Source organism: Lathyrus oleraceus, chromosome 1 (genome assembly GCF_024323335.1).
Source record: "Lathyrus oleraceus cultivar Zhongwan6 chromosome 1, CAAS_Psat_ZW6_1.0, whole genome shotgun sequence".
NCBI lineage: Eukaryota > Viridiplantae > Streptophyta > Magnoliopsida > Fabales > Fabaceae > Lathyrus > Lathyrus oleraceus.
The window spans coordinates 394828795-394900883 of record NC_066579.1 but is presented as its reverse complement, the minus strand read 5'-3'; the positions used below and the strand labels follow the sequence as shown (position 1 = coordinate 394900883).

Here is a 72089-nt window from a genome sequence, read left to right as displayed (position 1 = left end):
CAGACCTCACAGCTCTTATCCCTAACCAGGGAGAGCTTCTGACAAATGAGCATGGGTCCAGAATAGGGGAACCCTTCTATACTCGATGACTCCGACTCGATTGTGCGACAGCACAGATCTTGGGCTTGTGTTCTCAATGCTACAACCATGTAATGGGAGCAATGAGAAGACTCACAGAATAGTGGGGGGTAGATTGCATACCCCTACCTTCCACCAATTGCCTTATTTAAAGGACTTTCACCTGCTTGGCACGAAAAATAAACAACCACAATCATTGCCTCTTAAGGAGGACTTCAGACATTTATTTGCCCGGCCCGGTAACAGCCGGGTCTCCAGACTACATGAAGTTAGGAAGTTATACCTCAATGCAAGTTGCTTAAGCAAAGCAAAGCAAAAGTTCACAAGGAACTGAGCAACTAAAAGTACCTGGAAACAGTCAAACACAGTTAGTACTCAGACAGACAAAACTAAACAGCAAGTATCAACCAATTAATCTATACAGATCAATGCACAACAAAGCAAGCTCAAAGCTCAATCCCAAACTTCACAACCTACAAAACAATGTTATGTTAGTGTACAAACATCAAACAACATCAATTACATTTAACTTGATTCATTCTCCATGTGCATTATGCTTTTGATCCTGAAAAATCAAGCAAATATTAGCAACAAGACCACTAGGTTAAGCCTAGGGTCCAAAGGCAAGAAAAAATCCTAAACAGCAAGGGATATCCAACCAAACTCAAATTAATGTCAAACAAAAGCCAACACAATTAATCCAATGTCCATATCATTCATTATATTTATTTCATGCACAAAACAATCCAAACTAGCTCAAATGGAACACCAAACATCCAAACAGAACTATTGCATTCAATTCCATATCAAAACAATTCTAAAAATTCTCAAATAATTTACACCTAAACAGCACATGTTCAAGGTCTAGCATGTCAAATTTTAGCTTAATTGGACAAATGGAACCATGTCAATGAAAATCAACAAAAACAGACACAACTATATGCTCCAAATCACAACATCAACACATGCTTCCCCTTCAAAAATTCATAACTCAATGAAAACAGTAAAGAAATGAGTGAGACCAAAACAGGGATGTCACATCATGTGTCTATAACTATCATACAAAATTTCATGATCATTCAATACCATATGAGCATTTCACATTGATTCTACCAACCTATGTCACATGAACTTGTAAATTCAACCACCAGAGATGAAAAATAGCAATCAATTTGAAAATGCCACATAAAATTCCACAAAAATTCACATAGCATCTTAACATGTTAATGAACCATCATGCAAAATTTCACATCATTTCACCAAGTATAGGTCACTCAAATAAATCCAGCAAATTGACATAATGAGGTGTGACACAAATTGTCACACCTAAGTTCCAAAATTCATATCTCAATGATCAGGTATCAAAAATTCATGAAATCTACATGTAAATAAGCATCAACCAGTCAACAATCATCACAAAAATTTTCAGACATTTCTTTTAGAATATGAGGATTTCATGATCACAATAGCACAAGGTACCAAAAATGCACATATGTGAAAGAACCCTAGGTCAAATATTATTTCTACCATGCACAACTTTGACCAATAGGTCAAAAATCATCTACAGTCAACAAGGAAGTCAAAGAAACAATCCTCATATTTTTCTGAATTTTCTATAATTTTCTATGAATTATCTAAAGCTTGGCATGATTTTTTTAATGATTTTTAGAATTAATATTATTAATTGAAATTTGACAATGGCACAATTGTAATTATGTTATGGCGGGGGCGGCAAACAGCCTATTCAAAATTTCAAACGAATTTCTGGATCAAACAAGCATTCATCATCACTTTCACTCAACAATTTACCAGAACACTCAAGAACACGTGAAATCCAAATCCTAACCAAAACGAACAAATGGATAGCCATTGGACTCGTCTAAGCACGAGGATCTCGAATCTCAACTTAATTTCATCTAAATGTTCATGTATCTCTCAAATCGAACGAGTTAGTGTTTTGGATCCAATCTTTAAATCCAGATTTCTTCACCTACAGTCATCTATTTCATAAACTAAACACATCACCATAACCTATGTAGCATGCTCTTTCAAACGCACATGAACATTAAGCATTTCGTGAGTTTCGAATTTCACATACCTGGAGATGGCAGCAGTGAAATCGGTGTTCTTCGAGCTTTTCTTCCTCAAACAGATGCACTAGATGCTTCAAAGAGTTGGATGATGCGATTATGTTTGATTGAAACAGCTCCTAATGCTCACAATCACAATTTGCCATTGATGATGCTTCTTTGAACAGTTGAGTTTCGCACTGCTTTTCACTCCAATCTTCACAAACAGTTGGAGATGATGATGATAGGAGTTCAAATCAAAAGAAAGTCGAAGATTGATCAACAATTGATGAAGTTGAAGGTTTTGGTGTTCTTGAAGATTTGAGAGAATGTGATGAGTTTTCAGATCTGGTTTTGGGATTTGTGATATTCTGTTATGATTAGAATGTGTTTAGGAATATATACTTCAGCTTAATCCACACTTAATCACCTTAATTAACCAAACCAAATGTAATTAGCATAATGTGATTTAATTGTGAAAGCTCCAAAACGCCCTTGCCAACTATTGCCATATGACAGCTCATGACAGCCCAAGCAAGTCACATTTGATGTTTAGAGGCAAATGCAAGATCAAAACAGAGTTGTGTGTTGATACCAAAGCTTCTGCATCAATGCATAGCATTTTATAACAGTATGCATCGATGCGTAACTTGTATGTATCGATACATAGCACTTTTTAACAGTATGCATCGACACAGAACTCGTATGCATCGATACATAGCATTTTTTAACAGTATGCATCGATGCGTAACTTGTTTGTATCAATACACAACACTTTTCAACAGTATGCATCAACACATAACTCGTATGCATCGATACATAGCACTTTTTGCCTTGCATGCATCGATGCGAAACTCGTATGTATCGATACATGGAAAATTTTGCCATGCACGCCCGGTGGTAATTTGATCATATCTCCTCAACCGTTCATCCGATTCTCATGATCTTGGACTTTTTGGAAATGGGAGAGAAAGATCTACAACTTTCATGTTGAACAATTTTTCATTTGAAGCTTCCTTAGACACGTGGCTTTGAGGTCCAAAACTTTCCATTTTTGGAAACTTCAATTACAAGTCACTTTCTATTTTTGGCAGTTCTTGTCCTGACTTGATTTTCTTCATTTTTAAGCTTTGAGATGTCATATAACACTTGTTCCAACATGAATGAAGTGTATCCAACTCATTTCCACCTCCAAATCCATCAGATCATGTACAGTTGACCACAGTTGACTTTTTCATCTGATAGATGAATCTGGCAATGCATAGATCAATCTGAGCTTCAATCTTCAACTGAAATGGCTCAAGGGTGAAGCCCTATCCTCAATAAGCACAAAATAATCATAGAATGAACCCCATAACCATCATAAACCCCATCTCCTGATTATGCCCAGATTGGCCCAATGCAACTGATTAGGGTTGACCAGTGGTCAAAACCCTAATCTCAAGGAATCTGCTTCAATCACTTGATGAAAACAAACCATGATGATGATGATGTATCATTGTAATCAAGATGAAGACCAATATCCATTGAGAATCACAAAACCCTAATTCACAGCCCAATCCTCAGATGGCCAATGATCAGTCAATAAACCCTAGGCTTGCACTTAGACTTCCTCATCTTCTAATCAAGACTTGGGAAGATAGATCGCACAATGTAACCACATGATATGCAATATGCAATGCCTAATGACCTAAAATGATATGCAAAATGATAATGCTAGTCCCAAGAGAGGAGGGCAAATTTTGAGGTGTTACAGCTGGCATGCCTCATGACCATCTGATCATGTTAATTTGTTTTAATTTGAGCCATTCCTTTTAAATATCACGCGTGTGTTGCATTGACTAAAGTCCACCATAGATAGCACACGCGTGGCCATCAGATCTATCACCTTAATTAATGAGGAAGATCTGATGGCCCTTGTTTTTTTTGCTTTTTATTTTAATTTCTGAATTTCTTTTAATTGCTCCTATTTTATTTAATTAATAGAAATTTCATTTTTAATCCAAAAAATATGGACTTTCACCAAAAATCTTTAAATATTTTCCTCGGAAAATTGGCCTGATTGCCATAAGTGCTTCGACCTGATCGTCGGAAACTTCTTCGATCTGAGAATCGGAAACTGGCTTGAATGCCACATCGGTCTGAATACCGCCTCGGTCTGATCACCAGAAAACTGGCCTGATTGCCATAAGTGCTTCGACCTGATCGTCGGAAACTTCTTCGATCTGAGAATCGGAAACTGGCCTGAATGCCACATCGGTCTGAATACCGCCTCGGTCTGATCACCGGAAAACTGGCCTGATTGCCATAAGTGCTTCGACCTGATCGTCGGAAACTTCTTCGATCTGAGAATCGGAAACTGGCCTGAATGCCACATCGGTCTGAATACCGCCTCGGTCTGATCACCGGAAAACTGGCCTGATTGCCATAAGTGCTTCGACCTGATCGTCGGAAACTTCTTCGATCTGAGAATCGGAAACTGGCCTGAATGCCACATCGGTCTGAATACCGCCTCGGTCTGATCACCGGAAAACTGGCCTGAATGCCACATCGGTCTGAATACCGCCTCGGTCTGATCACCGGAAAACTGGCCTGATTGCCATAAGTGCTTCGACCTGATCGTCGGAAACTTCTTCGATCTGAGAATCGGAAACTGGCCTGAATGCCACATCGGTCTGAATACCGGAAAAATTCTTTGGATTATCGCTCCCATCTTCGCTTGACAGAAGCTTTGATGCAACATCACCTCTCAAACGGTAACCATAGCTTGAGACTAGCTTATGCCTGTAATATGATGCATGATTGATTTTTTCTGCGTAATGCTCCATAAACATGGAAATGCTACGCGATCATTTATTTTTCTACGCAATATGCCATGTTATTTTTTCATGATGAATGCATAAAAAGAAATATCCCCCTCAAGGGACTCTTCTAGGGATTACGAGACACTCCACTGAGGATATCGTCATCGCTCGGACTTCCACCATGCTGGGGAATCACTGCTGCTGGGAAAAGGCAACCCTTGCTGGGGAAGAACCTCCTTTGCACCCAATCCACTCGAGAAACCGCTGGGGATAAACACCACCAACGCTCTGTGGGGATACTCCAATCTTGACTTACTGGGGATATCAATCCTGACTCCGCTCCAGGAAAACCCTCATAGATACCTGCTGACTTTACTGGGGAAGTGCTCACAAAGAACTCCGCTGGGGAACAGCAACCTCCAGGACTGACGACTGGGGAAGCATTCGATCTGAAACCCGCTGGGGATAACCATCCCGACCCTGCTAGGGAAGCGAATGCCACTCCGCTGGGGACAACCCATGCTATCCATAGGTAGAATCAACTCAGCTGGGGGTGCAAGAATCCGTCTGCTGCGGAAACTCGTCCAATCCACTGGCAGGATGAACACTGCTGAAGATATATTTCATTGAAACCCGCTCCACTCGGGGACAACCATCCTGACTCGGCTGGAGAAGTCCACAGACGTTGGATCTGCTGGGGAGCTAGTCCTATGACTCTGCTTGGGGACTTAGCTGAAAAATGAGAAAAGTCGGTACAACACCCGTCGACTCATCGAACCACGGTATCTACCGCCAATATTCATATCAGCTCTCCACTTTTGAGAATTCCCAGACTCGTCTGGACCTTTTCTGCTCCATCATCTTATATTCCAAGTCGCTCCGCGCTCGACGAGAACGTACTCCTGGGATTATACAGAAATTTCAATTTTCCGACTTTGAAGAGTCTTCTTGATTAATTTCAAAGGTCGTCGGACGTCTCGACGTCTCTCCGTCGTCCCTCCATCCTCATTCGTTTCTGGTCAGACTCTGCGGGGAATTTCTACAGACTTTCCAATCTTCCGACTTTGAAGAGTCTTCTTGATTAATTCCAAAGGTCGTCGTACGTCTCAACGTCACTTCGTCGATTTTCATTCATTCGTCCCTGAGCGAACTCTCTGGGGATCTGTCACAAAGCTTCCACATCACAACCTGCAAGTGAGTAACGAATACCTAACAGTACCTGCAAAACAGACCGTCAGATAAAACCGTGCCCCAGGCGTGTCAAGATTTCAACACTTGGGTCACTCAACCTTCCAAATAAGATTTCAAGTTTTCAATCTTATAAACATGCATTGGAAGGGACCAGTATGTCTTAAAATGCAACATTCTTTATCAAAAATATCTGGATGTTTTTGTAATCAAAGCGGTAATGAAAAACAAAAACAAAATAATTTGACTGAACATGCATTTATTGATTGGAAAAGTGTGGCTCAAATTGAACAATACAAAGGAAGCAATTCCTGAAAAGAGGTAATTGCGCACAAAAGGAAAAATCTATCCTAATGGCAATGTGAAACTCGTGATCTCATCGAGTTCCAACTCGGTTACACCCCATATGTCCTCAGACTCTCCGTTCTTTCTGCCTTCTGAACAAGACGCTTCTGATCGATCCCTGTCGGGTATTATCCATGATGCTTTAACCAAAGCGCAAACGATCATGCGGGACGCAGTTGTTCGTTTCAATCCCTCTTTTGCCTGGACCGCCCTTTCGGGTTTTCAGTCCACCGGGATACCCTTTTTTGCCCAAGTCGCCTTTTCAGGTTTTTGACTTGCCGGGTGTACATTTTTCATTTTTATCCCTAATTTTTGCCCGAACCTTTTCTTTCTGTTTTTGGTTCGCCGGGATGCCCATTTTTGCCTGAACTATTTTGTTCTTTTCGTCCAGCGGGTCTCCTTACACGAAGTATTTTTTAACTGCGTCCGCATTCACAGGGGATGGAAAATCTTCGCCATCCACGGTCGTTAACAACAAGGCTCCACTAGAGAAAACCTTCTTGACCACGAACGGACCTTCATAATTCGGTGTCCATTTGCCCCTTCGATCGTTTTGAGGAGGAAGGATCCTTTTCAGCACCATATCACCCACGTGATATACCCGAGGTCGCACCTTTCTGTCAAAAGCACGCTTCATCCTTTGCTGATATAACTGCCCATGACAGATGGCGGCTAGCCTCTTTTCCTCTATCAGGCTCAATTCTTCATACCGGGTCCTTACCCATTCAGCCTCTTGCAATTTTACGTCCATCAGGACTCTCAAAGAGGGAATCTGAACTTCAACAGGTAACACAGCCTCCATCCCATATACCAATGAGAAAGGAGTTGCCCCAGTAGATGTGCGCACCGACGTGCGATACCCATGCAACGCAAACGGCAACATTTCATGCCAGTCTTTGTAGGTTACCACCATTTTCTGCACAATCACACCGTCGGTGCATTCAGACGTTATCCAGGCAACAACAGCTCATTCACCTTAACCTCCCCATCAGACATCAGAATCCGTTTGGATTCAGGGTCAGGCCCCTCCTCCGGGATCGGTTACTCTCAATCTTTCGATTAGAGCACCTCGAGATGTCCTCATCAGGGAACTCAAACTTCATCGGTTGATAATCCTCCCCGGGTTGCTGGGCTATGTAATCAGACAATACCCCTTTGATGGCTTTCTGAGAGTATACTGATCAGTCAACATTCTTTTGCACTCTCACAACCCATCCGGTCGATGTTGGCTTCTCAAACCCATACTTGATCGTATCCATCTTGGAAATCCACAAAGTGGTATGAATCAGCATACTGTCTCAGTCGGCGAGCAGCCTATGCCAAAGTACAACAAGTTTTTTCGAACAGTGAATGTATTGTTTCACAGTCGGTAAACTTTTTGCTAAGGTAAATTGCATGCTCTTTTCGACAAGACGCGTCATGCTGACCCACTTCACCTCGTAGACCCCTCGAAGGCCGTCAAGTACCAGATTAACAATTGCTCCTTCCACAAGAGGTATCAGAATCAGAGGTTCCTGCAACTTATCATTTTATTTTTCAATGCCCCTTGGCAATCATTATTTCACCTGACCGTTTGATTTTTTTTTTCCAACATCTTGAATATAGGTTCGCACGTGGCCGTTAGATGAGATGTGAACCATGACAGCTAGTTCAATCTTTCGAAGAAACCACGAACCTCTTTTCTTTATCCTCGGTTCAGGCATATTTTTTTTTCAGCAGGATCAACCTCGATTCCTCTCTTATTTACAATAAACCCCCAGCAGCTTACCGGCCCGCACTCTGATAGTGCACTTATCTGAATTCAACCTCAGTCTGAATTATCTCCACCGGTCAAACGACTTGCCCCGGTCTGCCAGATGCCCCTTTCCTGTTTGGGACTTTGCTATCATGTCATCAACATAGCATTCAATTTCATGATGAATCCTATCATGAAACAAAGTCACCATGGCTCTCTGATAAGTAGCACTGGCGTTCTGCTTCTCTAGAGGACTGTCTTCTCTCCATGGTAGCTTGTGCACAACGACACCGGTATTCGACCCTGGCATATCCTGACATGACCAGGTGAAGGTATCCACATGCTCTTTCAACAAGGCTACCATTCTGCTCTCGATTCGCCTCTGAAGCGGCCTCAACTTTCCCTTCCTTCCTGACCTCGGCGGTGCTTGGAATAACAACCTCAACCCGCTCCTCGTGCGGCTGAATCACCTTCTCCTCTTGTTTCAACAACCTGGCTAATCCCAGCAGATCACAATCTTCTTCGTCTTCTTCTTCGGCATGATTGCTCGGTTTGTCGAAGTCATATGAGGTGTAACCGAATCGTTATCAACGAGATCCGGAGAATATTTTTGAATTCGGAACGAGACGAATCAAAAAAGAAAAATGAAAATAAACATTGCCATTTTTATTTGTTTTTAAACTGCAAAAATAAATGAAAAACAGGGAACACCGCTTTTTGACTGAAAAACATCCATTTATTAATGATGCAGAAAATGAAAATTTATGAACATGAGGTGGCCCTTACAATGAACCATTACGTGTCGGGCAACACATATGGCTTCCATGCATATAAACTGAAAACAAGAAATATTACTCTTCCGGATGAGTGACAGTGCTGATCTTTTTAAGCCTTCCAGTTCCCTGCCACGCACGATTTTATCCAGGACTCAAGTTCACAGTCACTGTCAGTCTCTTCCCCCACCGTATAGGCGTGATCTGAATCTTCAGCAATTGCATTCACCATCACCTGACCATGCGCCGGCATGGGATTAGCATTAACATCTGACAATAGTGAAAAATGGAGGGCCTTGGACTCCACCAGGTCTTGGACAGTATGCTTAAAGGCTCTACAACCCTCAATGTTATGCCCAGGCGCACCAGAATGAAATTCACACCTGGCGTTCTCATTATAGTTAGGTGGCCTCTGATCTGATCTCACTGGAGCTAACATCCTTGGCTGAACCATCCCAAGATCTATCAACTTTTTAAACAGAGCAGCATATGGCATGGGTGGCTTGTCAAAATGACGATCAACCCCTTTTCCTTTCACTTGGCTCCCAGCTCCCTGTATCTTCTGTGGGGTTGGCTGAGGTTGCTGTCGGATTAACTGATTACCAGCAGGGATGGTTACTGCAGCAGTGTGCTGGTAGTACCGACCCCTACCGCGTCCTCTCTGGGCATGCACAGACACAGCACTCGCGCCATCCTCCTTCTTAGGCTGACCATCACCAAATGATTTCTGCGGTCCAGACGACGAAACGTTTCCTTGCATGTTCCCCATCTTTAGCCAATCTTCAATCCTCCCCACCTTTTCGGCAATTACTTTCTGCCCCAAGGCGAACTCTCGCATGACATCAATCAGCTCTCCCATCTTCTCTTTCAGCTCGAGAACGTCAGCGTTGGACGGATTCATCATTCCTGTGTCAATCAAACAGGTTAGAAACTGACACCTGCAAAACAGAAGACAAGTTATTATGCATGAATGCAGTGTCTATCCACATGAGGAACACTTTGTCTCTCGATCCTGGCTTCATGGAGACATATAATAACCCGGCAGCAATATTTTGATTTGCAGCGTTTGATTTCATCGTGCAGATCGGAGATAGGTGATCTAGCATGATACCCCCAACCATGTGTGTGCTTGTGCGAGTACATACGGTAAAGCAAATAAAGCGTGAAGATCAATCACTGAATGAAAAATAACCATCACATAGCCAATAGTGCACAAACAGTGCCATAGTCATACATCCAATCAGATAAAATCAAATACAATCCTCCAGAATAGGAAAGAAATACAGACAAGTGAATTCCGTCAACAAGCCTGACGGTAGTCCACAACAAATAACAAAGCTAGCCTGACGAAGGTCCCACGGAAGGCCCTGTATCATCAACCATCTTTGCGAACTCTGCGGCGAACCTGAGTTCGGTGTTCTCCTGCTGCAATCTCCCCACTTCCTTCTGATGAATCTTCATCTGCCTGAAGTAGTGATCTCTCTCAGCCATGTAGTGATCTTTCTCAGCCCTGATCTTTGCTTTCTCCGCTTTCCACTCTGCAGCCAGAACTCGGGCCCTAGCATCCCTCTGATCTCGGACAAGGATCTGTCTCCTCTTCTCATCCTCAATGACCTGTGACGCTCTGGACAGCTTCTCCTTGGTGATGTCGTGCTCCCTGTTGGATGATGCTAAAGCTTGGCTGATCTTCCCATAGTAGGCCGTATCCATCTCAAAGCGTTTGGCTTCCAAGGCGTGTCGCTTGTCTTGATCTTCCATCTTCACTTTGATCTCTTGATTAGCTGCCTGAAACCGAGCAACAGTCATCTCCAACTCCGCCTTCTCCATAAGTAACTGATCTCTGGCCCTCTTCATCTCGAGGAATTCTTCCATGCTGACAGAAGAACTTGGTCCCTCGATCCTAGGACACACAGAGTCACCTCCAGGAAACGGTAGATATGTGAGCTCAATCCTCTTCCGCAACCAATCTTCAAAAAGAGGAAAATACCGACAGTTGACCTTACCATAAGGAACCTTGCCCTTTTTCTGGATGTTGCGCCATGCCCCAGACACCTGCACCAGCTTGGCCTGATCGCCCTCAGCTGAGAAGTAAAAGGACTCCTGAATCTCCCGCTCAAGAGGAGGAACTTCCATGGCGAACCCCATCTGCCTCCTGAGAAGCGTCGGGTTGTAGTTGATGCAACCCTGAACTCCTATGAGAGGCACATTGGGGAATCTCCCACAGCTATATATGAAATCCTGTCCAGCCAAGCCATTATGAGTCCAAGCAATGTCATCAGCCCGCAGACCCATCAATCTGAAGGACCACTTGACACTGGGATCAATCTGAACAAAGGCACCTCGGGAAGGCAAATATCCTATAAACCATTTGAAGAGCAACTGAGAGCAGCACCTGATCAGACCACCACGTCTCTTCTCATTCCTGTTATGCACTGAGTAGTAAACATCTCCAATCAGTGTAGGGACAGGGTTTCTCTGCATGAACAATTTGATAGCATTATGATCCACAAAATTCTTCTGATTAGGAAACAGAACAATCCCATAAATGCTCACAGCAATCAGAGCACAAACAGTCTTCCAGTTACCCATAGCAACATGTTCCTTGGCATTAGCCTCCAAGAAACTCAAATGAAATCCAGGTAACTTCCCCTTTTCCTTCAAACCTTCCTTGACCATTTCCGGACTCAAATAAAGAGCACAGGAAATCCCAAGGACATCTGACTCTCTCTCAATAGCACAGAAAGGAATCTGATCTCGGATCTGCATACCCAGAATGCTAGCATAGTCTTCCATCAGAGGTCCCAACAGATAATCCGGGAATACAAAACATCTCAGACTCGGGTCATAGAACTGGAGAAGAGTATGAATGGCACTTCTGTCGCTGTCAGTGAGTCTGAAAACCATCTTCAGGATACTACCGTATGCCTCTCTGAACATCCCCACATGGTCGGGTGTAATCAATGCTATCATCTCCTTCAGCACACCAATCTCTGGATTGAAGAAACTGTAGGCAACGTTGTCTTTCAGACCGGTCCTCATATCTGAACAGAAAGTCTCTCAACCAGGATCTCGATCAAAAGTGTCCCTGCATATGGGTAAACATGTGTTAGATGCAATTAATGCAAAATGCAATGATGCTGATGAATGAATGCAATGCGTTGCCATCCTCCAAGCCATCTGATCATCTGTTGCACTGAATATGGTCTCTGAACTGATCATAACCATCTGAGGAAGAATATAACCACAAATCCGACCCACGGGTTCCGAAATAAACGGAAGACGGATACATCATCATCATCATCATCAGTCTCTGAGCAGACACTCACCATTATCTGAATCGGCCCAGGGAATCCTGAAATAAACGGATCCCCACTGATAAATAACTCGACCCGGGGAATCCTGAAATAAACGGATCCCCACTAATAAATCACGGACAACACTCCGGCGTCTCGGCAATAAATGACCATAAATCCGACTTATAAATAGGACCCACGGAACAAAAGTCACCATCTGAACATGCATCTGAAAGAATCACCCTCCCCTCACAGGTAAATTCTAAACAGGTTATCCTAAGGCGGATAATAGTCTCGACAATCGGGCGGAGATACTCAATGGGTTTGCCCTTTCGGGTGTGCCATTGTAGCTCTCCTGAGATCGTCTAAACCAAAGATCCGGGAAATGATCGGTCACCAGAGTCAATAGTTCAGATGAAGTAACTCAACCAAAGTGAAATATTCCACAATGGAAAGCACTATCAAATGAACCTCGTCCGGCTTGTGGTATGTCATGTTACAACATCATGCTGATTTAGCAAATGAGGAACGTGAGACCCACACTAATCCTAGGTGTGTACTCGAGCCTGGGTTTTAGCCCCACTCAGAACACCCACCCCACACAGAGGAACCACCTGCATAGAGGACGGCAACAACATGATAGTATGATGCATGCAGATATTTATGCAAATATATACACAGGTTAGAATAATAAATGCGATAAATAACACAACACAAGCAACCTAAACTAATCCTAGAACGCTAGGAAGGACTCGCTCGGGGACGATGGACCAGCATAGGTCTACATCAGTTGCGTCCCCAGCAGAGTCGCCAGCTGTCGCATCCTGCGAAAAATCAACCGGCGAAGCTCAAATAAAAACACAACACAGAGCCGCCACTGCGCGTTATTTATCCCAAAGTAGGGAAAGGAAACGCTCAGAGAAACCTGGAAAGGAAATGGTCTCGCGACCAAAGAGAAAGGGTAAGGGAGTCAGTTACGCAAGGGGAAGGTATTAACACCCCTCACGTCCGTCGTACTCGACGGGATCCACGTCCTAGAATAAAGAATAGGTTGCTAAAACATCACACACACACACGGGGAACGCAGGTGGGGTTAAGAGAAACGAGCTCGATAAGGTATCGCACCTTATGCCTACATATCTTGTCTGGAACAAGAATCAGAGCCACTGTAGTTCGGCTTACGCACGCCAAACAACACAAAACACGCGAACAAACAAAGGTGGCAAACATGGAGCCCGACAACCACTTGATGGAGTTATGTCGGCATCCGAACCAAAACACGCACCAAAGGGCAAACGTGGAGCCCGACAACCACTTGATGGAATTATGTCGGCATCCGAACCAAAACACGCACCAAAGGGCAAACGTGGAGCCCGACAGCCAATCACTGGGCTTACGTCGGCATCCGAACCAAACACACAATCAGATAACAAGTAAACACACGCAAAAAGAAAAAGGTTGCCCGGAGTGGTCTCGCACGACCACCTGCCTACATACCTCGTCTGGAACAAGGATCAGGGCGATGTAGTTCCCCTGAAAGGGACTGAATTACTAGTCAGAACAGAAGGAGACACAACACTAGGGAGACTACGACTCGAGCCTAGATGTTGTCATGCACAGTCATCCCTAAGTTCAGTTTTCTATCCTACTTGCATAAGCAAGCCTATCCTAACCAGGAAAGAAGCACACAAGCAAACAACATACAAGCATACATCAAATGAGAACAAGCCTCTCAAACATATATCCACATAGCACGCACTATAACCAAACAAGTGGCTCACACAATAGGTTTGACTGCCTCAGCAAGTCGTCTGTACGGGCTGTGTTTGCTCTTAACCTTGCCATTACGAGGCTAAGGTGAAGCAGATGAAAGGATGAAGTGAGGATCAGACCTCACAGCTCTTATCCCTAACCAGGGAGAGCTTCTGACAAATGAGCATGGGTCCAGAATAGGGGAACCCTTCTATACTCGATGACTCCGACTCGATTGTGCGACAGCACAGATCTTGGGCTTGTGTTCTCAATGCTACAACCATGTAATGGGAGCAATGAGAAGACTCACAGAATAGTGGGGGGTAGATTGCATACCCCTACCTTCCACCAATTGCCTTATTTAAAGGACTTTCACCTGCTTGGCACGAAAAATAAACAACCACAATCATTGCCTCTTAAGGAGGACTTCAGACATTTATTTGCCCGGCCCGGTAACAGCCGGGTCTCCAGACTACATGAAGTTAGGAAGTTATACCTCAATGCAAGTTTCTTAAGCAAAGCAAAGCAAAAGTTCACAAGGAACTGAGCAACTAAAAGTACCTGGAAACAGTCAAACACAGTTAGTACTCAGACAGACAAAACTAAACAGCAAGTATCAACCAATTAATCTATACAGATCAATGCACAACAAAGCAAGCTCAAAGCTCAATCCCAAACTTCACAACCTACAAAACAATGTTATGTTAGTGTACAAACATCAAACAACATCAATTACATTTAACTTGATTCATTCTCCATGTGCATTATGCTTTTGATCCTGAAAAATCAAGCAAATATTAGCAACAAGACCACTAGGTTAAGCCTAGGGTCCAAAGGCAAGAAAAAATCCTAAACAGCAAGGGATATCCAACCAAACTCAAATTAATGTCAAACAAAAGCCAACACAATTAATCCCATGTCCATATCATTCATTATATTTATTTCATGCACAAAACAATCCAAACTAGCTCAAATGGAACACCAAACATCCAAACAGAACTATTGCATTCAATTCCATATCAAAACAATTCTAAAAATTCTCAAATAATTTACACCTAAACAGCACATGTTCAAGGTCTAGCATGTCAAATTTTAGCTTAATTGGACAAATGGAACCATGTCAATGAAAATCAACAAAAACAGACACAACTATATGCTCCAAATCACAACATCAACACATGCTTCCCCTTCAAAAATTCATAACTCAATGAAAACAGTAAAGAAATGAGTGAGACCAAAACAGGGATGTCACATCATGTGTCTATAACTATCATACAAAATTTCATGATCATTCAATACCATATGAGCATTTCACATTGATTCTACCAACCTATGTCACATGAACTTGTAAATTCAACCACCAGAGATGAAAAATAGAAATCAATTTGAAAATGCCACATAAAATTCCACAAAAATTCACATAGCATCTTAACATGTTAATGAACCATTATGCAAAATTTCACATCATTTCACCAAGTATAGGTCACTCAAATAAATCCAGCAAATTGACATAATGAGGTGTGACACAAATTGTCACACCTAAGTTCCAAAATTCATATCTCAATGATCAGGTATCAAAAATTCATGAAATCTACATGTAAATAAGCATCAACCAGTCAACAATCATCACAAAAATTTTCAGACATTTCTTTTAGAATATGAGGATTTCATGATCACAATAGCACAAGGTACCAAAAATGCACATATGTGAAAGAACCCTAGGTCAAATATTATTTCTACCATGCACAACTTTGACCAATAGGTCAAAAATCATCTACAGTCAACAAGGAAGTCAAAGAAACAATCCTCATATTTTTCTGAATTTTCTATAATTTTCTATGAATTATCTAAAGCTTGGCATGATTTTTTAATGATTTTTAGAATTAATATTATTAATTGAAATTTGACAATGGCACAATTGTAATTATGTTATGGCGGGGGCGGCAAACAGCCTATTCAAAATTTCAAACGAATTTCTGGATCAAACAAGCATTCATCATCACTTTCACTCAACAATTTACCAGAACACTCAAGAACACGTGAAATCCAAATCCTAACCAAAACGAACAAATGGATAGCCGTTGGACTCGTCTAAGCACGAGGATCTCGAATCTCAACTTAATTTCATCTAAATGTTCATGTATCTCTCAAATCGAACGAGTTAGTGTTTTGGATCCAATCTTTAAATCCAGATTTCTTCACCTACAGTCATCTATTTCATAAACTAAACACATCACCATAACCTATGTAGCATGCTCTTTCAAACGCACATGAACATTAAGCATTTCGTGAGTTTCGAATTTCACATACCTGGAGATGGCAGCAGTGAAATCGGTGTTCTTCGAGCTTTTCTTCCTCAAAGAGATGCACTAGATGCTTCAAAGAGTTGGATGATGCGATTATGTTTGATTGAAACAGCTCCTAATGCTCACAATCACAATTTGCCATTGATGATGCTTCTTTGAACAGTTGAGTTTCGCACTGCTTTTCACTCCAATCTTCACAAACAGTTGGAGATGATGATGATAGGAGTTCAAATCAAAACAAAGTCGAAGATTGATCAACAATTGATGAAGTTGAAGGTTTTGGTGTTCTTGAAGATTTGAGAGAATGTGATGAGTTTTCAGATCTGGTTTTGGGATTTGTGATATTCTGTTATGATTAGAATGTGTTTAGGAATATATACTTCAGCTTAATCCACACTTAATCACCTTAATTAACCAAACCAAATGTAATTAGCATAATGTGATTTAATTGTGAAAGCTCCAAAACGCCCTTGCCAACTATTGCCATATGACAGCTCATGACAGCCCAAGCAAGTCACATTTGATGTTTAAAGGCAAATGCAAGATCAAAACAGAGCTGTGTGTTGATACCAAAGCTTCTGCATCAATGCATAGCATTTTATAACAGTATGCATCGATGCGTAACTTGTATGTATCGATACATAGCACTTTTTAACAGTATGCATCGACACAGAACTCGTATGCATCGATACATAGCATTTTTTAACAGTATGCATCAATGCGTAACTTGTTTGTATCAATACACAGCACTTTTCAACAGTATGCATCGACACATAACTCGTATGCATCGATACATAGCACTTTTTGCCTTGCATGCATCGATGCGAAACTCGTATGTATCGATACATGGAAAATTTTGCCATGCACGCCCGGTGGTAATTTGATCATATCTCCTCAACCGTTCATCCGATTCTCATGATCTTGGACTTTTTGGAAATGGGAGAGAAATATCTACAACTTTCATGTTGAACAATTTTTCATTTGAAGCTTCCTTAGACACGTGGCTTTGAGGTCCAAAACTTTCCATTTTTGGAAACTTCAATTACAAGTCACTTTCTATTTTTGGCAGTTCTTGTCCTGACTTGATTTTCTTCATTTTTAAGCTTTGAGATGTCATATAACACTTGTTCCAACATGAATGAAGTGTATCCAACTCATTTCCACCTCCAAATCCATCAGATCATGTACAGTTGACCACAGTTGACTTTTTCATCTGATAGATGAATCTGGCAATGCATAGATCAATCTGAGCTTCAATCTTCAACTGAAATGGCTCAAGGGTGAAGCCCTATCCTCAATAAGCACAAAATAATCATAGAATGAACCCCATAACCATCATAAACCCCATCTCCTGATTATGCCCAGATTGGCCCAATGCAACTGATTAGGGTTGACCAGTGGTCAAAACCCTAATCTCAAGGAATCTGCTTCAATCACTTGATGAAAACAAACCATGATGATGATGATGTATCATTGTAATCAAGATGAAGACCAATATCCATTGAGAATCACAAAACCCTAATTCACAGCCCAATCCTCAGATGGCCAATGATCAGTCAATAAACCCTAGGCTTGCACTTAGACTTCCTCATCTTCTAATCAAAACTTGGGAAGATAGATCGCACAATGTAACCACATGATATGCAATATGCAATGCCTAATGACCTAAAATGATATGCAAAATGATAATGCTAGTCCCAAGAGAGGAGGGCAAATTTTGAGGTGTTACAGCTGGCATGCCTCATGACCATCTGATCATGTTAATTTGTTTTAATTTGAGCCATTCCTTTTAAATATCACGCGTGTGTTGCATTGACTAAAGTCCACCATAGATAGCACACGCGTGTCCATCAGATCTATCACCTTAATTAATGAGGAAGATCTGATGGCCCTTGTTTTTTTTGCTTTTTATTTTAATTTCTGAATTTCTTTTAATTGCTCCTATTTTATTTAATTAATAGAAATTTCATTTTTAATCCAAAAAATATGGACTTTCACCAAAAATCTTTAAATATTTTCCTCTTCTATATTTTGAATTAAAATTATTTTTTGGATTAATTTTGATATTTTTCATGAATTAAATATTTTTGTGCATATTTTTAATTGTTTAAAAATACTTCTGACTTTTAAAAATTAGTGAAATTTTTTGTCTAAGGCCCTTTGACCTTGTTTGACCTAGGATAAATTCCTTGGCCATTTATTTGATATTTTGAAGGGATTTTAGGTTTTGACCAAACAAAAATGTATTTTAATTCATTTTTAATTGATTAAATGCTTAAAAATATTGTGGAGCCATTTCTATGGTCTTGTGATGTTTGAATTTCTGTTTGGGCCTTGGTCAAGGTTGATTTGACTTTTGTTGGATCAAAACCATTGGATTTAGGGGATTGATGAAATGTACATTTCATCTCCCAAAATGAATGGATAGTTTTGATTTGATGAAATTCCTCCCATGATCAATTTGTGTTTCTATCTCCCCCCCCCCCTCTTCATCTTCATCCTTATTCTTTCTCATTCCCTCATTTGACCAATTAAATCTCTAATGTCTAAAGGCTAATTGATTCATCAATGACCTTTGTGTTAGATGAATCAATACAAGTATGACTGAGATAAGTCACTCCCTCTTGATCTTTTCTTTTAGTGTGTGGTATATTTTAGGAGTTTGGTTCTTCATACCAAATCTCTAACATGTATTAACACCTAAATTTTTATTGCCCGATCTTAGATAGTTGTGACTTTTACAGAAGTACAATTACGATTGCTTAACATAGAGCTAAATTTGACCCTCAAGGCATAACATTCTAGTAAGTGAGATTGTAAATTTCCCATTCTTCATGGCATTGTATGGAGACTTGATCTTTTTTTCCTTTCATGGGAGCTAGTGGCATACTTGTTAAATTATCCAAGTTGGAGCCCTTCTCATGGAAGATGTCTTGGTTTAAGGATTCATACTTGTGAATGAATGTGTAACACCTCAAAATTTGCCCTCCTCTCTTGGGACTAGCTTAGCATATTGCATTTTTTCTTTTAGGACATTAGTCATTGCATCTTTGCATATCATGTGGCTATATTGAACAAGTCATCCTTCTAGGTCTTGATCAGAAGATGAGGAGGTTAAGATATTCAAGCTGAGGGTTTCATGAACTAATCACTAGCCATCTAAGGGTGTGTGCTTCAAATTAGGGTTTCTTGGTTCCTCAAGGAGATTGATCATTATCTTATGGGAAATGGTACATCATCATCATCATGGTCTTATCATCACCAAGAGATTCATTATAATTGATCAGGTGCCTTGGGATTAGGGTTTTGACCTCTGGTCAACCCTAATCATCTGTATTGTGCCAATCAGGGCTTGTCAAGGAGATGAGGTCTTCATTGAGATGAGAGATCATCATGTGGTTTCATTGAGCTTATGGAAGCTAGGGTTTCATGTTTGAGCCATTTCATCAGGAGTTTGAAGCTCAAGATCATCTATGCATAGCCAATTCATCTATCAATCAACAAAAGTCAACCACAAGTCAACTGATGGATTTGGAGGTGGGAGAGGGTTAGAAATACTTCATTCATGTCCAAACAAGTTTCATTTGACATTTCAAACATCAACAATGAAGAAAATAAAGTCAGATGAAAACTTTCCAAAAATAGAAAGTGACTTGTAATTCAAAATTGCCAAAAATGGAAAGGTTTTCTCCTTAAGATTACATGTCCAAAAATGCTTCAAATGAAATTTTGTCCAACATGAAAGTTGTATATCTTGCTCTCACCTTTCCAAAAAGTCTAAGAACATCCATTTCTCATTTGTGGTTGGCAAGATATGATCAAATCATTGTCCATGAAATTTGAACTTCAACAAGGCATAACTTTTGCACCAAATGGCCAAATCATGTGGTTCTTTTTGGAGCAATTTTCTCTTGATGTGCACTATCATAATCATGCATCACATTTCATTAAAACTCGTCACAAAAAAAGTGCATTTTTCACTTGATTTCATTTTGAATTTTGGTGGGAAAATGTGAATTTGAAAATTGTGTATTATTTCCAATTCCAATCAATTGCCTTTGCCTTAAAACAGGTTTTTAAGCTTGCTCCAAGTGAATTTGGTACTGTTCCATTGGTATGAGCACATAAGGGTGGATTTGCTAATGTGCACCAAAATTTCCAATTTCACTAATCATGTGCATTTTGGCTAATTGTGAGTAGCAGCATCATTAGCATCACATATAAAAGCTAAATCCTAACTGCTTTTGAGTTAAGCATAACAGAATTTGGAAATTGAGATCTAGATCCAAAACTCTTCATTTTTTCTCTCTCACTTTTTCTTCAATTTTCTGCATAAACCGTGCCAAGATCTTGATCAATCCTTCATCCCTATGCATAATTGAAGTCATTGGAAGCAAGATCACAAGGATTTCAAGCTAATTCGAGCACTGTTAGAAGTTGCATCATCCATGGCAGTTTGGTTTTCCAGCTAGATCGTGCACCATTAACACTCAACCTTTGCTTCATTCTTGCATATGAGAGTTGAGGAATTGCTGTTTTGACCTTGCCAAGCCTGAAACAACCGATTCTGCTTCTGCACATCATTGAAGGTTAGATTTCGACTTGCATGATTCTTGAAATTGATTGTTGTATCTTGTAGATCTTTGGATGTAGGTTAATCTGCAATTTGTTTCATTAATTTTCGTCAAGAAATGGCTTAGTTACATGGATTAGAAGTTTGATGAGTGAAAATGTTTTGGCTCGATTTGTTCGATCTAGGAAGAATTAGGTTAAATTGATGTTAGTTTGTTAATGTACGTGGAAAGAGGATTTCAATGATATGAGGTTTGTTAATTTTGGTGATGATTTGTTCTTGAGCTATGAATGCGTATGAACATGTATGAAACCCTAGGATTTTTCCAGAATTCACACGTTTGATCCATTCAGCGCTACTTTGCATGGTGTTTGGTGTTATGCGCTCATGCAGTGGACCACGTGTCCTGCACTTGGCTTAAGCGCGCGCTACAATTCAAATACGCCCTCCCTTCGATTCTAGCTGAGGGCATTTCGCTTGGCCATGTGCATTTTAATTCTTTAACCATCCATGTTCATGTACATAGCTCATGTCTTTTTTTTATTTTTTCCATCACTTCCAAAAATCATAAGTCTATGAATATTAATCCAAATCACATGGAATTTTTTCCATTGTGTTCATCAAGATCTCTACTATTTTTGAGGATTTTTCCAGAAATTGTGCACGTGTGGTTTTTAATGTGGCCTAGGGTTTGCTCATGCTTATGTCTTCTTGCACCTTGCTTGCTATTTTGGTTGTGAAATAATGATGCTTAATCTTATGAGGCTGAAATTTTGCATGTGTAAAGTAGACATCCTTAGGGACATTTTGGCATTGATGATCATTGGAGGTGTGACAATGTGTGTCACACCATTTCTTGTCCAATTTGTGGAATTTCTTTACCATGCTTATTGAATGCCAAATAATCTGATTTTTTGCATGTTGATTCTTCTGGATGTTAAGTTTGAGTGTGAATTTTTGTGGATTTTTTGAGTGCATTTCCAATTTGTTTGAGAATTTCTTTTCTGTTTGACCATTTGTGGACTTTTTGTGAGTCATGATCTTATATGATTTGTGAAATTCTTGATATGTATCACATGAACTTGAAATTTTGTGGAGTGATTCTAGACACTTTGAAGTTTGCCATGGCTTTAGTTTGATGCATTTATCTTGTGCCAATTCTGTTTTGTGCTTGCTTGAAGTTGATGCGTGATTTTGTGCCTTGTATGAGCTTGTTTTGCCTTGCCTTGTCTTATGGATTTTATTTGACATACTTCCACTTATCCAATTGACTTTGGCATGATGATAATGTAATTAGTTCTGTTTAGCCATGATTTTTCTTGGGATTTATTGAATTATTTTTGAGTTAGTTTGGATTGGATCATTCTGTTTGGTTCTATGAGGTTCTAACTTGCATGCTTTGTGCTCTTTGCCTTATGAAATGAAATTGGTTGATGATATGGATATGAGACCACTTGGATTTGTTTCTTATTTGATTGAACTTGATTTTTGATAATTTTCATGTTCTGTTTTGGTTTATTGCTCCCATTTTGACCCTAGGCCATGTCCTAGTGGTTAGTGCTTAATGTTTGAGCTTTGTTTCAGGTCAAAGAGCACAATTGCGTATACTTGATGATGTGCACTCAATTGGAGTTGGTCCATTGCTTGTTTATGACTAACCTTGAGCTTGTTTTGTAGGCTTTGAGACTTGTACTTAGGCATTGTGGATTGCACCTTTGTGCATTGCTTTGCTTGTTTGTCTGTTTATGTACAGTTAACTGTTGACCATTAGCTTGTCTGTTTGACTGTTTGAGCTGTGTACTGATTATGTTAGATTGATTTCAGGTACATTAGTTGCTATAGTTCATTGTGAACTTGCTTTTGCTGTTACTTGGTTGCTTAACCAATTGAGGTATAGCATCACTAACTTCATGTAGTCTGGAAGACCTGGCCTGTTATTTGGTCAGGCACCTGTCTGAAGTCCTCCTTAAGAGGCAATGCTTGTGATTGTTTATCTTTGTCCCCAAGCAGGAAAAGACCTTTGATAAGGCAATTGGCAGATACAAGATATGTGCAATCCATCTCCTGCTATTCAGTTGAGTCATCCCTTTGCTCACACAACTGGTGTTGACGCATTGTGGATATTAACCCAAGATCCATGTTGAGTCAGTCATAAGTGTAGAAGGGTTCCCACTTTCTGAACCCACACTTCCTTTGTCTGAAGCTCTCCCTGGCCAGGGATAAGAGCTGTGAGGTACACCCCTCACTCCCATTTCATCTGCTTCACCCTAACTCTCAATGTTAGGGTTAAGAGCTAACATCACCCCGATACAGTTGACTTGGTTTTGCAGCCTAACCGTTGTGTGAGCCCACTTTGTCTGTATATAGTGTGTGCTAATTGTGCATGTTTGCTTGGTTTTGATTATGCTTGTATGCTTTGCTTTGCCTGTTTAGAATTAGCTTGCTGCCTGTGAAGTAGATAGAAAACTCAACCTAGGACCATTGTGGAATACATGATAACTATTAGGCTCGAGTCAGTCTCCCTTCTAGTTGGTCATTTCCCAGTCTCTGGTTAGGAGAAAGTTTCTCCCCTGTTAAGGGGAACTACGTTGCCCTGATCCTCATACCAGATGAGGTACATAGGCAGGAGGTCGTGCGAGATATCTCCGGGCACCCTTTTTCTTTTTGTGTGTGTTTGTTTGACAGTTGCTAGGCTCAAGTTCCCGACTCCTTAGTAACTTGTTGTCTGTTTTTCTTCTTGTGTGTGTTAGGAGACGGATGTAAGCCCAGCGATTGGCATTCCGTATCCTATTGTTGTGTGCTTGGAGTCCGATATAAGTCCATCAAGTGGCATTTGGTTTCCAGTGTGGGTTTGTTTGGTTCGGAAGCTGATGTAAGTCCAGCGATTGGCATTCGGGTTCCATGTTTGCCTGCTTGTGTGTTTGTTTTGTTTGGCGTGCGTGAGCCGAACTACGGTAGCTCTGATTCTCGTTCCAGACGAGATACGTAGGCATATGATGCGATATCCTAGCGAGCCCTCTCCCCTCTTATCCCACTTGTGTTGTGTGTGTGTGTGATGTTTGTTTTAGCAACCTTGTTCTATCTTTCTGAGCGTGGATCCCGTCGAGTACGATAGATGCGTAAGGGTGCTAATACCTTCCCTTCGCATAACCGACTCCCGATCCCATTTCTCTTTAGTCGCGAGATCATTTCCTTTCCAGGTTTACTTCGAGCGTTTCCTTTCCCTCTTTTGGGATAAATAACGCACGGTGGCGGCTCTGTGTTGTTTTGTTTTAGCCCGTCGGTTGTTTTTCACGGATGCGACAGAATGGTTGAGTGTTCTCCAAAGAATGACTTAATCAATTAAAAATCACAACTGTCATACCCCAAAATTTGCCCGTTGATATTACAAGGCATCTTTCAAGGCATTCCGACTTGTTCTGCAAGGCACTGACACTAAAGGAACAAAAGCCCAGCTCACAACAGGCCCAATCCAAAAGTGGCCCAAACTAGCTTGCTCGCTAGGCGAGCAATTCCTTCGCCTAGCGAACACTTCATCATGACACTCGCCCAGCGAAGCATCAGATCCAGAAAAAAGCCCAGAATAGCTTGCTCGCTAGGCGAGCAATTCCTTCGCCTAGCGAAGCTTGCGAAAATCTGAAGTTTTGGACCTCATTTTAAGCCCATTAGGTCACCACTACTACTATAAATACCAGCTCTTCAGCCACGAAAAAGGAGACCCAAAAGGGGAAACACAGACAGAAACGGAGAAACCCAGACGGACAGAGAAGGATGGAAACCCTGGTGCAGAAACCCTGCTAACCTGAAGGCAGCCCATCCGCACCGAAGCTACCGCCGCCCAACTCAATACGGCATCCAAACGATCAGTCCCTTTCAATATCGCAATTGCACACAGGTTTGCGTATCACCACTGTTTTACGTTTCCAATCGATATCCTTTACATACATGATGCATTACGATTAAAGTTTTGATATATAATTTGATTTCACATGTGAATCTAAGTATGAACATCCTGTATAATTGTCTATGCTATGCCTGTAATCCAATGCCATGAGAATACAAGTTTTCGGAAGTCATGCTGCTGTCAAACTCCAAACCCGTGGCCGCTCGCTAGCACGTCGCTAAGCGAGCCTGCAGCGAGCATTCGCTGGGCCTTCGCTAGGCGAAGCAGAGGCGAACGGGACAGTGGCTGCTTTGTCTCTTTGCTGTTCTATCTTATGCTTATCTAATTACGATTTTTGCATCACTTGGCCTGAACTCATAACTGTTATGTTTATCTTATGGTGCAATTGTCAAGTCATACTTTATCTCAATGCTCTAACCCGTGTGTTGAATGGTGTAAAGGCTTCCATATCCTCAATGAAGCGGCCGGCTAGGTACTCCACTTTATGTGTGGGATACCTTCGTGGAGATGGATTCTAAATTACTTCACTTTAATGTGAAGATTCACATTGATTGCCTAATTAATTTTAATGTATTAATTTTTAATGTATTAATTTTAATGTGTTGATTTTAATGTGGAGATTCATCATAATTACCTAATGAACGTTAAAATATGGACTTTAAATAAATGGTATCGGACCTCTCTTTGTTACCCCCCGATTACGTAATACGGTCATGTCCCGCGAATGTGGGGATACACTTAGCAAAGACCCTTCGGTTAAATCATCATAAGATAAATCATGGTCCCTCGGATGTTGCCTTCGAAAAATACGATTATGTCCCTCGATGACCCTTCGGTGTAGCCTACGGTTAAATGATGATAGTCCCTTCGAATGCTAAGGTATCCTCATAACTATTGCCTTCAATGACCAGCCGATGACCCTACGATGACCCTTTACATCCAAAGGATAAAACTACTTACTTCTCAATAGTAAGGACAGTTTTACCCTCATAAGGATAGGAAATGCCCGGAAAGACCTCGGACAGGTATAACCCTTAATTGCTCAGTCATAACCACTTTCAAAACCACTTTCAAAACCACTTTCAAAACTAAACAACTTCCCTTTTCAAAACAACTTTCAAAACTAAACGAGATAACCACTTTGTATACATTCATACAAGAATCATTACAAAGTTAAATTCTCCTTTTCAAGACATTTTCTACACATTTTTCAAACACTTGTTCAAACTAGAAAAACATAAATGACTGAGCAATTAAGAGCCCATGGATAACCATGGATACAAAGGGTGCTAATATCTTCCCTTTGTATAATGTACCTCCCGAACCCAAAATCTATTGAGGTCTTTCCTGTTCTTTTCCACCTTTCCTTATTGGATAAAAGAAAAGTCGGTGGCGACTCTTGCTATCCGCGACATTGCGATAAAAAGCAAAATACCCCAAGTCAGTTCACCGTATGACAACAACTAACACTTGACTAACTTTTGACTAACATTTGACTAACTCTTGTTAATATTTCTTTACTTTCAAGTCATTTACTTTATGCAATTTAAATTTCACTCATTTATCATTCATTTACATTTACATTTCATATAACTTGTTTATGTTTATGTCATTTTCACTTTGCTCATTTGAGCCATATCTTGTGATTGTATATATTTGTTTGTGTGTTTTGATTTTGATTATGGTCTTAGGATCTTAAAATACTTAATAACAACAAAAACACTAAAAAAACATTTGTTGGACTGTTGAACTTGATCTGAACTTTTGGACTTAGGATTAGGCATCATTCCCTGTGCAAAAGGACTTGGTCAATGCCAACATTTTGAGACTGAGCCTTCATCTGATGCAAGCCTTGGGATTTGTTTGAATTCATCTGCTACTCTGTCTTTGTGCTTAATTGTTATTTTGATCATGTGTCTGATGCTTTGTACTGAGTTGATCAAGGAATATTTCATCTGATACATTGGAGGACAAAGAAGATTGCTAGCTATGGGAATTGCTTGCTTGGATGTTCTATCTTTATTTAATGCCTTGATCTTCATGATGTCTGGATAGTGTTCATCGCTTATTGATTATTGCTTGATTAAAGTCCAAGGGAAAGTGGATTTTTATATGACATTCTTGTCTATTAGATTGTATCCCATTGGTCAGATCTTTTCAACCCTTAACTTTTAAATTTGTGCTTAGGATAGTCTCTTCATCTCCTCCCACTTCTTAAATTTCAAAATCTCTCCCACTTTTCAAAAACTTCTCTGCTTGTGATTTTAAACTTAGACTTTATTTTAATGATTAGAAACTTTGGCCTTATGCCATTGAATTTTCAAACTCTTTCTTAAATCAAATTTGTAAATAAACTTAATCATAATGACTTAAAATTTCAAAAAGACAAAAAGAACTAACAACCCCATTCAAAATGTTGGCCACTTGGTGCCTTTTCATTTAAACTTTTGTTAAAAGAAATTCACCAACTTTGAAATTTCTACCATGAACTACGAGGTTTTTGGATCCCTCATTTTTATGTTGATACGTAGGCATAAGACCAAAGGTCTTGTCAAACACAAAAGTATAATCAATGAATTCTTTTCTCATCCCCACGCTCTATTTTTCTCAAACATCTTTTATACCAAACATAAATGCACACATAAAAAAGGGATCCCTAGGAGTACCTAGGACACTTTGGATGTGAACACCTTCTCTCTGTGTAACCAACCCCCTTACCTATAATCTCTGGTATTTTATTAGTTTTGATTTGAAAACTTCTTATCTTTGGGTTTTGTTCGTACTTTTTCCCTTTCCTTTGGAAATAATAAAAGCGCGGTGGCGACTCTGGTTTTATTGACGTCAAATTTATCCATAGCTTGATGGTCATGAATTTGCCGCTACATAAATTAAGTGGCGACTTTGTTGGGGACTAGTCCTCAGTGGGTTTAGCTTACTTTTTTATATGTATGTATTTATATATTTTATGTTTGTATATTTGTTTGTGTGATATAATATGTCTGTTGTGCTTGGTCATCTCTGAGTGGTGAGATAAGTTCTAACCCGAACTTGAGTATAATTAAGATATGAGGATGGTATAGTCATGTTAAACTTGTGTGGAGTAGTCCTTAACAAGTTGGATTGAGACCCATCTACTCAGTGGAGACTCTTTTGGAGTTACTGATGTCACACAAATTATTTGTGGATAGGCATTACTTTCTCTGATTTTGGGTCCGAGAAGCTGAGAACTGTAGAAAATTTAACCCAACTTGACCTATTTAGGACGTAGTGTGGAGACTGTTCAGGTGTAGACCTGATAACAGTTGGTATGTGATACTACACTCAGACGAGTTTCTCTTGAGAATATTATGGATTTATGAGTCAGTCATCCTAACCTATAATATCCAATAGATGAGATCAAGCCTTTGGGAACTTCTTAGAACATGATCTACAAGTTTTTATCCTTAGTACACTCCTTTGGGATGGTTTTTAACCTGACTTCATGCTCGTGACTCACAACAAACCCTTTGATTCTCGGTTAATTCGATCAAGTCTTGTCAATATCAATGGAACTTAGGTGTTGAAAAGGTGAAAACTATAATCCTCCAAAATGGATGATTGATCTTGATGATGACTTGATCCATCCCTTGACCTTTGTTTGTGTTTGTCTTGTGTGTGATCCCTTGTTTGTGATTGTTGCATTCACGCATACATGCGCATCATAACATTCATCATAGAAAATAAATTTCAAGGAAATTGAGGTCTTGTTTGCAAATATTTTCAGACCATGGATTATGGACGAAGGAACACTAAGAAGTACGGTTTCAGATGTCCTGATTTGAAAGAGCTAAGGAAGTTGTTATCCTTTGTATTAGACCCCTTGGACTTCAAGCAACATCATGGGAAGCTCTTGTCTGTACTATCTGCTGATGTGGTTAAAGGACTTTTGGGTGTTCTGGTTCAGTTTTATGATCCTCTCTACCGGTGCTTCACTTTTCCTGATTACCAGCTTGTGCCTACGTTAGAAGATTATGCCCGTCTCTTGGGAATACCCGTATCTGACAAGGTACCTTTTAGTGGATTGGAGGAGATTCCCATATCTCATTTTATAGTTGAAGCTCTTCATCTGAAGAAATCTAAGATTGATGCTCATTTGGTGAAGAAGGGAGGTATTCTTGGGTTGACTTATTAGTTCCTCATTGGAAGAGCTACTATTTTTTCTCAAGCCGGTAGTATGGATGCTTTTGAAGCCATCTTTGTATTGCTCATCTATGGTTTAGCTTTGTTCCCTAACATTGACGATTTTGTTCATGTTAACGCCATTAGAATATTCTTAATTGGGAATCTTGTTCCTACTCTGTTAGGTGACATGTATTTCTATTTGCATTTGAGGAATTCTAAAGGTGGCCGGACTATTATGTGATGTGTTCCTCTTCTATACAAGTGGTTTATTTCACTTGTCTCAGACGCCTGCTTCTTTGGAGAATAAGCAATGTCTACGATGGTATCAGAGACTTATGTCTCTCACTAATGATGACATTGTTTGGTATGATCTTGCATTGTATGTTCTATCCATCTCATTCCCCTTGATTTAGTTTAATTAAATTACATTTGATCAACTAGATCATTTGACTTTGTACATTCCTTTTGTCTTTGTCAAGTGACCATAAGTCTTTTTGTCACTTGATGGGACTTATCTCTGTTACTTTGGAGCTCATCTTCCTAACAAGTATAAGACTTTAATCTCAAGTCAAGGCATCAGACATCTGCCTCATTCCCACATAGCATCCCTGAGGACCTGTTTCTACAACTTGTCAGGCATTGACGAGCATTGAATGCCATGAGCCTTAAGAAATAAAGAAGGGGTGATAGGGAGCATTCATATCCCCATTCTGAATATTTTGGGTACGGGACGAATGACCCAGTTTCTCATAGTATTTATCTTTATTCATAGACTTTAGTGCAGTTCAAGTCAATTCAATGTCAAGTCTGCAACTAGCCATGTGACTCTCTTTCTTTTCTCTTTGGTTTAAACACCACAACTTGGGTTGTCACCTTTATGGTTATACACCTCCTTTCTTCGTTTAAACACCACTTTATCTTTCTATTTGGTTTTAACACCACAACTTGGGATGACACCTTTATGGTTATACACCTCATTTCTTGGTTTAAACACCATTTTCCTCCTTTCTTGGTTTAAACACCACTTTCCTTTCCTTTCTTGGTTTAAACACCACTTTCTCTTTCTCTTTGGTTTAAACACCACTTTTCTTTCTTGGTTTCAACACCACATTTGTTTCTTTTCTGGTTTAAATACCGAAATTTTGGTTTAAATATCGAAATTTTGGTTTAAGCATCACTTTTGTTTCTTTTCCGGTTTAAATACCGACCTTTGGTTTAAACACCACTTACCTTTTCCCTTTGGTTTAAACATCATAACTTGGGTTGACAAATTTATGGTTATACACCCCTTTCTTGGTTTACACACCATTTTCCATTATTCGTGTAAACACCACAACTTGGGTTGACACCTTTATAATTATACACCTTCTTTCTTGGTTTAAACATTATTTTCTCTTTCTCTTTGGTTTAAACACCACAACTTCGGTTGACACCTTTATGGTTATACACCTCCTTTCTTGGTTAAAAACAATTTTCTCTTTAGTTTAAACACCATTTTTCTATTCCCGTTGGTTTAAACACCATAATTTGGGTTGACACCTTCAGTGGTTATATACCCTTGTTTTGGTTTTGACACCATTCCCTTACCCTGTCAGTCCCAGTGCTTTGGTAAGATCATTGTCATGTTAGTCTCAGTGTTTTGACAAGTTCCTGCTTTCTTTTTCTCTTTGGTATAAACACCACAACTTCGGTTGACACCTTCATGGTTATACACCTTTTTCTTGGTTTTGACACCATCTTTTTCCTTTGGTTTAAACACCACTTCAGTCAGTTTCTAGCTCTTTTCGGTTTAAACACCATCCCCAATCTCTCTTAGTTCTCTGAACTATGGAGCTTTGACTTTCTCATTGCACTATAAGGATACATATGCACGAGGATGTGAATCCTTGGTGAGCATTTTTCTTTCCTTTTCCCTTTTCTCTCTCTAGTTCCATGAACTATGAAGCTCTGACTTTCTCATTGCACAATAAGAATACGTAGGCATGGGCCCCACAATCCTCCTCGAGCACTCTTTTCCTAACCCATTTTTTGTTTTGCAGGTACATGAAGATAGCAATACCTATCCAAGCAAGAGCAATCAAAACGGTTCCCATGGATGTGAGGGGTGTTAATACCTTCCCTTGCATAACCAACTTCCTTACCCTTTTCTCTTTTCCCTTTGGATTTTATCGATATTTTTCCTTCCCTCTTTTGGGATAAATACAGTTTGATCGTGCAATGCGTTTGGGTATATTTCGTCTAGCTTCATCTCTATACAAGTTTTATTGTGCCTCAGTTGCATTTGCTGCATAACCGTCATTGACAAGATCAAGAATATCTTGAGCACCGAACAACCCACAAATCTGAATCATCCATCTTTTCCAATTATTTCCATCAAATACTGAAAGCTTTATGTTAAAGCTATCATTTCCACCGTTCATCTTCAATCTTGTGCAAGAATTCACTCAGATCTCGTCAAACACTCAGGTTTCCCAATCCCTCAGAATTAAGAAATATGACTTTATTACGATTCTGATCGCGAATTCAACGTGAATTTAAAAAACGAAATCAATCACACACGCCTTATCGTTCACTCGTGTTTCCTGTGGATCCGAACTTGAGCTCTAGATACTAATTATTGGTGCACAAGAGGAAAAAGATGAAGATGATGAAGATGGAAGAGAGAGGAGAGAGAGAGAGAGAGAGAGAGAGAGAGAGAGAGAGAGAGAGAGAAGTTTCTAACAAACTCTAACAGAAAGTTGAAAATCTGTTACGATAAAGATTACAGTTTTCAAGCTAAAACCACACTTGGTTTATATACTACTTAAAGCAAAATGTAAATTCAAATGCAGGCTAAATTAAACTTAAATGTAACTGAAAATGAATTACAATCTAACATATATATTTTTGTAGGAAAATATTTTAGGGTTGCCATTTCACCATTAATTAGGTGTGTATATGGGTTAGGTAAACCCAATAAACCCAATAAAACCCACCCAAATCGATCCCAAAAATGGGTTGGGTCGGGTTATTAGGTGAACACAATTTTTAAAAATGAAAATTCATTCAAAATAATTGGGTAATGGGTAAACTCACACCCAACCCACAAAACCCATGGGTTACTCAGTGACTAATTTTTGTAATTTGATTAGTGATGACTTTGATGTCTTTAATCTTGATTACTTCAATTAGAATCTTTTCAACATATTTTATTTTGTAAGAAATGATTTTAACTTATTTAGAATGCTTCACTTTGATTATTTTGATATTAATTCTTGTAAATTGCAAGTATTTTATGCAACTCTTGGTATTACGGTAATGTAAATTTGGTTTTACCAAATATGATTATGATGAGTTTTATTGTGCATTTATACCTTTGATGTTTTAAAAATAGCAGTAATAGGTTAAACTATTTATTAAGAAATACGTGACACATAATTTATAATTATATAAAAAATAAAAAAAGGAAGGAAAAAAAGGGTAACCCACTATCCAACCTAATTCAATCCACAAATTTGTGGTTTTACCCAAACCAACCCAATGATGTTGTGGGTGGTTCTTTTACCTTACCCAAACCATTGTATCATGTATGGGTTAGGTCATAGTTTTAGCTAAATTCAACCCAAACTGACTCATGTACACACCTTACCCTTAATAATCTCAAATTCTATGGAAATTAAAAAAAAATCTATCATTTGTCTATAGTTTGAAATTCATACGCATAATAATACAACAAACATCTTCGTCAGAAACACACACAATACAAACAAAAATATGTTTGGATTACAAAATTTAGACACACCCTTTAGAAATTGAACTTTAGGCACACCTTCTAGAATTCAAACAGTCATGATTTTTGCATAACCCTTATACTCATGATCATAACACATATTCCTTTAAACCCTCTCAAAATTTGTTGCATTCTTATTCATGATTTTTTCTTGAAAATACAATTATATTATATTTCGACATCAAAAGGCTGAAAATCGTCTCAAATGGTGTCAATGTTCTGTGTTGAAACTATAATTCATCATAAAGTATGGATTCATAGTTTGTTGCAGTGTTTTTAGCTTTCGACATAGTGGAAAGGGGGCTGACCTGCAAGGTTAACACTCCAACGCTTAAGTCAGAATGAGATTGAAATGTGATGTTTGAATGAGAAAGGATTTGAATACTTGTGAACTGGGCGGATTTAGACATTACATATTGGTGTGGGTAAACATGAAAGAAACTATGAACTAAATTACACTGAAAATAAGAAATAATATTATTCAACATAATACATTTATAATGAAAATCGTCTACTGTCTATTTCTTGAAAATAAGCTAAAATAACATCATTGTTAATTGTTTCAAGAAAATCTCTTTCTATAAAATTTACCGGATAATTATTTAACATTTATTCACTCATTTTGTTACATAGATGACTCTACACAAACTTCATAGTTGAAAAAACACGTTACATGTTTGCAGTTGCTACCGACAAGACTAAAGCCAACTTCAGAAGCTTATTAATTGTATGTGTTGCACTTATTTGTTTCTACAAGTTTTGTGTAAAGATGTAAAAGTCCTTTTAAATTTGAAAGTTTTGGGTCAATCAAACATTTCTAACCTTATTCTAAAGCTGATGTTGCACCACAACTTCTGACACATCTACAAAATCATTTGGATAAAGTTCAACTACCCTCAATAATTTTTTCACATCAAAATCTAAAAAAACAATCATACTCTGCAAATTAGAAACACTAGAAATTGTAGCGTGCCACCTTGGTTTCTTCCCTTGAACATATGGTGCATCCATATCAGGCACATCAATATCATGCTCATTGCAAATTTCCATAACCTTAGATATAATTTCTTCCAAACCAATTTTACTAATTTATTATGATTCTTGTTTAGTAGCATTGAGATGCGACAAAGCAGTCAAATGATCTTGAACACGCTTTTGTAGCGCTATACTCAAATCATTTGAAAATTATAAAGGATGCAATTGAATGATATAAATTTTTGTTACATTATTTGGATTAACTAAAAATGATGGAATTGAATGGAACCATATGGAATGCATTCCATCACTTTCCATCATTTTTTGTATCTTCTGATTTGGGAGGAATGGCAAAATTTCTTTATTCCATCATGAAATATCACGAACAATTGAATGACTTTTTTACTCCGCTCCACTCTGTTCCGCTCCATTCATTATAAAATATCACGAACATAGCCTTAGAAAAGAAAGAAAATGAAATTTGGTAACTATGGTGGAGGGTTAACTGCCGAAGATGAAGAGGAATATGAGTGGGAGAAAAAAACGTGATTGAGGTGAAGTCGAAGGAGAAAGAACAATTTTGATTTTTTTTAAATAAATTCTTTTGTATCCATGAGTTTAAATTGGATACTGATACTTTTAGTATAAATTATTCTAAAATTTTATTTTATTTTAAAATAAAATAAATTAAAAAAATGATATGACAATAAATTATAATGTTTGATTGATTAACGATACTGATACTCAATTAAATTAAAGGATATCAGAGTGTTTATCTATTTTTTTGTTTTTGTTTTTCAATATATATATATATATATATATATATATATATATGAAGTAGAAAAATTATGATGTCACTTTAGCCACAATAAGCCTATATATGGATCCGCTCTTGCTTGTGAAATGATTCACTTTTCTCTTTAAATAAGAGAAGTCGTTGGTAATTGAAAGTGTGTGGAACATTGTGGGATGAGGTCAATTGTCATATTGGTATGGGTGGTTAGCATGGAATTTATGTGATGGATTGCTTGTTTGGTGGAGGAAAGGGTCTACCTGTTATGCATTCAGTGTTCCACTACTTCACTATTGGGTCTTTGTCGTTTGGGCATTGCAAACAATTGATAATTTGGAAAAGTATTGCATTTCCGACTTGATATACATGCAAATTTGAGTCTTTTTCTTTTTCTTTTTATAGGTTTATGTTTGTACTTATCCTTTTTAAAGTGTTTTTATTACAAGAATGATCGTGCGGAGAAATGGTGCAAAACAACAAAAAATGGGAGCAAAAACCAAGTTCTGCATTGTCATAATGCTCGTCATGACGTGGCAAAGGGAGGGTCGCCATCACTAAAAGATAACGCCAGAAGAATTCCAGCGTCAACACCATGACGTGTATGGTCGTCATGACTGTAACACCTCAAAATTTGCCCTCCTCTCTTTGGACTAGCTTAGCATATTGCATTTCATTTTTGTAGGATATTAAGCATTTGCATTATTGCATATCATGTGAAAATAAACAAGTCATCCTCCTAAGTCTTTCTCAGAAGATAGAGAGGTTGAGAGATTCAAGCCTGAGGGTCTTGTTGAATTGATCAATCATCTCAGGGTTGCTCTTCAATTAGGGTTTTATTGGTTCCTCAAGGAGGTTAAGTATTATCTTGGTTGAAAGGGTATGTCACCATCATCATGGTCTTATCATCCTCAAGGGGTTCATTGTGCCTGATCATGTTCTTTAGGATTAGGGTTTTGACCTCTGGTCAACCCTAATCAATGGCATTCTCCCAACCAGGGATTCTCAAGGAGATGAGGTATTTATTGAGATGGAGATCATCATATTGATTTTATTGAGCTTGTACAAGCTAGGGTTTCATTTTGGAGCCATTTCATCAAGTGGTTGAGGCTCAAAATCATCTGTGCATATTCAAGTCATCTGTCAACCATAAAAGTCAACAGAAAGTCAACTGTGGGCTAGGAGGTGGAGAAATGAGTTTCAATATCTCATTCATGTTCAAAAGAGGCTTATTTGTCATTGTCAAATGCATATCTTGAAGAATTTGAGGTCAGATCAAAAGTTTCCAAAAATGGAAAGTGACCTGTAATTGAAAGTTTCCAAAAATGGAAAGGTTTTGGTTCAAATTCAACTTGATCTTACATCATCAAAGAAGCTTCAAATGAAATTTTGTCCAACATGAAAGTTGAAGATCTCTCTCTCCCATTTCCAAAAAGTCCAAGATCATGAATTTATGATGAATGGTTGAGGAGATATGATCAAATCATTGCCAAGTGTGCTTGGAACTTCAAAAGGCCATAACTTTTGATTCATAACTCCAAATTTGGTGCCTCTTTTTCTAAAATACTTCTCATGACATGAACTTTCCAAAACAATCATCACATGGCATGAAAATTCATCACATGATCATATGCATATTCATGCTTATTTTGGAGGGAATTTTGAAAATTTAAAATTGGTGCATCATGGGAACAAATTACCATTGCCATTGTGTTGAAAAAATGATTTTAAGTGAATTGGATCATGCTTTGGTTACTGTTCACGTTCATTTACTCCATGCACCATGCAATTTTCCAATTTTGTCAAAACACCTTATTTTTGCTAATTACCATTAACCATTGCTAATTAACATTTTCAGTGTGATTAGTACAGCATATAAATACCATAATCATAACAGAATTGAGAGGATTCTAGATCTAGATCTCAAAATTCTCTCTCCCTCCAAAATTTTCTCTCAACCAAAATTCAAAAATCTTCACATAAGCCTTGGTTTTTCTTGCATATTCTGGTTCTGTGATCTTCAATTAGTGTAGATCAAGCTTTGGATTGTGGAATTCGTGTGGAAATTGTGCATAGCAAGCTCAAGAACTCAAGAATGGAAGTTGATTGTTAAGCAAGATCTAAGGTGTTCCAAGTCTCAACTTCAACTTCAGGCTTCATAACAAGGTTGCTAGAGCTGATCTACATGCTTACCAAGCCTTGAATACACCACTGCCATTGTTGGATCTTCAAGAGGTCAAAATTTCGAACCTCTTAATTCATGATGTTATGTGCATATTATTGTAGATCTTTCCGCGCTGGAAATTCTGATCTAAATTTCATAAAAAACGGATGATTATTGAGTGAGATATATGTGTTTAAAGTTTGGTGTTCAAAGATGTTCTTGATCGATTCTTGAAATTCATGATGATTTGGACCAAAATATTATTAGATTTGTAATCTACATGCCAAGACGAGTTGAATGATGTATGAATTTTAAAATTCTGGAAAAAAAAATCGTGAACAGTAACCACCACCGTCTTCATGAAGAAGACGGTGGTTTCCGCCCGTAGCGTCCACCTAGCGTCCGTTTAGTGTCCGCCTGGTTTTGTACTAGGGCACAACATGTGAAACGACGTCGTTTCAAGGTCCAGGCGCTCCCCTCCATTCGATCCTCCGCTCCAGCGTTTTTTAAAATTAATCATCATTTCCTCTTTCCCTCCATTATCATGTTTTCACATTTTTTTCAATATTTTCCTCAACTTCAAAAATTCATATCAAATTGAAAAATGATACAAATAATGCCAGGTTTTTTTCCACATGATCCTTGAGATGTCTAGAATTTTATGGTTTTGATTTTGTGATTTTACCATGCCTGGAAATTAAATTGTGTTAGAGTGATTGAACATGTATGCTTTTGTGACATTGCTTCATTCTTTCTAGAATGAAATGCTCAATATTGATCCAAATTCCATGAAATTTTCATGATGATTCTTAACATGTTGATGGATTTGTGTGATTTTATTTGGCATTTTTTGCTATTTTTTTCACTGTTTGGGACACATGTACTTTAGGTGTGACAATTTGTGTCACACAATTTGATGTCCAACTTGTGCATTTTCATTTCCATATCAAATGAGCTTCTCTGATTATGATTTTTGGTATGATGATTGGTTTGGATGTGTTTAATGCTCATGAAAATTTCCAGAATTATTTGAGTCATTTATGTTTTGATATGGAATTTTGTTTCTCAATGTCCAAATGTATGCCTTGAATTTGCCTTTGACTTCTCTTGCTTATTACATGCCCTTGCTTGATGATTTTAATTTGGTTCATTTTATGACATATTCTCACTTGATTAAAGATGATTCATGTTGAGTTTTAAGTTCTGTTTTGAATTTTTTCCTCACTTTTGACCCTAGGCTTTGCCTTAGGGGTTTGGACTCACATTTTGGGTTGTGCATTTCAGGTCTTCAAGCAATTAACCACATTGGTTGATATGATATCATCACTTGTGATACAAACTATTTTGGTTGACTAACCTTGCTGTTTTGTAGGTCTTGGATGGTGAATCAATTTAGTTTGCTTGCACCTTATGCCTTGCACCATTGTTGTCTGATAATTGGTTGTCTGACTGTTGTTGGTTGTTTAGTTTGTCTGAACATAAATATTGACTGTTTTAGCTTTTCTTACAGGTACTTTAGCCGCTTTAACTCATTATTTGAGTTGCTTTGCTTTTCTTGTGGTTGGCATGCCACTTAGGTAACTTCCTACTCTCCATGTAGTCTGGAAGACCTGTCATGTTATTTTGGCAGGCACCTGTCTGAAGCCCTCCTTAAGAGGCCATGTTTTTGGTTGTTTACCTTTGTGCCATGTACATTTAAAGACCTCCTAAGTGAAAAGGCATTGGCAGATAAAAGGGATGTGCAATCCATCCCCTACTACTCAGTTGTGTCATTCATCTTGCTCACACCATGTGTTGACGCACTTTGAATAAGAACCCAAAATCTTGTTGTGTCAAGTCATGTGGAATAGAGTCCCACATTCTGGACTCCCACACATTCTTTGATTCAAGCTCACCCAGACCCGGGTTAAGAGCTATGAGGCATAACCCTCATCTCCATTTCATCTGCTCACCCTAACTCTCAATGTTAGAGGTTAAGAGCCTGACCACCCTTTCCAGTTGGCTTGTTTGTCGAGGTTGATATGACCCCTTGACTAAAGCCCAGCCATGTTGTGTGAGCCTTCTTGTTTGCATATAGTGTGTGATACCTATTCACCCGTTTGCTTACTTAATGTGTTGTTGACTTGCTGCCTGTGCGAGTTAGGATTTGTTAGAAACCTCAACCTAGGACTATTGTGGATTGCATGACAACTTTTAGGCTCGAGTCAGTCTCCCTATTAGTCTGTTATTTCCTGGTCTCTGGTTAGGAGAAGTTTCTCCCCTGTTCAGGGGAACTACGTCGCCCTGATCCTCATACCAGATGAGGTACGTAGGCAGGAGATCGTGCGAGATCTCTCCAGGCGCCCTTTTCTTTTTTGCGTGTGTTTTGCTTGACAGCTACTAGGTCTGAGTTCCCGACTCCCTTCTAGTCTGTGTGTTCAACCCTTTTCTTTTTCAACCCTTCTTCTTTGTGTGTGTGTTTGGAGTCTGATGTAAGCCCAACGATTGGCATTCGGTTTCCAGTTTGTTGTTTGTTTGTGGAGTCAGATGTAAGCCCAACGATTGGCTATCTGTTTCCTGTTTCTTTTGTGGAGTCTGATGTAAGCCCAACGATTGGCATTCGGTTTCCAGTTTGTTGTTTGCTCTGATGTCTCAGCGTCTTTGTGTGTGTTTTGTTTCGGCGTGCGTTAGCCGAACTACGATAGCTCTGATTTTCATTCCCGATGAGATACGTAGGCATAGGATGCGATATCCTAGCGAGCCCGTTCCCCTCTTCTTCCATATGTATTTTATTCCAGTGTGTGTGCATTCTTTGAGCAGTTATTTAGCAACCTTATTCTTTTCTTCTGAGCGTGGATCCCGTCGAGTACGACGGACGTGAGGGGGTGCTAATACCTTCCCCTTGCGTAACCGACTCCCGATCCTTGCAATCTCCGGTCGTAAGACCATTTCCTTTCCAGGTTTACTTCGAGCATTTCCTTTCCCTCCTTTGGGATAAATAACGCACGGTGGCGGCTCTGTTTGTTTGCTTTTTCCCGCCGGTTGTTTTTCGCAGATGCGACAATGACCATGACGCCCGTCATGGATTTCCACTCATGACTACCAGGGGCATCATGACTATGACGCCCGTCATGGACCTTGTAGTTCATTTTTTGGCACGTTTCCAGACTTGGGCATATTTTTTCCACCACTTTCCCCACTACTTTTTGCAAGTTATGGGACATCCTAGTATAATTTTTTACTCTATAAATAGGTCCTTAGAGTTCAGTTCTCATCATCCAAGTTTTTAGAATTTTATTTTAGGAAAATCCTTTTTTTTGCATGATATGGTTATGGATCTAGGGAGATCGTATTTAGTGAGTACGAGTCACAATGATACAACCTCTTTTGCTCGACCACCTTGCATTTCCCCTTCTAACTGCTTTGAATTTCCCATATCATGATGTTAATGTAATTATGGGTTGCTTATGAATGCCTCTGAAAAGTCTCCACGGGGTTCTTTAGAAAACAACTAACATCCTAGTTGACGTGTAAATTTCATGTTAACGCGTAGTTAAGGTTTATCATAAAGGTAGAAGAAAAATGGAAACATATAAGGATTTTTTCATAGATGGCGCCAAATGATATGAGAAGATCTTTTTATTCGAGTATTATTGATAAACTAGATGATGTTTTGAACTCCAATACTGCAAATCTTTATGGATATGATCGATGGTAGAGGTGTATTTATAAACACTTTAATGACCAATTCACTGACGGGCCTAAGTGTGAGATTTATGATTTATTATAATGTGTATATAAGTATGCTCTACTTTTAAAACGTTATTGTCAAATTATAGGATCTATGGACCTTAAAACCTTTTCTAGGGCTCATGAGATAAATGTTAGGAGATCCTACAAATTTTTGTCATTTAACGATCTCTAAGGATCCATCAGCCTTAATCGAGTATTTGTATATGATATGTTTATCTCCTAGACCATCTAGTTTCCCAAAACAAGACTTAGATGTTCAAATATCTCACAGATTGGATCTTCTTTTGCAAAGGCAAAAGAAAGCATAACATTAATTAAAAAAATCCAAAACAAAGCATAAGGAATGATATGATAGGACAATATACAACAATGAATTACATTAAAATATAAGCTACCCAAAAAACAGAAATACACCAAAATCTATTAGCAAAGAAATAACATATCCCAACCACAACCCGCCTAATCAAGTCACGGAAAAAAGATCACACCAAATGCCAATAGAGCAATACTTAACTATTAGAAAGCCTCTCAAAATTTCAATAAAAACCAAAAGCACTGACAACCAACACTATATACCAACTTAATCTTACCAATACACAATTAACAAACACAAACGTGGAACAAAAGACACCAAGAAATCTCCCAAACAAACCCGGGATGCCGGCTAGAATTCACACCAAAATTGAAAGCGCTCAATCAGACTAATCTGCCACTTCCTAACAAGGAAAAAGCCACTCCATGCATAGAGAAACTTTGAAGAACAACCAATTACAAGCTAACTTTGCTAATCACTGCAACGAACCCGATCAAAAAGAGAAGTACAACCAACTAGAACCCTGATGAAATAGACTGCACAAACAAAGAATAAAACGGCAGAGAACGACGACAAACACAAAAAAAATACGCTAAAAAAAACGAAACCACTGAAGAATACTTCACAAATGGCCCACCAAATCACAAAACAACAACTTGGATTGTAGCGCCAAGCCACTCCCAAGCTGAGCAACCGCACAGAGAACACTCAAAGGATGATGCAGTTTATAGGGTTTTGAATCCATTGGCTTAATGGAAAATCAAAACCTTTTGATTTGTGACGAATCCATCTCCAACATAGAATCCTATCCTCATATAGGATTCTCTCTTCCTCCAAATCTTTACCCTTAAATTTTTTGTTATTCCTAGCTTTCCGAATTTCCCAAACTGTAGTAGTCCATATATAAGTTAAATAAGATTGCAATGATCCTTATTGAAATTCTGGCGTAGTCAGTATTCAGATGTTCTACTTCAAGTCATGACATCTGATCTAACATTGTACCTATTACAGCAAGACAGTTATTACACTCTGTACTAATGTGCACCTTTTCACAGTGTCACGACCTCTCCTTCTATGTCATCCTAGAATGGAGGGACACCTAGTTATGTGCACCTAATCATTCACTTCTGTTGTTTTCCTACACAGATATCAGCAAGATGTCTCAATCCTGTTTTGGACATTATCTGTTACATTGTTCCAGTTTGTTGGTCATGTACTTGTATTTCCTAAATTAAAGGTTGTAACAAGTTAAACTAATCTCCACTTATTAAGGAGCTAAAAAATAGATTATTTGCCAGGTTCATTAATTGTAGCTTAGTTGTTAGTTTCCTAGATTTTAGATCAGCTGGTGGATTCCTGAAGAATAGCTTGAGAAAAATCCTGAAACAGAAAAACTAACCATCCAACAATTTAGCATATGCAGTCAGGAGTGAATGTCACAACATTCCGTTTGACATCCAAGTCTAGAACCATATGCTAAGTCTGCTTGGTTCCTGAAAACAGACTGTGCTAAATTTGCTGTACTGTAAAAGACCAACCAGTCTCTACTTCAGTATCAGCTTACTGGAGGAACTGTCAAGACATCCAGTTTGACAGTTGCACAATGATCTTTTGGCCAGGTCTGTTATGCTTTTGAACTCCAGACTTCACTACATACTGAACTGAAATCATCAGCTTATTAAACAGTATGTGCTGTTGTTGATGAATGTCAAAACATTCTGATTGACATTCCAACAGAAGGCTATGTATCAGGTCTGCTATTATCTTGATGAACAGACTGGAATACATGCTTAGTTATGGCAGACATGATTATATCATACAGAAGGAAAACAAACACAGGAAATTGTTAACCCAGTTCAGTCCAACATGACCTACATCTGGGGGCTACCAAGCCAGGAAGAAGATCCACTATTAGTAGTATCAATTCAGAGTTAAACTCCCCCGTTTACAACTCATCACTTAATCCCTACCCAATGCAATCTATACCTAGGAACTCCTAGATAGAAACCTCCAGTTTCCATTCCTATCACTACACATACAATGTAATGTTACCACACCTTGAACTTGCTTCACAGCTTCATTCAAGAACAAAATCACTCTTGCCTACAGGCTTCGAGTTACAAACACTCTCAGGTTTTACCACTGAGAAACACATGGTAACCTTCCCACAGATTGGGAGGTTTACCTTACACACACCCCTAAAAATTCATTCTAAGAGGCTTACAACAACTAGGTTACAATAAGCTATTTATAACCTAATCACCCAACTGGATTTGGGCCTTCAGAAATCGCAGCAGACTTGTTCTTTGCTGTTACAACTTCAGCAGAAAAATTCTGCTACAAACAAGGTCTTCAATCCTAGAATCTCTCCATATATATCTCCATATTTTGAGCATATATATCTTCTGATTGAGTCTTCAAGACCTCCACATGGGAGTTAGGATATTCACCAGATATCCTTGCTGATCCCATGACATATACTGAATTAATTAATTCAGTTTCCTACACATGTGCGATGTCACAGACCTGATGTCGTGACATCGTACATGACATGTTGGTCCAGATGTTGAATTTCTTCAACCCAACATATTAAAACAACAGAGATGATTACATTATTTGTTTTCTAAAATTACTGCCAATCCTAAGGAATCAACAATCTCCCCCTTTGGCAAAATTTAGCTAAAACAAATAAACAATACACTGGACAACACATCCCAATTTGGGAATGCTCTTCATCTCCGTCATTGGCTCCACCACCACAAACACCAAAGTTGGTGTACATGGGGAAGAAGAGGGACAAGACTTAGTTGTACCAGAACCCTTCCCCTCAACCGGAGAGCTTCCTGAAGAATATGTAATGCTGAGTACATAGACAATGTAACTCAGATCACAAGGCACAACTGTCTTCTTAACTCAGATCACAAGACACAAGTGGTAAACCCAGTTGGTGGATTTTGTGCCTGATGCCAACTTCTGTTTGCTGCCATTCTCAGAATCATGGGGTATGTTAAGGTTTGGGCAAGCTGCGCCTGGATCTGGTTTTGTGAAGGGTGCCTTTACAAATGTTTAGCTAAAAAGGGGGAGAGAAATATAGTCCTAGGGTTGAGAATGTACCAGAAGAAAGCCAACTTCTATTTGCTGCCACATCCACAGTTGGCTTTCTTCTGGTACATTCTCAACCCTAGGACTATATTTCTCTCCCCCTTTTTAGCTAAACATTTGTAAAGGCACCCTTCACAAAACCAGATCCAGGCGCAGCTTGCCCAAACCTTAACATACCCCATGATTCTGAGAATGGAGTGTTTTTCTTGTGAGAGGAAGAGGGTTAGTGCATCCTTTAAATAGTCCAGCCCGTGCCTAGGAATTTCCGGTAGAAATAAATGCTTGGTCAAGATGCATTTATTTTTGCTGAGAAACAGTCAGAGAATCACCAACAAAATCTCAGACTATCTTTGAATACCTTTTATAGCTCTTGACTGTTTCTTTTCCAAAACAGCCGTTCCAGTGTATGGAGACCATTCCATATATGCAGTCAGACACGTTGCACGCGATGTCTTAACATTCCTGCATTCAGCCAGTTTCCCAAGACCTATGTCATACCTCCAGTAGAGACTTGACACCTAGCACTGCTACAACCAACTTTTCACACTTCAGCTGATGGTTACTCCCCCTGTACCACACAGCTGTAGCCATCAGGCTTATTCTGGTTTATCAGACTTAGCCACATCACCCTCATAATTCCTAATGACTTTAAAATTCAGAAGGAATTAACAGCAATGTCCAGGGCAATGTCATGACATCCGGTCAGACATTCTTCTGCTCACTCAGCCTTGACATACATCACAGCATCCTGATAACTACCTAGTCATCTGAGAACACATAGACCACAAGCTTGGTGATTGCTTGCAGCACAAAGGCACAACTCCCCCTGTCATGGACAACCTACTCTCTTGGAGGTCACACATATCCAACATGGTTGGACCTTCACCTTCTTCCTGATTCAAAAAGAACTCAACCCACTTGATGAATGGAAAACATAAGACTCATCTTCATGTCTTCAAGAGCGCACCCTCTGTTCAACCCTCTTGGTTGAACACATCCACACCCTGAGTCAATCTCTCTTCTAACCAGAACAGAAAGCCACTTCACAAAATGTTCTAACATTCGTTAGGACATCCATCACACATAACAGGGAACACCATCTGATAGTCTTCAGATATCACTGAGTCACCAGCTTGATCAAGAAGAACCCAGACATAAATTGGGACATATACCTTTTCATCCCATTACATGAGATAATCTTCCATAGATGACTCAGAACTCCTACCACAAGCTCCAAGGGATGAATAGAAAACACCTCCTTTTGTCTTCAACTTAATACTTTTCTGCTCAAAAGTAATTTGTTTCAGACTTTCCTCAAGAATAATCAGCTGCCATATGTTGATTATCTTGATTCTTCGAACTCACTTCTGAGGTAGACCAATTGCCACTGGTTGATTACCTCCTTCATGAATCCTCATATGAAAAGGTCAAATGCTGCTTTTTGACCTCCCCAAGTTTATCAGACTTCTCCCAAAGATATTCTGACCTTCCAAGTGAGACTTGAACTTCAAGCTACATGTTGAACAAAACTTAGCTTTTCTAAGACATGAGCATGTACCTTCCAGCCACTCCAAAGTACTGCTACGAGGACGACCTTTTTGAAGTATCCAATCTACAACCCTGTAGACCCTTCTATCTCAAATTGATGTGCCACTTCACCAACTAAGAATCTGATGTTGAACCAAATGTCACAACATTGTGTTTTGACATCTAGCTGTTGAATTCAGCTCCTTCTTCTGCCACTTGAAAGAACTTCCTCCCTTCACAGAACAAGAGTTCAATGTTCTCATAGACTTGATTGTGGAACCAAGTTTGAATAAACAACCTCCATCCTGCAGGTTTGCAGTTAAGTCATCCAAGCTCACACCTTGATGAATCCCTGCTTCTTCTCCAAAGACATCAGACATTTTGATGTATGAGTCTTCAGAAGGAACAGTTAGAAACTATCCCTTCAGCTATGCCAAGGATTCCTCTTCCTAAAGCAAGGCTGTTTCCATGATGTCAAGACTGCTGCCACTTGTTCTTGACTTCACAGTGTGCATAAGCTAATGCACTTCCTTACATAGATCAGAAATAAACTGATCCAAGTAACCACCATCAAGACTATGATGTCTTCTTCTTCTTGTACATACCAAGGCTGAACATGTTTCTTGCCAGGAAACCTTTTCAGAGATCATATGCTTTTGCTGCCACCAAAGAGATAGATCATAAGCCAATGTACTATCCTTCCTGTGATTCTGCACAGGGTCTTGAAGAAGTGATGTTCCAACATCTTTAAGAACATCAGTTATCTTGAGCTCCAAGGATAATCAATTAACCACTTGTACTTGGCACAAGTAGACATTGATCTTAAATCCTTTCCCAATTATCCTTTCAGATACTTCCACCATAAGAATACTTTGAAAATACTCTTCTAGTGTCAACATCTTCTGCTTGCAAGCACCTCAATAGTCTTGGGACTCTTTCCAGATTAGATTCACCCTTAGGAGTGAGAGAGATGAATCCTTCCTTGCAAATGTGTCACACAACAACCAGAACCCATGTGACACAGGTTAACAGCCAACCAGACCCTAGGCTGACCAAACGTGAGGAGGTTAACCAAAACTCCCCCTCACATTAACAATCATGGAAACTCCACACCAATATCCATGCATTGTACACAAATGTCTCAATATGACATCCACCATCCCTTACCAGTGGCAACTAACTCCTCCAATCACTCCAATCAGACTTCAGCTGACCATAAGTACTAGTGAGACACACAACACCAGTCAATAGTAGATATGCATTGCCAGAGCATATTACCTCAACCAACCTCTGAATCTTCATATTCTCACTCCTAGTAAGAACTGCCACTTCTGAACGTGGTGTTTGAATATCAAGATTCATGGTTCCAACCCCCTTAAATGATATCACAATCAGGTTATCCCATTGTTGACTGCTAACATCCAGGAGACTTGTCTTCCAACACACCATAGTACTTCAGGGAACAACTATCCAATCCTGATCAAACTGCAGGAAGATGCCTAACAGCAGGAGGTTGCACAATGTCACATCTCAACCAGCTCAACTTCTAGGGATGACCTTCTTGAGCAGACACCCAGTTGATCCTGCTCTTGTCAACTTAGCACACACAGATGTCTCCTCTTCCAGGTCAGGAGTAGGTTCCAAACAGAATTATCCCTTTGTTTGAACCCTAAAAACATCTGCTCTTCAACCAGTAGCTGCATACTTGTTGAACAACATGTTCTAACATCACATAGAACATTGGTTCCACCTCCTTGGAACAACCCTTCCTTGAAGGTCTTCAAGGTCTTCATATACACTACTCAAGAGAGTAAGAGAATCAGTGATTAAGTGACTCTTACCATCCTGAAGTGAGAACGTCATGATGAGTGGACTTGAGGAGACTCAAGTATCTTTGACATCTTCAGTAGATTATGATGAGATCTTGAACACAGCAGCCTTTCATCCACATGAGGGGAAACTACATCAGAGTTTGAGTTTTGCCATGTATTATGCAGCGGAAATCATAATACAACTCAACCTATGAACACACACTTCACCAGATTGGCCTCCAAGACCATACCAGGTTTGAATGTGATTTAGTACTGGCACAGCTGTCCCACACACAGGCCAATTGCCAACCTCCAGAGACAGGTACACACCATTCCTGTCATGAACAGTCCATCCACCTACTTCAAGGGACCATTCAGGGAATTACAGAACCTTACACAGGTTCCAGCATCAGTACTAACATAACTCCTTGCCAGCTACCAGAAAGTATCACCCATGGATCTCATCCAGAGACAGAACAGGATGCCTGCTCTGATACCAATTGAAATTCTGGCGTAGTCAGTATTCAGATGTTCTACTTCAAGTCATGACATCTGATCTAACATTGTACCTATTACAGCAAGACAGTTATTACACTCTGTACTAATGTGCACCTTTTCACAGTGTCACGACCTCTCCTTCTATGTCATCCTAGAATGGAGGGACACCTAGTTATGTGCACCTAATCATTCACTTCTGTTGTTTTCCTACACAGATATCAGCAAGATGTCTCAATCCTGTTTTGGACATTATCTGTTACATTGTTCCAGTTTGTTGGTCATGTACTTGTATTTCCTAAATTAAAGGTTGTAACAAGTTAAACTAATCTCCACTTATTAAGGAGCTAAAAAATAGATTATTTGCCAGGTTCATTAATTGTAGCTTAGTTGTTAGTTTCCTAGATTTTAGATCAGCTGGTGGATTCCTGAAGAATAGCTTGAGAAAAATCCTGAAACAGAAAAACTAACCATCCAACAATTTAGCATATGCAGTCAGGAGTGAATGTCACAACATTCCGTTTGACATCCAAGTCTAGAACCATATGCTAAGTCTGCTTGGTTCCTGAAAACAGACTGTGCTAAATTTGCTGTACTGTAAAAGACCAACCAGTCTCTACTTCAGTATCAGCTTACTGGAGGAACTGTCAAGACATCCAGTTTGACAGTTGCACAATGATCTTTTGGCCAGGTCTGTTATGCTTTTGAACTCCAGACTTCACTACATACTGAACTGAAATCATCAGCTTATTAAACAGTATGTGCTGTTGTTGATGAATGTCAAAACATTCTGATTGACATTCCAACAGAAGGCTATGTATCAGGTCTGCTATTATCTTGATGAACAAACTGGAATACATGCTTAGTTATGGCAGACATGATTATATCATACAGAAGGAAAACAAACACAGGAAATTGTTAACCCAGTTCAGTCCAACATGACCTACATCTGGGGGCTACCAAGCCAGGAAGAAGATCCACTATTAGTAGTATCAATTCAGAGTTAAACTCCCCCGTTTACAACTCATCACTTAATCCCTACCCAATGCAATCTATACCTAGGAACTCCTAGATAGAAACCTCCAGTTTCCATTCCTATCACTACACATACAATGTAATGTTACCACACCTTGAACTTGCTTCACAGCTTCATTCAAGAACAAAATCACTCTTGCCTACAGGCTTCGAGTTACAAACACTCTCAGGTTTTACCACTGAGAAACACATGGTAACCTTCCCACAGATTGGGAGGTTTACCTTACACACACCCCTAAAAATTCATTCTAAGAGGCTTACAACAACTAGGTTACAATCAGCTATTTATAACCTAATCACCCAACTGGATTTGGGCCTTCAGAAATCGCAGCAGACTTGTTCTTTGCTGTTACAACTTCAGCAGAAAAATTCTGCTACAAACAAGGTCTTCAATCCTAGAATCTCTCCATATATATCTCCATATTTTGAGCCTATATATCTTCTGATTGAGTCTTCAAGACCTCCACATGGGAGTTAGGATATTCACCAGATATCCTTGCTGATACCATGACATATACTGAATTAATTAATTCAGTTTCCTACACATGTGCGATGTCATAGACCTGATGTCGTGACATCGTACATGACATGTTGGTCCAGATGTTGAATTTCTTCAACCCAACATATTAAAACAACAGAGATGATTACATTATTTGTTTTCTAAAATTACTGCCAATCCTAAGGAATCAACACTTATCTTCCAAGAAAACCTACAACACTATCTAAGCTAGGAGACACCTCATGAGCTAAGTTAGAAGGAATTTCCAACCATTTGAAAAGATCAAACGAAACATTCTTCACAAAAGAACAATTACAAAATAAATGAGGAATAAATTCTCTTTCTTCACACTCAAACAGACAACTATCTCCATCTGCCCTTACCAAACCTAATTTTTTTGAGGTTATCTTTAGTCAGCAATTGAATCTGTTTCCACAAAACACTGAGATATTTCTAGAAAAATATTTATTCCAAATAAATTTACTAAGAGCGAAATTAGTAACATCATCCCCATCTAATAAAACCTTGTAAGAATCTCTCACAACGTAACCTTTAGATTCATCCCAAGACCAACTTGAATGTTCCACGAGCTCTGATTTATCTTTGAACCAATTTTCTCTGACTCCACACCCCTCTCTATCAAGGGAAGCCAAGTCCCTCCACCAAATAGATCATTTTTTTTTATATTTTCTCTATTGAACTCTAACAAGTTACCATACTTATAAGTTAAGACTTTGAACCATAACCCGTTATTATTAATTTTAAATCTCCAAAATCATTTTCCAACTAAGGTCATGTTAAACTTTCTCAAATTCTTAATCTCAATCCCCTAACACTTATCTCTCTCTATAAATCTTATCCTAAATAACCCAATTAATATTTTTATCGAACTCATTTTCACCCCAAAGAAATTGTTTAAAAATAGATTCAAATATAAAGATGATATCCGATGAGCTTTGAGGAAGTAAAGGAAGTACATTAGAAAGGCTTACAAAATTTATTTTATAAGAACAACCCTCCACCAATATATAAGCTTTTATGAGTTCACCTTAACAACCTTTTGCGCACCGCATCCAATATAAATTTTCAAGAAAATAACAATCTAGGATTAATCCTAATTTACAATCCCAAATATTTGAAAGGCGTATTACTCACCTTGCAATTCAAGTTAGTTGATACTTCATGAATCCACTCAGTTTTAACATTGACACATATTATGAATCTTTTGTGAAAATTCACTTCTAAAACAAAAATGAATTCAAACAATTTTAAAACAAATTTGATGGATTATTCATCAACAAATTAAAAATAAACACTTGATTAACCCTTCCTTCAAATTTGAAACCTTTAAGTTTATCCAACTCCACCACTTTCTCGCGGATTGGACCTTGAGTTGGTCTAAAATGATTCAAACTCATTTGAACTTTTTTAATTATTTAATTGAATGTTGAGATTTGATCTCAAAAGTTTGTGTGCAAACTAACTTATAGTCAACAATCTTTTACTAGTTTTGTCGTTTTTATTATTTCCTTTGCTGAAAGGTAGCATCTGTTTGTAGTGCAATTGTTAATGATTCTCTCTCGATCCTTGACACACAAACAAAAAAAGACTATGTATTACATCTAATCAATCAAAAGGTTTTTGTTTTAAATTTGAAGAAACGAAATCTCAGTAGAAAAACTGTGGTCCTGTCTTTATCTTCCCCCAACTTCTTTCTTAATTGTAGGAGAGTGGTTTTAACTTTTATTAAATGAAGATAACAATGTCTAGAAAGTTCTCAATTTTGGCATCTTACATGCAAGAAGGGAACAATAAAGTAGGTATAGTTTTGGCACTACACATGTCAAGTGAATAAAGACACCCGTGACTCGTGACACCCTGCCAAATAAACCTTAAACAATGGTTGATGTTTGTGTGGTTTTAATAATCATAATCATTTTCTTAAATTATTTTGTTATGATTAACTTTGGTGTAGATTGGTTTATTTATACTTGAAACCTTATAAAATACAATAATTAACTGTATACTATAATAATATTAATACATTTTAATATATGTATCTTCTCAACCAAACGCAAAAGCAACCATTTTATATATATTTTCTAAAAATAGTACCAAAATATATTTTTATATATATATTTATTGACAATAACCAAGCATAGTTGAGTTCACTAAAACTATGTTCAACTCCAATACTATCATAGTGAAACTAAACACATTAAAATTTGTAGAGCCCATGGTTAAGAAAAAAACAAACAAACAACAAACTTATGATAATTTTTTAACATTGGAAGACCACAGACTAAACACACATAGAATTTCAAGAGAAAACACCGACAATGATATTTAGGTTTTCTAACCAATAATAAACATATTTTCAATTTTTGTAATTTCTGTAATATTTTTTTAAAAGACAATTTTAGTAATTCTTCCCAATTTAAATAATTAGTCTACACAACTGCGCAATAATTAGTATATATAATTACGCGGAGAATATCAATACATTCTTAAAAAAGGTGAATTCAATTTTGGAATCCAGGATCAATATTTAAACCCACTCAACTACCAAAGACAACCTTAAATAGAAGCCAAAACAAATAAAATTTTCTCATTTACACTTCATTTCCACTCTTAAAAAATGAGAAAAACCACAACCATTATTTCATCATTTGCAATTCACATTCTTCTTCTTATTTCTTCTATTCCCTTCTCATCCTCCCAACCCAATGAAAAAAACAGCACCACCGATTTAATAGACCAAATATGCAAAAAAACACCTTTCTACGACCTATGCAGTTCAATCCTAAACTCCACCCCACCGACCCCAAAACCCGATCTAAAAACCGTAGCCCTCGTAATGGTAAACAACATTCTCTCAAACGCAACCGACACACTAAACTTCATCGAAGCATTGATCAAGAAAACCTCAGATCGTGAAATGGAACAAGCATTGGCTTTCTGTGCTGAATCATATATCCCTGTTGTGAAGTACACTCTTCCTCAAGCTGCTGATGCCATTAGCCAAAACCGTTTTGGGTTTGCTGGTTACTGTGTTTCTGATGCTGTCAAAGAAGTTAACTCTTGTAATAAGAAGTTTTCAGGGGTGTTGTTGTCACCTTTGGGGGATAGAAATGGGATTGTTCAGAAGCTTGTGGATGTGGCTTCTGCTATTATTAAACAACTTTTGAAGGGTTGATTTGTAATTTTCTTTTGCTTTTTTCTTATTTTGTATGTATAGTGGATCTAGCGGTTTATTAAATTTAAATAGGATACTTGTACTTTTATATTGTTACTGAATAATAATATAATAAATAATAATATTAATAATAAAATTACAGTAAAATGGTATATTTTTGTAATTAGAAGTGAAAAATTCGAGCAATCAAAGTTATTGGTACGAATCAAAATATTTGAGTTGGAGAATCAAAATATTTGAGTTGGGTGAAATAAGATATTGGTACGAAGGAGCAAATTTTTTATGTAGTAGATAAGGATCTGACATGCAAAGTTCTTTGATGAACGAGGGTTCATCTCCTCTACGCACTTTACAGTTTAGTGGTGCTCTTGAGCCTTTCGCTTTAGGTCTTGCAAATTTCTTAGAATAATTTCCCTTCAGTTGTCCCTCAAGTCTTTGTCTATGTTTTGTTAAATAAGAGTTTGACGTGTGCGCCCTAACTTAGCTGCTTTGCAATTTGAATGTCAAAATTAATTAGTCTAGAAGTCACTTTTTAACTTTGTTAAAAATTGATTTCTTACAAGCATAAATTAGATACAAGTGGAGTGTTATGTGGTATAATGCATTGATTTGTAGATGTGAGAATGTTGACAATTTGAATGTAGGCTAGGGAAATTCGTCGTCGTGGTTGAGATGTATTTGTAATATGACATAGCTGCCATAGAATATGCATAAGAGTATTTGGTTAAAGAGACTTACAAGATCTTGATGTTTAAAAAATAGAACAAAAGTTAATATTTATTGGGCAAAGGCTTGGCACAAAAAGATTCTGTCAACAGTGTCTTGCCTAGTATGAAGGATTATTCATAATAGGATGCCTAAACACAATTTAGTTAGGAAAGGCATCATCAACCTCGATTCGAAACATTACGCTGGTGGTTGCAGTATAGTTTAAATAACATCTCACTTTTTTTTAGTTCCCCATTTTTGCTGGCATATGATATTTGATTAGTAGTTGGTTCAATATTCACACAAAATTTCAAAGATATTGCATGCTTCATATTAAACAATTTGAATCTCTATTGGGGAGTGAAAGATCTCATACCGACAAATTAAGCGTGGTGTGATTTTCTTGCATTTGGAACATTTTGAAGCAAGAAATGACATAATCTTCAATAACAAAGAGATGTCATTGGAGCAAGTGTTAAAAGAAGTACAAAGGAATTCGTGAAATTTGTTAAATGACAAATTTAAATGGTTCGTAAGTTGTATGTCTCAATGGTGTACTTGTCGTCTAAAATCTACTATGAGTAAAAGGCTTGATTAGGAGTACAAATAGGGTATGTTTTGATATGTATACTAGTAGTTTTGTCGTTGTTTTTTGCTTTAATCCAATGCATGTTAATTTGAAATTGTTTTTTATTTTTTTGAGTTGTTTTGGTATCGGTGGATCAAGTTGTTGATAAGTGTTAAAAATACAATAAATATGTAGGCACTTATTAACTCGTTTTATAAGAAATCAAATGACAAAACCCTTGATTTATCAGTGAGAATGATAAAATGCCTACTTGGATATTTTAACTTTACATTTATGAAAAACAGAAGAAAAAATATCAAGATATCACCAAAATAAAACAAGAGACCAAGCCAAGAAATTTCCCAACAAATCAAGACTCTCTAAGCCAAGAATACATGCACACTTAGCGAGCAAAGAGGCAACCTCGCTAAACCAAGAAACACGGATGCGCTTAGCAAGCCAAGACGGTTCAAAGGCTTTAGAGTTAAGTAACTTCAAGATGAAGGAAGAGTTTGGTAGATAATCGAGCTTAAGTGGTTCTCTTAGGGAACATAGGCGGTATGGCTAGTCCTAGGGTAACTGACATTACTTAACCTAGAAGAAAGTAGGCGCGCTAAGTGAGTCTGGGTGGTGCACTCACTGCTACAAAAATTGTAATTTACCACGGTTGGGGGAAGGATATTACCACTGTTGGAGGTCTGTGGTAACGAATGGTGTGGTAGTATGCACCCTTTTTACCACCACAGGATGGTAATTGTGGTAAAAACATAATAACATGTAGTGTATCACCATGGTTGTACAAACCAGTTGTAGTAAAATGTGGAGGTCATCGGTTTGATACTCAGTGCCTGCATTTTGGGAGATTTCTCAAAATTTCACCACGATTGTACGTTCCAACCGTAGTAAAAGACTTAACGCACAAAATGTCACCACATTATAGCCTTCAATCCGAGTGATATGTTCAATTGAGTTTATTATAACTTATATGGAATGCTTATTTCACCAGCTACTCATTAAACATATAACCTTTCAATCTAATTAAGAAATCAATAATATGACAAATTAAGTTATATTAGAAGAACATGTTACATAAATCAATGTTTTTCGAGATTTCTACAATCCATTATCACTATCTCACTCGTTAATAGTTAAAATTTGTTTCAATGCTTCTAATTATTCAACAAACACTTTCTTCTTTACTAGTTTATTCGACAAAGGATCATTTATTTTGCATACATAGCTAGTAGTGAAGAAAGTGATGGCAGAAGAACTAGAAGTATTGAATCAAATTATAACATTCAAAGAGAAAAATACAGATAATGGGTTGAAGAAAGCTCAAAAAATATTAATCAATGTAAGTTGTTTTCTAATATAAATTAAATTTTCATATTATTATTTTCTAATTCAATTCGAAAGGTTATATATTCATTGAGGGGTTGGTAAAACACTTAAGCCACATACGATGTAATAACCTCATCTTCTAGGAAATGTTGGTTGAACAAACTGAAAGCTGCAATGTACAAGGAATAACATAAACAATAATATATATATATATATATATATATATATATATATATATATATATATATATATATATATATATATATATATATATATATATATATATATATATATATATATATATATATATATATATATATATATATATAGAACAATAAACTCTATTTTGGACAAATATTTAGAACAAGACAATAAGCCTATATATGGATCCGCTATTGCTTGTGAAATGATTCACTTTTCTCTTTAAATAAGATAAGTTGTTGGCAATTGAAAGTGCGTGGAATATTGTGGGATGAGGTCAATTGTCATATTGGTATGGGTGGTTAGCATGGAATTTATGTGATGGATTGCTTGTTTGGTGGAGGAAAGGGTTTACCTGTTATGCATTCAGTGTTCCACTACTTCACTATTGGGCCTTTGTCGTTTGGACATTGCAAACAATTGATAACTCGGGAAAGCATTGCATTTTCGACTTGATATACATGCAAATTTGAATATTTTCTTTTCCCTTTTATAGATTTATGTTTGTACTTGTCATTTTTTAAGTGTTTTGATTACAATAATGATCGTGCGGAGAAATGGTGCAAAACAACAAAAAATGGGAGCAAAAACCAAGTTTTGCACTGTCATAACGTCCGTCGTGACGTGGAAAAGGGAGGGTCGTCATCACTAAAAGATAAAGCCAGAAGAATTCCAGCATCAACACGATGACGTGTATGGTCATCATGATCATGACGCCCGTCATGGCTTTCCACTCATGACTACCAGGGGCATCATGACTATGACGCCCATCATGGACCTTGTAGTTCATTTTTTTGGCATGTTTCCAGACCTGGCCATGTTTTTTCCACCACTTTCTGCATAACTTCACAAGCAATAAACTTTATTTTGGACAAATGTTTAGAACAAGAAACAAGAAAAATATTTTGAACAACAACAACATCATAACTTATAAAATGTATGGTGAAAAATATTTCACGAATGTACATTTCCTTGAAAAGATTCGTCGAAAATGAAGCCAAAGAAATGAGTTACTTGTTTCGTTGCAAGGATTCGTGACACCTTTCCATAATTCATACTAGTTGGAGAAGTTATGTTGGAGTTTTATAAAGATATGATGGAACTTTGAGAGATTTGGAGAAGGGTAGAAAAGTTAGGGTTTCACTTTGAGCGCAGTCTGTTCTGATGTAAATAAAGTTAGCTTATATAGGTAAAATATTTCACCACAGTTGATAAGAAAAATCATGGTCAAATGTCTTGATATTTCACTACGGTTTTTAATCTAGATCGTGGTGAAAAATGTTTATTTATATTTTAAAATAGAAATTAAGGGAACACACCCTTTTGTAACGAAAAAACATAAAATTGTTAGTGTTGGAATTCAAAGTGTGTCACTCCTTCACATATCACAAGGTTGTTAACTTAGATGGTGGAGATATGTGATTTAAAAAAAACATGAAAGGCACATAATGATTATACATTACTTTGGTTGGATAAGTGATCGTAGTAAGGAATTGTTACGAAATGTGATTTTTGTAGTAGTGACTTAGAAAACCTACCTCTCAAAATCCTATAAATATGGGTGCTAGACCTTCACAAAATGAGAGAATGGAAGAGGAAGATCGAGGGCAAAAGCATTGTCTAAGGAATCTTCAATAGATATTTTTTAACTTCTATCTTCTAGGGCTTGATTGTAAATCTACAATGAGTAAGTGTAGCTAATTTTCTCTTTTGTTAAGGTTAGATGTAGCTGTCATGTTACTTATGTTTTAATCCCAACCATAGTGTTCTATGTAATTCTTCTTAAGTTTTAATATTGACAGATTCTTTGTTCTTAATGCTTGTTTTGAATTCACTTTCATGGTATGATTTGATCCTTGAAGAGTGATGGTCATTACAAGATCCAAGTTTGTCATCTATTGGATACAAAAGTATAGATTTATGTTTAATATCCTTATGTATAATAATATTGATGTAAATGGACATAAATATGTGTATTTATTGTAAAAATTTAATGTTGATGTATTGGTTAATATATTGAAAGATCGTCGATTAGGTAATACGATTGGTCTCTGACACCAGTTGTGATAAGAGTCTCATACACTAATATTAATAACCGATTAGAATTGCATTTTATTGATCAAGAATATATAAGAATATGTCAATGAAATCTATCCCAAACCAATTTTTCCATCAACTTTATACACTTTTGTAAGATTTTTCCATCAACTTTATACACTTTTGTAAGAAACACATGTTACTTGTCCCCTACCCGATGAAGCTTCCTTAAGTAGGATGGGATCCGTCCTAATGTACCATCTTTTAACATTTACTCCATGGAATGGATTCTCTCCCATCAATTTTTATCATGTTTTCTAATGTCAACAATCTAAACCCTTCAATCTTATTTTTAATATTTAAATTGTTTTACTTTTTATTTGTCAATTAGACATATCCACATGGCTCTTCAATGCTAATGAAAACTCACTCTTCAATATTGATTAATATACATAAAAAGGGAAAAGTTACCAAAAACAGATTAATAATAATTGATAATTATTGAGAGACAAAAAGAAAAGTTTGTATGAGAATCACAATAAAACTAAGCCATCTATCTCTTCTCAAAATACACAAAAGTGATGATGGCATTCTCTTTCTCCTTAAACATTGCATTAACCTGAATCTCTCCTCACTTTTTCATTCAAATCTGAACCTGCTACCCGCTGTACAAAACTGTAACAATCAAGTAGAAAATTTGACATTAGAAAAGTTTGTAAAAAATTTAACATTACAAAGTTGTTTCCCTTTATCTCCTCCTGCGAAATCTCAACTGTTGGACTAATCTAATGGCTAGAATAATCCAATAGTTGACATTTCGCTCGAGATACAGGAGGGGCTTTGAAGGATCATAATGAGAAGTGTGCTTACTTGGGGGACTCTGAACCCGGCGCATTTGAATCGCTGGATGGATTGAGTTGGTACTGAACCGAAATTAAACCACCTCCTCCTCCTCCTCCTGATATAGGAGATCCTTGGAAACTTGCCACTGAGCTTTTCCCAGATGACATGCCTGCAAAAGGAAGCTCTAATTAAGAAACGAAAATGCTTATATGTTCTTGCTGACCAAAACTTGAGAACACCTTTGATTGATGGTGAGTTTGGCAGAATCGCGATATGTGTACGTGTCAGTGCTATCGTGATTCTATCAAAAGCATATGGTGTCAACGTGATTTCGACAAATTTACTGTCATTCCAAACTTGCACGAAAATAAATAAGACCATGCGGAGTATTTTTATCCAATCTTGAATGCAACAAAACTTCATACCAAAAAAAAGGGCATAAAGAAACAGCTTTACAAATATAAGGAAATTTGATCATAATTCTCATTGACATATATAAACATGATAACATTTACTTGTATTACAAGTTTTACCTTGGAAGATTATCACGACGAAGAAGAGAACAGTGAAAACCAAGGCCAACGCGCTAGTGCTGTTGGACGAATTTGGTTTAGCATTCTTCATTTTCTTCAACGCTTTCATCCGCTCCACCCTTGCACGCTTCAAGGTCGCAAGTTCAGATAACTCCCTAATTAACCTATAATCAGCTTCGTCTAACGACGGACCCTTCGGAGGTCTTGGAGGTTTGGCAGCCTTTTTATTCGACACCTTTTTACGATTCTCCTTTGCCGGAATCTTGTTCATCACTTTCATCACATCGAATGAAACTTCACTTAAATTCGATTCATTGAAGTACGAACTCGTCCCAACTTCACCTCTAACAAAACCCCCAACAAACTCACCGGAAAATTGAGCGAATAACATTTTCCCTTGCTTTGCAGTGATTGAATTCGAGATTCTCCTCGAGTTATCTTCAATTAGTGGCAATCCACTTTCAAGATCAACCTCAATACCTTTCTCCTTTCCATTTCTAAGATCCATCCCAAACCAAAACACCACAAATCCAAAATCCAAAATCCAAATTCTCCCACTTTGTTACCAATCTACAAAAACTAAATCCTTGAATTCAACCCATCATTAAAAAAAGCCATTCTCAATCTCAACAAATGTGACAGGACATATAAACTGATAATTGATCATAAACCACCTATATTAGACAGATTCAGACAATAACAAGCAACTATTATCTTCCTCCCAAAACTCTATTTCCACCTCCACTCCTCCTCCAAAAACAACTTACAAAGAAAAAGGACAAAACCTGCATCACAAAAAGAGACAAACCTAAATATCAAATTTAATGGGTTTTCTCTATAGGTAGCAGAATACAGAAGTAAACGAAATGACACAACTTTAAGCAACCCAAAAGCCCCAATTTCCAAATAAAGAAAGGAACAAAGAGAAAACTCAACCCTAGAAAATAATAAAAAAAAGTAAAACCTCAAACCCTTAAAGTCAATACACAAAACGATAATGGGCACCCATGAAAACGAAAAAAGGAAAGTTTTTTAAACTAAAAGAACTCATTCAAGCAACAACAAACAATAATAAAAAAACGAGTACCTTATTGTATTGAGAAAAGGGGACGGATGAACGAACCCTAGAGAACCGTAGAGATCGAAATGAAGATAAAGCGAGAGATAGAAAAGATGAAGTGAAATAACAATGGTGTTAAGATTTATTGAAAGGAAGATCCTTGTGAATATTTGGATGAAATGCGGTGTCTTGATTTGAATTAGGGAGATGTTGTGACGGTGATCTGTGCAATAACAGTTGGCGAATATGTGTTTCGTTGCGTGGCCCTATGTCCGGGTTGCACTCGGACACTCTTATATGTTGTCTATGTGTGTCTTTTTTGAATGTGAACCATCAATTATTATGTTCTAAACTAAACTCTTAGCTAGATTAGATAAGACAGTACAACCAATTCACCTCATAACTGTTTTTTTTGTTTGTTTTGAATAACTGGATAGGTTAATATCTATCTTAATTTAGATTTTGATAATAATGAAATGTAAAAATTAAAAAAAATTAAAAAATAATATTGATGTATTTTTATAATAAGTATAATATATTTTATTTAAAAAAATAATTTTGAGTTGAACTATGACAAATAAGTCATAATTGACAACAAATAATATTGACTTGAACGAAAATCAATATTGAGTTGGATATTGTGACTATATTTAAAAGAGACGGTGTGATGATGATATAGTGTGGTGAAAAGAAAAATCATAATGGAGTGACAAAATTTAGAAGTTTGTATGATTGTAAAAAAAACATAGAATTTTTTTTTGTAATTGAAAAATGTATGTTAAGTTTTGATATTGACATATTAAAATTTTTAAAAAATGATTAATTTTATGCATTTTTTTTAATCAGACGGTTTTACAAAATCGGCTCCGACTATTTGGTTTGAATGATTTTGGATGTTTCAATCTGTTTTTTCTGATTTTACTCCGGTTTTGAAAGGTTGACCTAACCTGATTCATTTCTGATTCTCGGTTCAACTGGTTGAATCGGCCGGTTCGATCATGTTTTAAAAACATTGGGGAAAAGTGTTTTTCTAAGGCATATCAAAAAACCAGACAAGTACACAACTCCAAGCATAAGCTATATATGGGTGAGATGCTTACCCGAGACTGGTTAGCCATTATCTGATGTACCTTAATGGATGTTTCTTTTCGGGCAGCCTTTTTAGAGGCGGTCTTTGCCTCTAGATAGTTGTCTCTCCTCCAAGAGTTTGCTTTTCGCTCGTCCGACCTTTTCAAATATGGTTTTTGCCCTAGCTAGTTCCTTCTCGAGAGCAGTTATCCTTTCATTAGCATAAGTCAACATGGTATGATTTAGATCATGACCCTCATGCGCTTTTTTAGTTTAACTTTTAGGTCCCCCTCCTTTTTAGACTAAGCGTCAAAATATTCAAATAGGGTGCGACCCAAGACGGCGCTCCTCATGAGGTAAGTGTTTAGAAAATAGAACATTTTCTAGGAGCCCGGTGACTTTTCCTTTTCCGTATCGTGAGTGGCATTAACGTGATCATATGAGAACATCATCCCATCGAAGCTCCTCTCCCACAAGTAAAACCCTTTTTTTTCCAGGAACGACAGAGCATCCACCCTTCAAAGAGAGGGTGTTAATGTCTTTCATATATTCCTCTCCATATCGATGGAAGCAACTACATCCACATCAATTGGACATTTTCTATGGTCTGCCTTATTCCTTTTAGCCTGGTGCAACGTTGCACTATTAGGACGAGAAGGAGGAAAAATTGTTGATATAGGGACGACTTTGATAATTTTTCTTTCATTGGATGATTTTCTCTAGTTGGCCACCGGGCTTAGAAGTCAGATGGGTCAATCTGATGAACTGGATCCACCTTGCCCATGTGAGCTTTAGCCTTTAGAGTCATCGCCCTATTTTCCTGTAAAGATAGAGGTGTCATTCCATCTTCAAAACGGAAGAAAAACAAAAAAGATAAGTTAGATTTAATCAGGAACAAGATACAAAAGAAAGATATCAAGAAAGCATCTTATGCAAAAATTCATCAGTATTGGGTGATCCCTCTCAAGCCTAAGCAGATTTCACACCTCCATAATGAAAAATTGCTTCAAATAGATTCTCTCTCTCTCTCTCTCTCTCTCTAGGTAAGCTTGGTCGAGTCATAACTCATTATAGCAAGGGGCTCGCCCATAACCTCTTTGTCCTCTTTGTCCATAACCTCGGAAAACATGACACTGCTTCTACTTGGATAAATTTGTCTTTCCAATGTTTGTAGTTAGAGGTGTAAGTGAAGAAAAGAGCTCTCCCAAGGATGGCACTCGCTGAGACTCATCCGTCCCTGTTAACCCCTTTGGTCTCGTAGAAATAAAAAATATACTCATTGTAGGGTTAATGTTGAAGTCCCAACATAAGATCTCAAAACCTAGGATAAGTTCTCAACTAATCAAAAGTAGGTGGTATCACCTCAGCATAAAAATAAAAATACCTCATCCCTCGAGATCGATGTGTGTAGATTTTCTCGCACGAAAAACATGGTTCCAAAATCACATCGGTCTCGTTCCTAATGTTAGGAATCTATAAATCTAGTCGAAAAGCTTGGATCCAATCATCTTCAAGGAAGATAAAATCAATATTCATGGCCTCTTCATAAAACGACCCCGAATTAGAAACTATAAGCGTTATGGAAGATTTAGCCTGACTTGAGGAAGAAGACATTGAATTAGTGTTAATATCACTAGGTGAGTCGTTCAATGAACTATCAATAGACGAGCTCTTAGAACTATTAAATAGCTCTATTTCTATGAACTTTTAATCTACTCTCCCTGCACATCGTTTTGAGCTTTGCAGAAACTTATTTCATAACTCAAACACTTCAGTGTCATTTTAGGGCTTTATGAACCCCCAAAATGAGTCACATTCTAGAATAAACACCATGAAAGAAGAAAGGAAATACATAGAGAGAATAAGGTATTACCTGATGTCATTTCGTGAGCTTTGGTTGAAGATTCAAAACTGGAACGAGAGAATAAAAGAGTGAAACTTGTGGAAAATCTATAAGATGAAGTAAAGAGATGAAAATAATAATAAACAGTGAGGTCTATTTATAGGATTTGAATGAAAAACAAAATGGAAGTGGCATTTAAGGCTACCTTATCGGGGTTATCAAAAGTAAGGATATGTCATGTGTGGCTCATATTCCTAAGATGTTTGGCCATCATCATAACTAGAAAATTGAAACAATCAAGCGACCAACATACATTCATCGACCATAATCTAAGACCATCACATTTTGAGAAATAAAGAAAGTTCGTCCAAAAAGGAGCATCCATTGAGGCACGTCAGATAATGGATGATCAGTCTCGAGTAAATATCTCGCCCCTACACGACTAATGCTTATGGGGGTTGTACATGTTCGTTTTTTGGTATTCTTTAAGAAATAATTTATCTCTTACATTGCTCATGCTTGAGGGGTTAGTGGAGGTAAATATATGTTTGAGATATGATTATGAACACATGTATGACTAATAGGGGATATCATGATCTAGGATTTGGAACAATCAAATATGATTCTAAATTACCATTAAGAGGTCATATCAATCGGTAGCAATCACATTAAATTACTTTTGATGGACTTTTGTGTAAGGCGGGTAAGATTTATTATATAAGAAGAAAAGCACAAGAAAAATAGGCATACAAAATTGACAAAAGAATTCGACTTTGACTTTACTAGTCTTCACTAGCAAGGTTATCATTGGTATAAATTCGATTGTGACAAGATGATATTTGATACATATTCAATAAAAAAAGAAACCTCTCATTAAATTTTATTAACTATGTGTGGGGTTATTCACACATTATGGCCAACCTCATAATGCATCCTAATTAGGAGTATTTAATTTATTATTTTATTGTAATTTGGGATGTACTATATTAAATTCAAAGTTTATTTGACTTGGTTAACATTTTTTTGACATTGTTACAAAAAAGCTCATTTTACCTCGATTGGAATAGGTTTTTTTATCTCAGTTTCGCATTAGGTAATAAAGGGCGTCATGAAAACTTGTCACTTTATCTCTCGATTTTTGTTTCATCAAAGGGTAAGTTGTAATGCTCATTGGTTTGATCTCCAATAATATTTTTTTAATTTTTAAAACTATAAAGCGCATGCCATATACCTCTCAGTTTCTGTTAATAACTGAGGGAAAAAGAAAGTATTTATGTCAGTTTTAAATCAAAACTAAGGGGTAAAACCTAATTTTTGTCATTTATATTTTGTTTTAAATCTCAAGGGCCTATAATATTTTTTTACACAGAATCATAACATAACATTTTGTGACAGAATCAGAATTAATTTATAACAGGACATAGCTGAATATATGCACATTGTTTACAAACCAAATGTACACATCTAAAATGATACACCAAGAGAACCTATACATACTTGATAACATAATACAGAACCAAATACATGTGTAACAGAAAACCTATACACAATGTTTACAACAACTAAGAAAAACTAGTGTTGTTGAGATTCATAAATGGATAGAAAGCAATCAGCCCAATGTTGTCGGATGTCATATATATCTTTTTGTGAGAATGATGTCTGGTCGCTAAATACTTATAATTTATACAAATTTTAAGTTATGATAAGCTAACAACAACACTAACTTAACAAGTATAAAGAAATTGCATGTATATAGATAAAGTTAATACCTTCGTCCATGAATTATTAATTTTTCGGAAGACAAGATCAAACATATGTTTTATAACATAGTATTCACACGAATGGTTGTCGGGTTATCTTCGGGTATACAAATGATTTTCATATAGTTACTAATACACACAAAGCACAAGTATACATTAACAAAAATAAAAGAATGTCAAAAAGTACAAATAATGTATACTTTTGAGAAAAGGAACATGAATAAAAACTATTCAAAATTAAAGATAAAATTTGAGTATTCAAATAATATCATTTACCCGCTTAAAACGTCATGCATCGATTCATCAAGATCATAGTGTAACGAGTATAACATAATTACAATATTTTGCTTCAGACATATAATGACTAGTTGTCAATGTGAACTGCATAAATATTCAGAATAATTAATAATGTGTATAAAATTGATTTATAAATAAAATCACAAATTGTCCCATGTAACATTCTTTATTCTAATCAATCAACTTCTTTGTATGTACGTATGGATAATATTTGCTCCCCAATGTTTAAATTAAATTTTGTATGGGTCTAAGAAATAATACTTTATTAATTCCCTTTCAACACGCGTCTCATGCATGGACCTAAAAGTTAATACAAAAGTCAAATCTTGATGTTAAAGTATGAGAACAATGAATGTAAATTGAAATCACCGTAAAAATTATACCGACGAGCACCAAAATTGTAGTACGATTATCTCTAATCAATCACCTCCCTTCAAAAATTCATGTTTTAATGTAAACTCGAAGATGTCCAACATCTTATTTATCATTCTTGATAGTCTTTGCATGTTATCTGGTTGAGGTAATGTGGTGTCAATATTGTGTTATGGGGAAAAACAATTTTCTCAGGTATTTATAACTGATCTGAATTTGGGTGGATGAGTACACTCATTGATATTAATTGTTGCATCATAAAATCAACCACAACAAAATACGTAAATTTAAATACACAAACAATAACAACAACATACAAAACCAATTTTTTAACTTATACTTACCTTAATCATATCACATATACATTTCTCACGCATTTCCTTGGTCAGCTTATCTCGCTCCTTCTGGAACCTCTTACGCACCTTCTACAACAACCTCTCACACTCTTCTAGATGCACCCTTTCACGTTCCTCTCTATTCCAAACGCTTCTACCAAGATGTCATTACGTTCTCGTGGAATAAACTATATTTGGATTTTTAAACCAGTAAGTCTTACACCACATATAAAAGTTCATATTTACCAAATTGAATTAACTTAAATAAGTAATGTTGAAAAAGAATCTACTTACAATCTTTTCCACAATTTCGTGTGTAGCCTTTAATGTGAACTCACTTTCTGGTCTATGACGTGCCCTCTTCCATTTCTCATGGCGTGATGGTGGAGATAGATTGTGGTCAAGGCTTCTAGAAGGATCTCCCAGTTGTAGTTCTCTTTGTTTTCTTTTTTCATTAATAATTTTTTATTCTAGCTTATCATATCCTCTATAAGACACCATTTTCAGTGGTCAGTGATACCATTTTCTCAAACTAACACTAGATAAAGTGATTAACGTATCAAAAACATGATGACGAAGCTTTAACAAGTTAGGTTAGAAGAGTTGATGTTCGAGTTGATGTTGGAAGAAATAATCAAATTTGAGTTTTGATGAAGATGAAAATCACATAGGATTTTCTTAGCAGAATGTCGATGAAACGAGGAGTGTTGATAGGTAAATGAAAAGTTGAGTCTAGTTTTGTGAAGTATTCATGCAAAAGAAATTACATCTCGGATTTTGGGAAAATTAGAAGGAATAGATTAATTAAAAGTTAAAAAAAAGTTACATTTTAAAAAATTCATGCAAATGATATTACTCATCGGTTGGACAAAGTAACAGAGGGATAATACAAATTAAAAAAATAATAAAAAAATAAAAACATTTGAAAATATTAATTTTGTAATTCAAAACAAATAAGTAAATGAAAAAGGGAAAGACGCCAGCTGAGAAATGGTAACGCTTGATCCCTAAGTCAAATAAAAAAAATAGAAAATTCAGTAATTTGAATTCGAAACGAGATCACTGGTAGATATATTCTCTCGGTTTTGAGAACAATCGAAGAAATAGATTGTGTATATTTTAAAAAATTAATTATGACACTCCTAGAACATATACCTTAATTATTAATATTTTTATCATAAAATATATTATTTATAATAATTTATAATAATGTGATATCAAACTGTTAAACTTGCAAACTTTATATATATATAAAGGAAAATCATGGTTGTGAATTTGTTATTTTTAAGATATTTCAAAATAAAATATTCCGTATAACAGAAAATATTTATCATTTGAATTAAATTTTTTGAATGGAGTTAAAATTAATTTATGAATATTTACGAAATATTGGTATAAACCCACAAATTTTTGATAAATAAACTACTAAATTAAAATAATAATAATAATATTAATTATATTTTCAATTTTCAATATTGAACTATATATTTTATTAAATAATATTTATTGATTTTTCGTCTCTTAGTTTTAAAATTTTAACAAATATGATTCTATCATAGATTTTCTTTCTCCTAAATATCTTATGGTTCTATGATCGGTTGTAAAACAATCCTTAAAGTCTCAATTTTTTATAAAATTATATTTATTACTCAATAGAGAAAAAGTTAATAATTTTTTATTTTAAAAAATATAGTATTAAAATAAATATTTAATCCAAAAACATAAGTCAAAATTAAAAATTATATTTAAGATAATATAATAATCCAAATTATGAAAGATCTCAATTATTACATCTTCTATTACAAAATTCATATCATTTAAAATTCTTACACACTGTAATAAAATATAGAAATAAAATTATTTTTAAAAAATATTACATTTGTACTAAATCAATTAATTCGGTTAAAACCTAAAAATTAAAATAATAATAACTCTATATTAAAAAAGTAAAAGTAATTTTTTAAGTCAAACATTTCGGTACCCTTTAAATAATTACTTTTTAATATTATTTATCTTACAATAAATTAAAATTTTAAATTAATTTTTATTAGACATGACAGTCAACTAAAATTCAACTAAAATAATATTAATTTTAAATAAATTAATATTATTTATGTACGCTCATGTGTTGTTTTCATTTTTTCCGTCAAAGGCACATGTCCAAAGACAAAGCCACATGCTCACTTAGCACGTGGATTCTAACATTAGTAAATCCACAATCAAAATCTTTAAATCTCTTGGCCCACATAGCACGTGGATTCTAACATTATGGAGACTAAATTTAATGGTTGATTAATTCATTAAACTAACTTCTAAATAAATGAAGGTAAAAAACTAAGCAACATATATTTCACTTCATTAACACATTTTTTTAATTAGATTGAGTTATAAAGTATATTATTTATTTATTTTATTTTTTCACTGTCAGTATTCAGTCTATTAAACCGATTAATCTAATTCAAAGATCAATTATGATATTAAGTGGTTTCAATTTTCTTCCAATCACAAAAATATATTATTTATAATGATTAATAAATTATTTTTTTCAAGCTTTGAATTTTTGTTTTAAGTATTATGAACAAAAAAAATTAAACAATGAAGATTCACTTAATCGTCGATGAATGATGGTGATAAATCATATATTTATGATAAAGCACTAGAGTACATGGACTTAAAGTGTATTAGTGTGTGGAGAACTTCACTAATTATTAACTAATTTGTTAATAAGTTAATCATCTTATCATACAAGCAATTAACTCTAATTATTATTAGATGTATCATTGTTATTATATAATAGCTTCCTACAAGTTGTAGAATGATGAATGATAAAGTTTGAAAGATCGGGGAAGGTGAGATTTGGTGAAGAAATATGTCATTTGATCTTTTAATGAGCTTGGCATGACCGTCTTAATTATGAAGGTAACACACAAGTAAAAGAATTCAAGGTAAATGTTTAAGACAATATGGATTGTTTAAAATGTAAGAAGATGAAAACATGAAATCCATGTTTTTTAGATTACAAGTGTTATAAGTTATTCTCAAGACTTCTAAGAATTTTCATGACATGATCAACAGTTGTGTAGCTTTTGTTAAGAATTTGAGCCCTAACGTTGGACTTTTGAGAATTTTCATGATATTATCAACAATAGTGTAGCTTTTGTTTAGAGCTTTGAGCCTGGATACTAGTAGCCGCAATGTAATTATATTCCAAATGAATATTCTTTTACATTCAACATCATTAATAACCTTTGTGTCCAAACGTTTCAGATCATCCTTGGGGATTTCAATAACTGTAATGAGGGAAATGAGGGAGTAATGTTGGTAAATACTTTTCTCTAGCCATTCATTCACAAGCTTCAATCTACATAAAAGCAAGGCAACACACAACATAATTGTTGTAATTGAAAGTTAACAAACCATAACAAAATAACTAATTGGTTGCTAACTATCTTGGTTCTGATTGTCTTACGTGCACACCAAACAAACTAACTTTTAGCCAAGTTAGGTGGTTAAACCTTAATAAGTCATCTCCTAAACAGATTATACACAACATCAAAAATCAGTTTAACAATTCTAGATTGCACATGCCAAGTTTTTTCCTACGTTTAAAAAAGGATTTCAAACTAAGTGGCATGATCATAATATCAACAATTTATTCTTAATATAAGTAGTGGAAAAGTTAAATGGTCTCCTTTTTTGTTAAGTCACGCAAAACGTGCAATCTAACATTGTTATGTTTGCTTATATGATGCATTATTAGGTTTTTAGACAACTTGGTGGATGAATTGTTATCACAATGTGTACTTGCTAAAAGGTGCAAGTGTGCGTGTTTCCCTTGTAATGACATGGAGACTCAAATGCCTTAGTATGATTCATAACATGATATGGTGGTTAGGGCTTGCCCACAATGACGAGAAGTCTTGTATGATGGTGTTTTGAGGTAGTTTAGGATTCCTTCTCAAAAGTGAGGTGAGAGGATCTGTAGATGACCGATGACACTTGGGAGCAAGCGTATGTTTATGTTCAGTCGTGGTGTTGTGACTTTTAGTAAGTGTTATACTCTTTTGGGGTGTAAAGAATGACCCTTCATTTTCCCCTTGGGGAAAGAGTATTTATAGAGGCCCTTTAGACCTTGGGTTTGAGTCCCCTTGGTGGCGTCCTCCCTTCTTATTAGGGGAAGTTATTGAACACCTATCTTTCAAGAGCTATTGGAAACTCATTCTTTCTTGACTTACATGTTAGGGGTACCTCTGGGAGGGTCTCTGAGTTATCGCCTGAGTGACACGATTCTTGGGAGAGGGCACCCTAGTTTAGGACTTCAATAAATATAACACTACACAATTAATAATAACACATGATTCATGAATTCCAATCAATGCTAGAATAATTTCCAACAACATTCCTTGGAAATCATTATTATCATCTACTATAAATTATACTTCAGTGGTAGTGAGAGTTATAGTATGCAACTTTTTTTATGAGCATGAAATAACCCCTTGTTCTAAACATAAAAATATAATATGTATTTCTCCTATCATCTATATCCCTAACAAACTTCTCTTATTTGTCTTTATCATACATGAGACCAAGGCTAGGTGTTCCCTTTAAGTATCTTAAGACCTACTTTATAGTTTCCATGTGAGTTTTGGTTGTCCTTTCCATTTATGTTCAATTAAGCAGACTGAGTAGGAAAAGATCATGTCTAGTTGTCAAGAGATGCATGCAACATCCTACCACTTGTTTGTAAACACTTGCATAAACACACTCCCATAATTCATCCTCTGAAAGCTTGTAGTCTTCCAACAATGGATTACACACTAGGTTACAGTTGCTCATCCTAAATCTTTGTGAAATTTATTTAGCATACTTTGATTTGACGAATGGAAATTTCATTCTTATCCTACTTGACTTTAACTCTTAATAAATACCTCAATATTCCAAGATCAGTCATGAAAAACGCTGTATTCATGGATTTATTGAACTCATTAAACATGACTTGATCATTTCCTTTAAAAATAAGTCATCTATATACATGCTTGAAACTATGATCCTTTATTTTTCTTTATGATTGAAAAATAGAGTGTGTTCACGAGGGTATTTCAAAAATCCTTCTTAACACAAATAAGATTCCACATTTATATAATATGTACTTGGTATTTTTCTAAGACCATAAAACCTCCTCATTTTTCTTTATGCTTGACAAATAAAGTGTGTTCATGAGAGAATTGCACAAATCCATCTTCATCTTGTACATTATTTCCTTGTTTATCTTTTGGTAGCCTAGTGGTTGTTTAACATAAACCTCCTCATATAATTTAACATGGAGGAAGACACTCTTAACGTCTACTGGAAAAATACATTTCACTCTTTCTCGATGGTCAAGGCTAAAATGATTCTTATCATCTTGCCATAAGTTCTAATACCTCATTTTAATCTAATGCATATTTTTTAGAGTATCCCTTGACCACCAATATTTATTTATATTTTTCTAATTTTATACTCTCATTGTATTTAGTTTTGTATATCCATTTCACACCTATCCTTTTATCCTTTATAGGTAGAATTGTGATTTCCCATGTGTCATTGTCCTTAATAACTTAAATCTCCAAATCCATGGCCTTCATCCAAATCTTGTGTTTAGTTGCTTCTTCATAGATGGTTGGGTCCTTATTGAGACTGAAGATTGCCAAGTTTTCAATGACTCTTGCTTCATTAGCTTCACATGTGACATAGTCATCAAGATAGATAGGCCTTATTATTTTCTTCTTTCAAGTTCAAAATTTTCTGCATTGTTTCATTCTAATTTAGATTAGAAATGACCTCTTTCTAGTTAATCTTCAATTGTATAATGATCTTCCATGTTCAATTCAGGATAATTATCATGTCTATTATGGTTACATGTTTTTCAAATAACCTGGTCTATATTGTTAGTTTCATATAAAAAAAATCTTGTTCAACAAATTTCTACTTATCACAATTTTCTTTCTGATTGGATCATACAACTTGTATGCCTTTATCTTTTCACTTAGCCTTAAAAGAATGCATATTATGCTTTTTTCCCTAAAGTTTTCTACTTAAGTTATCAAGCACATGTGCATATGATATACACCCAAAGATCCTGAAGTGATGCATAACATGTTTCATACCACTCTCGGTCTTTTGTGGCTTGATATCCCTTACAAAAAAAATATGATACCTATTCAAAAGACAGACTGGCTACTAGATTGTTTTTGACCAAAACTTATTTAGCACATTCTTTTCACTAAGCATGAATTTAACCATATTCAATATGGTTGTGTTCTCCCTCTCAAGGACTCCATGTTACTGAGGAGAATATGCATCAACGAGTTGTCTCATAATCCCATGAGCATCACTAAATTTATTAAAATAAGTAGAAGTATATTCACCTCATCTTTGAATTCTCAAACATATAACTTTACTACTTAATTTCCTTTCAACAAGCATTTTAAATTTCAGAAATTCTTCAAATACTTTTGATTTTTTACGTAAAATAATAATTCCATCTTTTCCTACTAAAGTTATTTGTGAAGGTGGTGAAGTAACTTTTTTCCATTTGAGTAAGGATTGATAGGACAACAAATATCTGAGTGCATCGGGTGAACCTTTTTTTTATTTTCCAACAACTCTAGTTGGGAGTTATCTCTCTATGTTGCTTTCCCTTCATACAATAAATTGTGAGGGCAAATATACCTAGTCCTTATTTTAATGATGTC

At 36.8% G+C, this 72089-nt stretch overlaps 2 protein-coding genes across 3 annotated transcripts; one reads left to right on the top strand and one right to left on the bottom strand.

The window, feature by feature from the left end:
* Window positions 1-51741: 51741 nt before the first annotated feature.
* On the top strand, window positions 51742-52525 carry LOC127074321 (cell wall / vacuolar inhibitor of fructosidase 1). Its single transcript, XM_051015635.1, has one exon. The coding sequence runs from the start codon at window positions 51832-51834 to the stop codon at window positions 52387-52389; it is 558 nt and encodes a 185-aa protein (XP_050871592.1). The 5' UTR covers window positions 51742-51831; the 3' UTR covers window positions 52390-52525.
* A 5132-nt stretch (window positions 52526-57657) lies between these two features.
* Window positions 57658-60001, bottom strand: LOC127074303 (uncharacterized). 2 transcript variants are annotated; one of them, XM_051015627.1, is made up of 4 exons: window positions 59708-60001; window positions 58621-59428; window positions 58115-58256; window positions 57658-57919 (listed from the first exon to the last, which is right to left on the bottom strand). In XM_051015627.1, the coding sequence occupies exons 2-4, from the start codon at window positions 59126-59128 to the stop codon at window positions 57859-57861; spliced, it is 711 nt and encodes a 236-aa protein (XP_050871584.1). In that variant the 5' UTR covers window positions 59129-59428; window positions 59708-60001; the 3' UTR covers window positions 57658-57858. The 2 variants fall into 2 exon arrangements, with proteins under 2 accessions (XP_050871584.1, XP_050871576.1); XM_051015619.1 differs by having other exon boundaries at window positions 58621-59405.
* Between the last annotated feature and the right edge of the window lie 12088 nt (window positions 60002-72089).

Bases quoted from the DNA above. Each gene is read 5' to 3' on its own strand.
- LOC127074321 (XM_051015635.1), top strand. From the start codon at position 51,832: ATGAGAAAAACCACAACCATTATTTCATCATTTGCAATTCACATTCTT.
- LOC127074303 (XM_051015627.1), bottom strand. From the start codon at position 59,128: ATGGATCTTAGAAATGGAAAGGAGAAAGGTATTGAGGTTGATCTTGAA. The intron at 58,257-58,620 runs GTAAAACTTGTA...TTCCTTTTGCAG, and splicing joins CGTCGTGATAATCTTCCAAG to GCATGTCATCTGGGAAAAGC. The intron at 57,920-58,114 runs GTAAGCACACTT...TGATTGTTACAG, and splicing joins CCGGGTTCAGAGTCCCCCAA to TTTTGTACAGCGGGTAGCAG.